General features: G+C 41.2%; 5 protein-coding genes across 5 annotated transcripts; 3 read left to right on the top strand and 2 right to left on the bottom strand.

The window, feature by feature from the left end:
• Positions 1-25,454: 25,454 nt before the first annotated feature.
• HRG_08350 (GMC oxidoreductase domain-containing protein) lies at positions 25,455-27,478 on the bottom strand (the record flags this gene model as incomplete). The annotated part of the gene is made up of 4 exons (XM_044866821.1): positions 25,455-26,403; positions 26,449-26,913; positions 26,970-27,121; positions 27,209-27,478. The coding sequence occupies 4 exons, from the start codon at positions 27,476-27,478 to the stop codon at positions 25,455-25,457; spliced, it is 1,836 nt and encodes a 611-aa protein (XP_044717708.1).
• Positions 27,479-33,879: 6,401 nt separating this feature from the next.
• Positions 33,880-35,667, top strand: HRG_08349 (uncharacterized protein; the record flags this gene model as incomplete). Its single annotated transcript, XM_044866820.1, has 2 exons — positions 33,880-34,066; positions 34,127-35,667. 2 exons carry the CDS (start codon positions 33,880-33,882, stop codon positions 35,665-35,667), a joined length of 1,728 nt encoding a protein of 575 aa, XP_044717707.1.
• Positions 35,668-37,038: 1,371 nt separating this feature from the next.
• HRG_08348 (IBR domain, a half RING-finger domain-containing protein) lies at positions 37,039-39,600 on the bottom strand (the record flags this gene model as incomplete). Its single annotated transcript, XM_044866819.1, has 3 exons — positions 37,039-39,237; positions 39,301-39,346; positions 39,575-39,600. The coding sequence occupies 3 exons, from the start codon at positions 39,598-39,600 to the stop codon at positions 37,039-37,041; spliced, it is 2,271 nt and encodes a 756-aa protein (XP_044717706.1).
• A 1,332-nt stretch (positions 39,601-40,932) lies between these two features.
• Positions 40,933-42,222, top strand: HRG_08347 (uncharacterized protein; the record flags this gene model as incomplete). The annotated part of the gene is made up of 1 exon (XM_044866818.1): positions 40,933-42,222. The coding sequence occupies one exon, from the start codon at positions 40,933-40,935 to the stop codon at positions 42,220-42,222; it is 1,290 nt and encodes a 429-aa protein (XP_044717705.1).
• A 2,134-nt stretch (positions 42,223-44,356) lies between these two features.
• Positions 44,357-45,013, top strand: HRG_08346 (cytidine and deoxycytidylate deaminase zinc-binding domain-containing protein; the record flags this gene model as incomplete). The annotated part of the gene is made up of 1 exon (XM_044866817.1): positions 44,357-45,013. The coding sequence occupies one exon, from the start codon at positions 44,357-44,359 to the stop codon at positions 45,011-45,013; it is 657 nt and encodes a 218-aa protein (XP_044717704.1).
• Positions 45,014-72,089: the final 27,076 nt, after the last annotated feature.

Raw genomic sequence — 72,089 nt, 5'->3', positions numbered from 1 at the left:
ATTCTTTAGGTCTTAAAAAAGGTCTCTAGATCCCTATAGTCCCTTAGTCCCCTAGGGTCCCTTAGGGTCTAGTTCTAAAGGTAATAGGCGGTTTTAATAACTTCCCTTTAAAGGTTATAGGAAAGCTTTATAGTAAGTCTTATTATATAGGCCCTTTTTATTATAGCACCCCTTAATCTCTCTACCCCTCCGTTCTAAGCCTAGGTATTTAGTGCTAATAAGAGCAGTAAAATACCCTTTTTTCGAAGCTAATTTAAGATATCCTTTATAAATAGCTCTCTATTAAACTATATCTTCTTTACCTTAAAGCTAAAGTAAGATCTTATTTAGTTAACGAAGTCTTAAAAGGTAAACTAGTTATACTTACTTAGGTAGGTCTATAAGAAATAAAGGAAAACTATCCTTAAAAAAGCGATTATAAAAAATATTACCTTAATAAAGCTTTCTTAATCCTTAGAGACGTTAGTTTAGTCGACTTAAATTTCCTTATATAGCTAGTCTAGCTATAAAGGGGTTTGTTTAGAAATTCGTTTCTTAGTCTTTCCTTAGCTATAGTATTTATATTCGATAGTCTTTAAGCCCCTTATTCGTACGCTTTATTATTAGCCTAGCTTATATAAAGCTAGGGGGCCTAGGTAACTAAGTTATATATACTAAAGAAGGCCGTCTCCTTAGGCTACTAAAAGAGGGTCCTTTATAATAGACCTATTCCTCTTAGTAAGGAAAGCTAACTTTTTAAGAGATTCCTTCCTAAGGATAGGTCGGAATTTAAGAATAAATTAACCGAATTTCTCCTCGATAAGTCTAATAGTTTAATTCTTTAAGACTAGCCCTATAGGCTTAGACGTTATATCCTAGAAGATTCTTTCTTCTTAAAGAAGGTAAAAGGAAATTAAGCTCGTTAAAAAGTAAGGGTAAAAAGCTACTCTTTTTTATCGAAGATTTTATATAGACCTATTAGGTAATTTTATCGTAAAATTCACCCTTCTATATCCCTCTATCTATATAGTTAACTCCTTAGTAATAAGGTATTCCCTTTATACCTTCTTAAAGGACCGGAATTATAAAAGTATATTATAGATATTAAGGGAAGTACTAAAGTTAAAGATAGCTAATTTTTATAAGGGATAGTTAGAGGGTCCTAATAGTTAGTCTTAGCCTTATTAATCTATAAGGAATATAAAAGCTAGGTTTACTATACTAACGATTTTTCCTTAAATTTATAGCTTAAATAAGGGCGGCGGCGTTATTAGTTACTATTTCTTAGTAACCTAAATCTTATTTATCTTCTTTTATAATAAGGGGTCCTCCTTAAGAGACTATTATACTATTCCTTATAGCCTCTTTAAAGGGTTAATTCCTTTAAGTCGGTTTTCCTTAAAGACCTATTAGTAGTCTTCTAGCTAATAGGGCTTTTTATATACTTAGTAGGTAGGTCGATTCCTCCTTATACGTTATCTCTTTAAGGAGTCTTTATCCTTTTTTAGAAGGTCTATTTAAAAACCCCCCCTTTTTACCCTTTATTACTAATTTTAATAAAGAGGTTCGTTTTCGACTAGTTCCTTAATTTTTCGACTAATAGACTAAAAGGTCTATTAGGGGACTAGTTAGGCCGGTCTAACTAATAGGACTAGGGCCGGGCCTAGAGTAAAAGGCGGAGCTAGGGCTATAGCTATAGTTAGCGATAGCGTTAAGGCTCTTAAAGGAGGAGGAGCTAAAAGGGTAATAGCTATAGTATTAATAGCGGGAGCCTTAGTAATAAGGGCTATAGCAGCTATAGGGGTAGTAGGTCGAGCTGTCTAGGTCGAGTACTAGCTATAAAGGAATAAGACTACTTATTATTATACTCTAGCAGCCTCTTTATTTAGTTCCTAGCTAGCTTCTTAAAAGATAGTTAAGTAACTATTACTAATAAGCTTTCTTAGTAAAGATATATCCTATAGCTACTAGCTAGAAAGAGCTTTTTTTAGGAAGTATTAGTTAGCTTCCTTAAAGATCTCTTCTTACTTAGCTAGCTATAAAGAAGCTAGTAGGTTCCTAGTAAAAAAGGCTCCTAAGTATACTATATAGGTCTTCCTAATACGGTTAGTTATATATCCCTTTAAGGGAGCTATTAAGGTCTTAAGCTTTAAAAGCTACTACCTAAGAGTCTCTTTTTCTTAAAAAGAGATTAGCTTTATAGTACTAACGGATTCTATTATTACTATACGAGTAGTAGTTAGTAGCTTTATCTTATAAAGGTATTCCTTATAGTAACTCTTATAGTTACCTAAGGTAGTAAAAAAAGCTCTTTATTATATAAAGGTTAGCTTAAAGAAAAGGAAAGCTCCTTTTATAAATTCCGTTACCCTAGGATAAAGAGGGGGCTTAAGAGGGTCCTACTTATTAAAGAATACTAAATTATAAATAGTTTTATCTATATAAGCCTATAGCTCCTTTACCTACTTATCTTAATTTTAGGGCTCTATAAGAATCGTCTTATAGACTATAGGGATAGTAAAGGAGTTATTTTTTAATATCGTTATAGAAGAAGGGGGTAGAAAAGTTAGTTAAAATCAGCTTTTCTAGTAAGAGGGGTAAATAGGAGCTAGAAAGGATATAAGAAAGGTGCCTTTTATAGCAGCTAAAAGGTATAGGAATACTATTCCTCCTAGGCTTATAACTCTTATAAAGAGAGATATAAGAAGTATATAAAAAAGATATAAAGGTAAAATTAAATGTAAGGGGTTAGATAGGTAGTATAGAGATTTTTAATTCTTATAAGGGCAGTAATTATAGTAAGGAAGTAATTATTATATTACTTTAATTCTCTTTCTTTCTTTTATTTAACGCCTTTCTTTATACCTATTTAATATCTTAATTAATAAAGAAGATCCTACTTAAAGAAGCTATTAATATCCTTTTATCTACTAAGCTTTTTACTAGGTTTTCTCCTCTTTTCTAGCTATTACTAGTATATCTATCTTATCTCTTACTACCTTTATAAGAAGCTATTACTACTTTTACTTTCCCTTATACCCCTACCCTCCTTTCTATACTTCTTTTTAGCTCCTTCTTCCTTCTTTTATACTAGGTATTTTTAGCTTCCTTAGTCCCTTTTACTAAGGGATATCTCTAAGAACTATAAAATTAAGCTATGCTTTATAATAGTAGTTATATACCTAAGAAGTCTACTAGCTATAATACTAAAGTTAGTTTAAATCTAGCTAAGGGTATAATTAAATTTTAGTTAAACTAGTAAACTACGCTAAATTACTTATTAATTAGCTAATTAGCGCTTTTAAAAGCGCTTATAAATATACTAGTAGTCTAGCCCTACTATAAGTAAGCCGGCTTAGACCTTACCTACTTAAACCTAGTAATTATAAGAGTCTTTAACTATTATAGGTAATAGGCTTAGGCCGCGGCCTAAGCCGTATAGTTACGTATAGAGGGCCGGATCCTATAAGTATAAGGGCGGGCCAGCCGCGTATAGAAGAGCTCTGCATAACTTATTAATATTATCCTATAGACGGCACCTACGCGCACGCCTCTGCCTACTCCGTGATAGTATAAGCTATTAATTAATAGATCTAATAGATGTCTCTCCGGAGAGGGCGCCTCCCCCTCGAGGAAGCACTCCGCCCCTCCCCGGATAGATAGGAAGTATCGTAGCTATCCTAGAAGCGATTAGAAGCGCGACGGCTAGCGAGAAGGACGAGGTTCTCGCTATACTAAGGGAGCCGTCTACGAGACCGGCTTTAACCCCTACGGCCTCCGTAACGCCGGTTACGGCGGCGATACTACCGACGAGGAAGCCGCTCCCTTAGCTAACTTAGGACGGTAAGCCGGAGTCCTTTTACTTCTTCCTTAGCCGGCTATAGACGAAGTTTATAACCGACGAGAAATAGGGCCTAAATAGCTATCGCGATATAGCGTGGTATTCGCTCCTCTATACGCTGCCGGAGCCCTAGATACGGCGGATCTCCGGATTCTAGGATAAGGGCGGCCCTAGTAGTAGACGCGACCTATAAGACTTCTTCTAATACCTTATATATACGTTCGGCAACGTATAGAGCGGAGAAGGCGTAAGATAGGCTACGGACCCTTAAGTAGAGAGACGGATAAACCTTTAGCGAATTCCTTCCCGATTTCGAAGAGACGCTCTTACGGGTAGCGGGGACTACGGTATAGGAAGATAGCGCGAAGCTTATATAGCTATAGAGTTCGATTACGCCGGCCCTATAGGAGCTACTTATCCCTATAATTATGCCTACTAACTACGGCGAGTACGTAAGCCGGTTAATAAAGGTAGCTTAGGGCTATAAGTAGACGCTGCGTTTCTAGAAGCTCCGTAAGCGCACGCCGTATAGCGGCGATAGGATTACCGCCCCTCCGTAAGATAAATAACCGGCTATCGATACGGATAGGGATACCCTAATATCGGCTACCCGCATAGACCGGGCTAGACGCGGTAAGAAGACGCCGTCGACTACCCCCTATACCGCCCTATACTCTAAGTAGTAGGCGAAGTAGGTAACGAGCGAGGAAATTAGGAAGAGGAAGGCTAACGGCCGCTACTTACGTTACGGAGTATCTACGTACTTTATATTAAAATGCCCCTTCCTTTTAGCTAAGCGGCCCGTAGCGGTTCGAGTAGCGAAGATAGAACCGCTCCTTGCTTTAGACGATAAGGAGGACTCCGCCCCCCTAAGCCTAGAGGAAAAAGAGTAGCTCCGGAGCAAAGATAGGCTCCGGAGCCCTAATTACTAGTACTAGTAAAGGAGAAGGAAGAATTGTCCGCCTATATAGAAGAGGAGCCTACTTTAATATAGGTTATAATTAATAACTCCTTACCTATTGCCGCCTTTATAGACGAGGGCTACTAGTACTACGCCGTAGTTAACGAGGCGCTTACGCGAGAGATATAAGTGCCGGTAGAAAAGATCGCCCTAAGGTAAGTAAAGGGCGCCTTAGGCGCGATAAAGGGTACGGTAATTAGGGGCATTACGTAGCTAGCTATAGAGGTCGACGGTTGCTATAAGCTTATCGTAGCCTATATAATCCCCTAACTAGAGTTTCCCTTAATCCTCGGGAAACCCTAGTTATTATATATAGAGTTATACTCGGTTCTATACTAAAGGAAGCTATAGTTTAGGCCTATGCAATAGTAGGTCCGCTATAATAATAGTTCTATAAGCATAGGACTAGGCGTGCGAGCTTTATACTTAGTATAAGAAGTCCTTGCCTCTATCTTTATAGGAACCGTGCGATAGGTAGAGTAGGGGCAAGGCCGGGTAGCGGCTAACGTAGCGGTCTATATAGTTAGCCTAGCGGATATCGATAAGGCCCTCTAAACGAAGAAGCTAAAGTCGCCCTCTAAGCTATAGTAATAGATACTAGAGCGCTTTTATGACCTCCTACCGCTATTCGAGTCCTAGGAAGTAGATAAGCTTAACCTATATAAGCTAGGGGTAGACTATAGGATCGTACTCCGTACTAATAAGAAGGGGTAGGAACTGCCCGCACCGTTCGGACCGCTATATAGTATATTATACGCGGAGCTGCTAATGCTAAAGAAGACGCTAAGGGACCTCCTAAATAAGGGTTTTATTTAAGTAAGTAGCTCCGAAGTAAGAGCGCCGGTCCTATTTATATGTAAACTAAGGGGCGGGATACGGTTCTATTACGACTATAGGGCCCTAAACGCAATTACGAGGCTAGACCGCTACCCCTTGCCCTTAATCTCGGATACGCTCCGTAACCTTTCGAAGGCGAAGTAGTTTACGAAGCTAGATATAAAATAGGCGTTCTATAAGGTATAGATCTCGGAGGGTAATAAGTAAAAGACAGCGTTCTATATACGCTATAGCTTATTCGAGTAGCTTATAACGCCCTTCGGCCTCTTAGGAGCGCCCGCTACCTTCTAGCGTTATATTAATAACGTGCTTCGGGACTTCCTCGATAAGTTCGCCTCTATATACGTAGATAATATCCTTATCTATATAAGCGGCTCCTACGAGGACTATATATAGAAAGTACGGAGGGTCCTAGAGCGCCTCTAACTTTATAGGCTCTACCTTAACCTAGATAAGTGCAAATTTAGGGTTAAGAGGGTTAAGTACCTAGGCTTTATTATCTATATAAGCGTAGGTATATAGGCGGACCCCGCAAAGATCTAAGCGATTTAGGACTAAGCTACCCTAACTACGTAGTTAGGCATACGGAGCTTCCTTAGGTTCGCGAACTATTATAGGATGTTTATTAAGGGCTTCTCCTATATTATAATGCCCTTAAACGAGATTACCGGGAAGCGGACCGCCTTTTACTAAGGGCCTATATAAGAAGGAGCGTTCCGCACGCTTAAGGACCTATTCTCTTAAGCCCTGGTACTACTTTAGTAGGACTTCGACTAGTCTACGTTAGTTAAAGCGGACTATAGCGGCTAGGCACTTAGAGGAACGCTCTCTTAAGAAGTAAACGGGCGGAAGTAACCGGTAGCGTTCTACTCCTATAAGCTAACCCTAGCGGAGCGGAATTACGCTATTTACGATAAGGAGATACTAGCGATTATTAGCTACCTCGAGCAATAATAAGTAGAGCTCTAGAGCTATAAGAGCTTCGAGGTTCTTATAGACTATAGGAACCTCGAGTACTTTATAACTCGCTAGCACCTCTCGGAGCGGTAAGCCCGCTAGGCGGAGTATCTCTTACGCTTTAACTTCTCGATTAAGTACCGCCCTAGGCGGGACTCTATAGTCCTAAACGCGCTTTCCCGGAGGGATTAAGACCAGCCGACGGGAGCAGACATCGAGGCCCGGGATCTATAGCTTATCCCGTAGGAAGCACTACGGACTTATATAGGAGCTTCCCTAGTAAAGGAAGACGCGGTGCTAGCGAATAAGCTTCCCCCTGCGCCCTTACCTCGGTCTAGCGAGGAGGGATAGACCGGCCTAGGGGCGCGCGCGGCGAGAGTATTCTAAGATAAGGCCCTATAACGCTTATAGGATAGGATAGCGGCTCTAGACCGTACCTACGAGGGCGTGCGCCGCGCCGTTAAGTCCGGCGCTCGATGCTTAGATCTAAAGCTAAAGCTAAAGGTATAGGTGGCTGACTACTATATCGACCTACGGGGGCATCTATACTAGCGGGGGAGACTATAGGTACCGGGCGCACCGTATACTACGGAAGCTAAGGAGAAGGAGGGACCGCTGGAGCTAGATAAACGGAACGAGCTCCGAGGGAGGCTAGTCTAACTTATCTATAACTCTAGCGTCGTGGGTTACCTAAGCAGATAGGGCATAGTAGTAGGCCTTGCGAGGGACTTTTACTAGCCCCTCCTATAGCACTACGTTCGTTGCTTCCTCCGTAACTACGATATCTATAGCCGTACGAAGATCTAGAGGGCGTAGCTTAAGGGGCTACTTAAGTAGCTTCCGGTGCCCGACCGGTTCTATACGTATATATAAATAGACTTTATAACGGACCTCCTACTTATAGAGGGCGGCAACCGCTATATATAGGTAATTAAGGACTAACTTAGTAAGTCTATAGTATTAAAGCCGATGCTGTCTATAGATATAGAGTCCTATATAGAGCGCTTCCTATAGTACTAGGCCCGCTCGTATAGCTAGCTAGCCTCTATTATAAGCGATAGGGGATTAAATTAAACTAGCCGCTTTTAGTAGTACCTATACTAGCTACTTTAGATTACGTAGCTACTTAGCACGGTATATTACCTATAGACTAACGGAGGGCCTAAGAAGGTTAACTAAGAGGCGTAGGCTTACCTACGGGCTATCGTAGCCCGTAACTAAGCAGACTAAGACCGGTAGCTCCCCGCGGCCTAACTTACGTTAAATAGTAGACTATATACCTCTATTAAGATAGCCCCTTTCTTTATAATATATAGCTTTAAACTACCTTTACTAGTTCCCTTTACTATAGACGTAGTAGTAGAGTAGTATAGTAATACGTTACTAGAGGGCCGCGCCTCCGCGTTTATATAAAAGCTATAGGAGACTATAGATTATTGCTAATCCGCGATAGCCGCCGCGGCGTAAGATTAAGAGCGGCACGCTAATAAGACTAGGGCCCTAGTAGATAGGTTCGCGGTAGGAGATAAGGTATAGCTAGACCTCCGTAACTATAAGTTAGCACGACTAAAGAAGAAGCTTAACTAGCTATACGCGAAGTTTATAGTATAGAGGGTTATTAGCCTATAGGTTATAGAGCTCGATAGTCTCCTAACGGGGGTCTATAATAAGATTAACGTAGACCTCCTTCGTAGAGCCTCCTTTAACCCGCTGCCCGGATAAGAAGTAGCGGACGCCTAACCGCCCGTAATCGAGGTAAAGGGAGAGGATAAGTTTAAGGTTAAAGAGATACGGGCTACGCGCTAGAAAAAGGTCGGTAAAGGGAAACGCTAGGAGGTCCTCGTTAAGTAGCGCGGGTATCTTAACCCTATATAAGAACCCGTATATAAGTTTATAGGAACTATAGCCCTCGATAAGTTTAAAGCCTTATTCGGAATAGTAGACGAGAACGATAGACTAGCGGACTACCGATAGTAGCCCGGGCTAGGACCACGAAGTAGGCATAGCGGAGGGGGTAGTTACGGCAATATAGGCAATATAAGCGCAATAGTATAAGTAGAGATAAAAATAGCGTTTATTATAGGGCGGAGCCCTTAGACTACCTAGGCCTATTCCTTATCGTTATTATTATTATTATCTTCGTTATCGTTATCCTTATTAGCCTCCTCCTTCTTATTAATAGCGGCGGCGGTCTCTAGGGCGCTAAGGCGGCCCTCTAAGCCTATAAGCTAGTCGGCGGCGGCGGCGGCTCTAGGGGCAGAGGGGCGGCGGCTAGCAGCGGCGGCAGGGGTAGCGGCGGTAGCGGAGGCGGGCACGGCTAAGGGGACCGCCGATAGGGCGACGAAGGTAGTATCCCTAGCACCGGGTACGTTAGAGGCGGAAATAGGGGAGCGGAGGAGTAAGACTTACTTAGGCATAAAGCCCTATCGCTCGAGGGCGCGGAGGTTACGGTAGGCGGCGGCGGCGGCGGTAAGGCGCTTCTTAGTAGCCCCCCGCGCCTGCCTATACGAGCCGGCCTTCTAAGCCGACGCCGTAGCAAGCAGGACGGGAGGCGCCGCCTTATAAGCGCGGCCGGCTCGCGCGCACTAGTAGTAGCTGCCGCCGCGGCGGCGCCCGGCCTAGTCGGAGTAGTCGAGCTCCTACGACGTATAACGTATATAGGGGGCCGAGCGGGCGGCGCCGGCCTATACTTAGCGCTTATACTATAGGAGGTTAGCGGATAATATCTATTACGCTTACCTAACTATAGACTTACGGGGGTAGCGGAGACAGAGGCGGGGGCCGAGGGGCCGGGCGTTATAGGTAGCGGCGGGGACGGCGTCGTTACCCTAAGGGGCGACGTAAGAGCGAATAGCGTAGTAGAGGCGGCGGCGGCGGCGGTAGGAGCGGTGGCAGCGGCGCGGGCAGGAGCGGCGGCAGCGGCGGAGTTATCGTCGGCCGCGGCTAGCACGGCGTCGACGAACGACTCCGCACGCTCCGAGAAGGAGAAGGTAGGAGAGGGAGAGGCGGATATATCTATCGCGGAAGTTAGCACCACGGAATACGGCCTCCCGCTCTATAAGGCGCGGAACTTACTAGTTAGAGTTATTATTATTATTAGGGCTATTATTACTGCTACCGCTACTACTACGAGCATACGTTAATAGAGCGGCCCGTATAGCTAGGAACGGACTAACGCCCTAGGTAGAGCGGAACTTACCTATTAATGCTATTACTACGGTTAAAGAAGGGAGAGAAGGAAGGGAAGGGGGAAGGGGGGGATGCCGCCTTATATACCCCTTAGTAGAGGATACTGCCTAAGGTAGAGGGGACGGGCAACCTAAGGCTTACGTAGGTCCGGACTAGCCGCCGGCTACCTAGGGGCGTATATAATAGGTTACGCCCCTATTAAAATAGCTAGCCGGCCGACGAGTATAGAGCCGGGTCCCGGCTGCCCGGGCTAACGGGCGCGGGGATAATAGGGCTAGTAGGGCCGGCCCTATTAACGGGAAAGGGTAGGGAAGAGCCCGCGGCACGGGCCTAATTATATAGGAGCCGTTAATAGGGCAGCACTACGCCGCGCTCGAGGGAGGGCATTATATAAGAGTCTTTAACTATTATAGGTAATAGGCTTAGGCCGCGGCCTAAGCCGTGTAGTTACGTACGGAGGGCCGGATCCCGTAAGTATAGGGGCGGGCTAGCCGCGCATAGAAGAGCTCTATATAGCTTATTAACATTATCTTACGGACGGTACCTACGCGCACGCCTCTACCTACTCCGTAATAGTAATAAATTTATAAGGACCTCCCCCTTAACCTTAGTCTAGGCCCCCTAACTAAGAAAATAAAAACCTATAGCTAATACTACTAACTTAATAAGTATAGCGTAAAGCTAGTATAATAACCTAACTACTAGCTTAGCTAAAGGCTAGTATTAATAAAAATTAGCCTGCTAAGCCTTATAATAGAAAAATAAAGTAAAGCCTAAGAAGATATTATTATAAGATAAGGTTTAGGATAATTATATAATTAACTATTAACTAAAAACGCTTATACTACCGATTAATACTATATACCTTAAATATATAAAAGAGTTACTTTCTAAGGTTACTTTATAGTAGGGCTAATATAATTCTAACTAACTAAAAATAATACTTACGATAGCTAGTATAAGATTCTTATATATTATAACCGCGACCTAGTATAAGGGAGGACTAGCTATAAAAGAGGGGAGGGTATTCCTTTAAGTACTTTAGTTTTTCCCTCTTATTTAATACTAAAGTTCTAGATACCTTTAAATAAGTTACTAGTATAATCTTAATTAATTAATATTATTATAAAAAGAGGGTAGAAAAGTTAGTTAATAATTAGCTTTTCTTATAAAAGGGGTAAAGGAGGGTAAGAAGGGTGCTTTTTATAGTAGCTAGAGAAAGTATAACCTCTATTCCTTTTAAGCTAATAACTCTAACTAAGAGAGATATAAGAAGTATATAAAAATATATAAAGGTAAAAGTAAAAGTAAGGGGTTAAATAGGTAAGGTAAAGTTATTTAATTATTATAAGGATTATAATTATAGTAAGGGAGTAATTATTATATTACTTTAATTATCTTTCTTTTATTATTTAACGCTATTATTTATTTTTATTTAGTATCTTAATTAATAAAGAAGATCCTACTTAAAAAAGCTATTAATATTCTCTTAACTACTAAGCCTTTTATTTATTTTCCCTCTTATTCTAACTATTACTAATATATTTATTTTATCTCTTACTACCCTTATAAAAAGCTATTACTAATTTTACTTCCCTTTTTACCCTTACCTTCCTTTTTATACCTCTTTCTAGCTCCTTTTTCCTTCTTTTATACTAGTACTTTTTTACTTCTTAAGTCCTTATTACTAAGGGATATCTCTAAGAATATAAATTAAACTATATTTCGCAATAGTAATAAGTACTTATAAGCTTTTATAATACTTTTTAAATAGCTATAAAATAGCTTTTAAGTTCTTAGCTTAGTTTTAATATACTTATTTAATACGCGCGGTAAGGAAATCTAAAAAAAAAACTTCTCGCGAAACTAATATACGCCTATAGCGGGTATATATCGCGACTAAAACACTAACTAATACTAGGAATTAATTTAGCAATATTAATTACCCTTAGTAACGATACTATACTAAGGCTAAGGGGTAGGTAGACATAGTAGCGGCCCTTAATATACCGGGCTCGATTAAAGCGTATAGCGTAAAGAGACGCTACCTAAATTTATATACCCTAATAAGGCGAGTTAATAAACCTAAAGTAGTAATACGATACCGGCCTAGGCGCCGAGCGACCCTATAGAAAAAGCAGTATATAACGAACTCGCGGGCTTTATCTTAAGCGTATAGTTCGGTAGGGTATCGGTAGTAGTTAAACGGCTCTCTAGGGTAAAGAGCCGTGCTAGTAGCGCGTCGTTAGCGGTGCTCTACGCGGACGAGAGCTTTAAGACGATAATCTAGGATATAATTAAGGAGGTAATTAAGGAAGAACTCCGCTTAGGCATTGCTTTAGGCCTAGGGGGCCCTAAGCGAACCTAGGCCGTGGTCGTAGCCGAGACTAAGGGACCGACTTAATATAAAGCTATAGTAAAATAGGTCCTACTATACTATAAACGCGAGATTATTATAGTCCCTACTAAGGCACCGCTTAAAATCCTAAGCCGCGAACTAAAGAATATAGTAAAGGCGGTAAATATAGCCTTAAAAGCTATAAGCGCTATAGCGGCGAGGTGCCTTTAAAGCGGAAATATCGCGGTTATATTTAATACTATAGTAAGAGCTTATTAAAGGGACTAAGGCTAGGTTAAGGCCGTATTTAGACTAGAGGCTATAATCTCCTACCGTGCGTATATAGTAATAGCTAAGAACGTCCCCTTAAGGGTAGCGATAGTAGATAGGGAGCGATTACTCTATAAGATTATAAAAGCGAATAAAGTTAAGGTCCTCTAGGCCTAGGCGCTATGCCCCTAATCTAAGATATCGATAGTAATAACTATACTTATTAAGGTTAGTAGCCTAGAGGAGGCTAATAGGCTTTATAACCTAGGCCTAGTCCTTAAAGTATAGATCTTTTAATATAAACCCTATAATAAGTTAGTTTAACTATAAAGGTACTATAACTACTATAAATATAGCTATATTACTAAGCGATATATATCGATATAACTCTATAGCCGATATAGGAGTATAGTATATAATAAAGGTAAGGATAAATATAAGGCTAAGAAAGGTAAAATCCCTTATAACTATATTTTATACTAAGGGGACTACCTATTATAGACCTAGACCTACCTTATAGCGAATAAAGCCTAGGAAAAAGCAAGGTAAAACTACCCGCGTTAACCTTAATAGTTCGCGAGTACTTAGATATACGCTAAGTAATAGGTGCTCCTTACTATCGAAACCTAGGGCGTTCTTAAATCGACCGTAGTTTAGAAGTAAGGACTAAGTAGACCGCGCTAAGATAAGAGGTCGAGCTTAAGACACCCGCTAGCTAGTAAGGCTAAGGAGGCTAAACTAAGTACGAACGATATTTATAAGTATAGTAGATAGAGAAACGCTAGAAGATAGAGCGCCTCCCTCCTTATATAAACGACCCCTTTTACCCTAACCCTACTTATATATAACTAAAAGTACTATTTTAGAATATATAGAAGAGATACGAGCTAGCTTAGTTAGCGCTTTACTACTAGGCTAGCTTCGACCTAATAGTACTATAGGAAGTAAAAGCTATACTAGGAAGCGGCCCCCCCCTCTTAGAGCGGCGCCTTATAGCCTAGTCTATAAGGAAGGGAGGTACGCGCTATACGTATATAAAAGGCTTAGGCTAGGGACTTAGTCGCCTTAGTTTAGACTAGACTAAAGTAAAGTGATTTTTAGGGATAGTATTAAACTATAGGCGATTTACTTACTACTAAACCGACCTATATCCTACCGCTAGTTAAGAAAGGTAAGGACTAATTAATAGAAACCTTTAAAGGGAAGGCCTAGCTACTAGCCGCTAAGTTCTTCCTACTAAAGGCTAGTACGACCTAAGGGCTACCTTAGCCTACGGCTATAGCGACCTTTATAGTTAACTAATAGATCTAGCTAGCTAATATTATAAGGGCGCTAAGTAAGATAGTAAGCTAGAAAGCGGCGGGTCTAGATAGCGTCCCCTTAAGGTTTATTAAGAAGTATAGCCTAGCCTTAGTCTAGCGACTAGCTATAATCTTTAACGCCTATACCTAACTCTTATATTTCCTAGGTTAGTTTTATAGCGTAAATATAGTAGTTATCTAAAAGCTAAGTAAGAGGCCGGACGCCTACTATATAGTAAGGGGTTAAAGACTAATTTCCCTCCTACTTATAGTAGGAAAAGTACTTAAGTAGATACTAGCTTAAAGGATTACGGGAGTAGCAGAGGCGAACGGTATCTTACTAAACGAATAAATAGGGAATAAAAGGGAACGCTCTATAAAGGCGGCGATCCTACTAGTAATAGAACTAATACGCGTAACGTAGGCTTAAAGGGGCATTATATTATTCTTATAGCTAGATATTAAGGGCGTATTTAATATAGTTAACTATAATAAGCTTATAAGGGAACTAGAGCTTAAGGGATACCCTAGGTAGCTTATAAGCTTAATATAGAGCTTTATAAGTAATAGGAAATCGACCTTTTACTTCGATAGGAGGACCTTAAAGCTAACTTAAGTATTAACGGGAGTCCTTTAAAGCTCCCCCTTATCCCTAATCCTATTTCTATACTATATAACCCCCTTATATAAAAGGCTTAGTATAATATATAGTATTTATACTATTAGCTTCGCCGACGATATAAATATAGTTAGTATCGGACCTAATAAGGCTACTATAGTAGTACGCTTAAAGGAAGCCTAGAGGGTATATATAGAATAAGCGACTAAGTTCGCGGTTACTTTCGAACTATTAAAGAGCGAATTACTATACTTTATATAAAGGAGATAAGCGATAATAACGCTAGTCCGCCTTAAGGCTAACTTAGTAACTCTAGACTAAGAGGCCCGCCTACTAAGGGTTTAGGTATACTAGAAACTATACTAAAAGGCATACTTAAAATAACTCTAAGTAAAGTTAAAGCGCTAGACTATAGCCTTAACTAGGCTCGCGGCGTCTACGTAGGGCTATACCTTACTACGCGCTAAGGAAGTTTATAGTAAGGTAATCCGGTCCTTAATCTCCTACGCTATAGTTATATTTTATAAGATAACGCCTATAGGAGGGAAACTATATAAAATCGCGCGGGACCTTACCTAGGACTAGTTAGCTTACCTTTAGGTAGTAACGAGCGCCTACCGCGCGACCTTAGTCTACTAAGTCGAAGTAAAGGTATAGGTGCCTTTAATCGACCTCTACTTAAATAAAAGAATAATAGATACCCTTTAAAGGCTAGAGGACTTAGGGCTCCTAAGCTAAATCTAACGCGCGTTTAACGCGGTCGTAGGTATACTTAAAAGGAGGCAACGCTAAAGAGAGAGTAGACCCTTAGCGGTACTACCTTTAGGTAGACCCCCCTTTATTAAGGAGATAAGGGGGGTCTAGAGCTAAATAGGATTAAACGACCTCTTAGATAAAGCTAAGTCGCTTAAAAGGCTAAATAAGGAATAGGCCGCCTAATAGAATGCTAAGGAAAACGCGATTTAATAATACTAGACTACCCTTTACCCCGCTAACTTCCTACCTTAGTTTAATAAAGCAATAACGCTAGACTATTATAAGGTCCTCTTTAAGTATATTAGTATAGTAATTACCTAAATATATATAAGAAAGATCGGGCTTAATAACTTCCTCTTTAACTAAATAGGTCCTTAGCGTAGTTTCGCTAATATATACTTATAGATAAAAATAAAATACTATTTACTATATAATAATCGACTATCTACTAACGGTAAAGGCAAGGGAGTCCCTCTTAATATAGGCCTAAGATATAGGTAATATAAGAGTAGGCTTTTAAGGAAAAGGGATAGCGGCGCCGCTAGTATAATAGTTCCTTTACTTAGGTAAGCTCTATTAGTTCGACCTAGCTTAGAGGCTATATATAAATATACTAGATAATAGAACCGGGGTCGCGCTAAGGATAGAGCGGCCCTATCTAGGACTACCTTAGCTAACTACTTCCCCTATTAAGGCGACCTAAGAAAGGAGAGGACTTATAATTATAGGATTATAGCTTCGACTAAACTAAACCTAAACTAAGTATAAACCTCGCCGTTTAAACTATAGACTAAATAGAACTAATATAACCTAACTAAACCGACCTTAATAGCTATAAAACGAGACCTACTACTAAAAGACTATAACCGAATAAGACCTAACCTAGAACTAAACTAAGATAAAGCTAATAACTAGCCCCCCCTTAAACTATAACCCTAGCCTAGCTCGTTAGTAGTAACGTCTACCTTATTATCGCGGCGGGAATAATAAGACCCCCTTAAGGTAGTACGCGGAGTATAGGAGGGAGTAACCTAAGGCTTATAAGGAGTATAGGGACTACTACCGCTATAAGAACCCTAATAACGACTAGATAGACCTAACCTTAAACCTAAACTAAAGCTAGCCTAGATAGCTAGCTTATAAGATAAAGTAATAACTAGGGTCTATACTAAGGTAGGACCTATACCGGCGGCGGTATAAAGGCGTTCGCTATAGCCTATACTATAACTATAGATCTAGTCGAGGTTAAGACTAGCGATAATTTTAGCTAGGACTAAACTATAATAGCTATAAAGACGCTACTAAATAAAGTTAAGAGCGTTAGTAGGATTAGTAAGCAACGTAAGACGGGGACGCTTTAGGGCGGGCTCGGCGCTAAGAGAACTACCGGGCTATAGCTCGGCGTTAAAGGGAGACGCGGTTAGCTCCTAAGCTAGCTCCGCGACGGCCGCGGGCATAGATACCTTAGCCTTAGCCTTAAATAGGGCCTTAAACGCGGCTACCGCCTTACCCTTACCTTTGCCCTTCCTTTTATCGAAGGGGACTAAGGCTAGAATAGGCTTAGTAAGACTAATAAGATTAAAACCGCTATCCTCGGCGTTAGGGCTATCGCTAGTAATAAGATAGAAATAGTTAGCGAGATCGTTAACTACTATAAAAGTCTTTTAAGTAACTAAGAGCGACTTAGTCTTAACCTAGGCTAAGGTCTTAATAGCGTCGCTAAACTTACCTAAGTACTTTTCTAGGGACTTATATATATAGTAGGTATCGGCTATAAAATAGGTAAAAGCTAACGTAAGCGTCTTTATATTCTTAGCGACTATAGCTAGACTAAGAGCGGACTCGCCTAACGCGCTCTTACCCTTAGCGGTAAGGGCCTTTTAACTAGCGCGAATATAAGTTTCTAAAATAATAAGATAAAAGCGCTCCTATATTAAACCCTTAATAAGGGAAGGGCTATTAACCTTAGACTATACTTAGTAGAGGGTATTAGCGGCCTCCTTACCTTTAGAGGTAATCTAAAATATAGATTAATATTAAACTTAGATAGTACTATAGCGGGAAGGGGTTACTTACTTAGTAATAAGACTAATTAGAGTTAGTATAAGCGATATACGCTTTAGCCTTTATAGCTATTAAAGTTAATAAAAATACTAAAGGTAGGACTAACCTAAGATAAAGCTAGGATTAATATATATAAGACTAGTTTTAATAGCTAGTAAAGGACTTATAGGTAAGCTTATTAGTAAGACGCCCGATATATATAAAATATAAGATAAAGCGCTTTAATCCCGCTATTATAGCGACTTTTTTATAAGGAGGGGGTTTTAAAGGAGGCGAGCCGCTACTACCTAAGTCGGCTTCTTAGTTAAATATTATAATATAATAATAAGCGAACTAGATATAGTACTAAAGAGACCTAAAGTTATAGAAATAAGGTAGGCGAGGTAGTAGTTAGGCCTATAAAAGAGATAGATAATAAAGGGATAAGAGGAGGTATATATAGAACCGGGGGGGGAGGGTAGGTATATATAGGCGCGAGCCGGGCGCGCGTAATTAATAACTATAAGATAGAAGGTAAATATAGGCCGCCGCGCCCTTAATTAGGAAGTCGCGTAGCTAGATAGGAACCGATTTACGATTAGCGGAGCCGGCCGACCGAATTTCGATTAGCCGGCCCTACCTAGGAGCGACCTATACTAGCGCCCGGCCCGGCAACCGGATATTACCTGCCCTACTAACTAACGGACCGATAAGCCGACGCGACCGCGGCTACGCGGCTGCGACGCGGGAGCTAGGGTAAATAGAGGCGCCTATAAGTTAGGCCCCCGAAGAGAGACTACTGCCTATAACCCTAGGCCCGGGCTAGCGAGCCCGGGCCGCGGCCGCTTAGGATAGTAGCGGCTATAGCCCGAGAGGACCCGCGCTAAGATATAACTTCGCGGGAGGAGCCCGCGGTAGCTAGCGTAAATTTCCTATATACTACTACTATAACCTCGTTTAAGGTAGACCTATACTAAAAGAGGGGAGGGTTTTCCTTTAAGTACTTTAGTTTTTCCCTCCTATTTAATATTAAAGTTCTAGATACCTCTAGCTAGGTCCTTAGCGTAATCTTAATAATAATATACTTATTTAAGTAAGCGACTAAGTTTATAATTACTTTTAAACTATAAAAGAGCGAATTAATATACTTTATATAAAAGAGATAAGTAATAATAATACTAGTCTACCTTAGGGCTAATAAGGTAATACTAGTTTAGGAGGCCGGCCTACTAAGGGTAAAAGTATACTAGAAATTATAATAAAAGGTATACTTAAAGTAGCTTTAAGTAAAGATAAAGTACTAAACTATAGCCTTAACTAAGTTCGCGGCGTTTATATAGCGCGATACCTTACTACGCGCTAAGGAAGTCTATAGTAAGGTAATCTAGTCCTTAATCTCCTATATTATATTTATATTCTATAAGATAACGCCTATAAAGGGAAAACTATATAAGATAGTACGGGACTTAGTATAGGACTAGTTAGCTTACCTTTAGGTAGTAATAAGCGCCTACTACGCGACCTTAGTCTACTAAGTAAAAGTAAAGGTATAGGAACCCTTAATTAACCTTTACTTAAAATAAAGAATAATAGATACCCTTTAAAAGTTAAAAGACTTAGAGCTTCTAAGCTAAATTTAATATATATTTAATACGGTCGCGGGTATACTTAAAAGAAGGCGATATTAGATAAAGGGTAGGCCCTTAGTAGCGCTACTACTTAGTAGGCCTCCCTTTATAAAAGAGATAAGAGGAGTCTAAAGCTAAATAGGATTAAACGACCTCTTAAATAAAGCTAGGTTACTTAAAAGGCTAAATAAGGAATACGCTACTTAATAAAATACTAAGGAAAATATAATTTAATAATACTAAACTACCCTCTACCTTACTAACTTCTTACTATAGTTTAATAAAGTAAAAACGCTAGACTATTATAAGGGCCTCCTTAAGTATATTAGTATAAAAATTACCTAGATATATATAGGAAAGATCGGGCTTAATAACGTCTTCTTTAACTAATTAGTCCTTAGAGTAGTCTTATTAATATATACCTATATATAAAAAAAGGATACTATTTATTATATAATAATTAACTATTTATTAATAGTAGGGGTAAAGGAGTCCCTTTTAATATAAGCTTAGGATATAAAAGATATTAAAGTAGGCCTTTAAAGGAAAAGGATAGTAGCGCCGCTAGTATAATAGTTCCTTTACTTTAGTAGGCTCTATTAGTTTAATCTAGCTTAAAGGCTATATATAGATATAGTAGATAATAGCCTAAAGGTTATATTAAAGATAGAGCGGCCTTAACTAAGACTACCTTAGCTAACTACTTACCTTATTAAGGCGACCTAGGAAAAGGAAAGGACTTATAAAAATCGTACTATAGTATTAACTAAACTAAACTTAAAGAAAATATAAACCTTACTACTTAAATTATAAACTAAAAATAAAAGACTTAACTAAGCTAGCCTTAATAGCTATATAATAAGACCTATTATTAAAAGACTATAACTAAATAAAACTTAACTTAAAACTAAACTAAGATTATATTAATAACTAGCCCTTAAATTATAACTCTAGCTTAACTTATTAATAGTATTATCCGCTTTAATATTTTAGCGGGAATAATAAGACCTACTTAAGGTAGTAAAGGGAGGGTTTTAAAGTAGACCTTTTAAACTAAGATAAGGATTCCTTAAAGAAATAAAAGACTAGAAAATAAAATAGCTACTTAGCTTATAAATCCTTAGGCTATAAGTTATTATAATACTAATATATTATTAAGGAAAACTAACTTAAAGGATTTAACCCTTTAAAGAGGCGATAAGAAATAATATAATAGTCTCTTAAGGAGGACCCCTTATTATAAAAGAAGATAGATAAGATTTAGGTTACTAAGAAATAGTAACTAATACTACTACCCTTATTTAAGCTATATATTTAAGGAAAAATCGTTAGTATAGTAAATCTAGCCTTTATCTTCCCTATAAATTAAGAAGACCGCCCGTTAAGACCCTTTAACTATCCCTTTTAGAAATTAGCTATCCTTAACTTTAGTACTTCCCTTAATATCTATAATATACTCTTATAATTCCGGTCCTTTAAAAAGGTATAAAGGGAATACTTTATTACTAAGGAATTAACTATATAGATAAAGGGAAATAAAAGGGTAAATTTTATAATAAAATTACTTAATACGTTTATATAAATTCTTTAATAAAAAAGGGTAGCTTTTTACCCTTAATTTTTAATAAGCTTAATTTCCTTCCGCTTTCTTTAAGAAGAAGGAATCTTCTAAGATATAACTTTTAAGGCTATAAGGCTAGTCTAAAAGAATTAAATAATTAGGCTTATTAAAGAGAAATTCGGTTAATTTATTCTTAAATTCCGACCTATTTTTAAGAAGGAATCTCTTAAGAAGTTAGCTTTCCTTACTAAGAGGGTAGGATCTAAGGACCCTCTTTTAGTAGCCTAAAGAGATAGTCTTCTTTAGTATATATAACTTAGTTACCTAGGCCCCCTAGCTTTATATAAGCTAGGCTAATAAGAGGGCGTATAAATAAGGGGCTTAAAGACTATCGAATATAAATACTATAGCTAAGGAAAGACTAAGAAATAAATTTCTAGACGGACCCTTTTATAGCTAGACTAGCTATATAAGGAAATTTAGGTTAACTAAACTAATATCTCTAGGGACTAAGAAAGCTTTATTAAGGTAATATTTTTTATATATGCTTTTTTAAGGATAGTTTTCCTTTATTTCTTATAGACCTACTTAAGTAAGTATAACTAGTTTACCTTTTAGGACTTTATTAATTAAATAAAATCCTACTTTAGCTATAAGGTAAAGAAAATACGGTCTAATAAAGAGCTATTTATAAAGGATATCTTAAATTAGCTTTAAAAAAGAGGTATTTTACTACTCTTATTAGCACTAAATACCTAGGCCTAGAATAAAAGGGTAGAAAGATTAAGGGGTGCTATAATAAAAAGGGCCTATATAATAAGACTTATTATAAGGCTTCTATATAATCTTTAAAGGGAAGTTATTAAGTCCGCCTATTACTTTTAGAATCGGACCCTTAGGGACCCTAAGGACCCTAGTAAACTAAACTAAGGAATAAACTAGAAATCCCCTTTTAAGCTCTTTATAAAAAAGAGGGCCTCGCTAGCTTACTTTTATACCTATAGTTATAAGGTATATACTATAAATACTAATATATAGCTAAAAAGGAAAAAGAAAAGAAAGCTTAATCCTAGAGCCTTTATTAATTAACTTATTAGCTATAATTTAATAAATATCTTTTAGATCTAGATTCCGTTTTTATAAAAGGTTATTTTAACTAAGGATATAATTTTTAACGAATCTAGCTTCTTTAGTAGAAAGAGGGATTAATCGCCCCTCTTACTCTTATAACGTTAGCTAATTTAAAAGATCTAAATCCCCCTTTCTTAATAGTCTTAAAAAGAGGTCCTAAATAAGGAAATAGAAGAAGAAACTAACGTTAAAGTAGTTAAGGATAATGCTAACTTTAAAGAAAAGGAAGCTATTAGATTAGATAATCTAAATAAAGAAGGAAACTATAGGAAAGTAATAGAGCTAGAATACGCCTACCTCCTTATACCTCCTCTTATATAAGAAGAAGATCTAAAAGTAGTTCTTTAGTTAGTCTTCCTATCTCGACCCCTAAGAGGGTAGGAAAGGTATTACTCTTAAAGGATTACCTAGCTGCTTTTTTATCCCTACTTCGATAAGTAAAGGAAGGTATAGGGCCCGATATAAAAGAAGACTAATTTCTCTTTTATTTCGATCGTTTTTCCGACTTTAATCTAATACCTATAAAAGACGGTTCCTATAAAGTATTTATAGTAAGCTAGTATTTTAAGCTTCTATTAGTAAGGGAGGTATATAAAAGAGATCTCCTAGACCTACTAGTAAACTAAAAGTAGCTAGAAAAACACCCCTTTTATAGACTAGTTTTTCTAGGCCTAGAAAAGCTACCTAGCTTTATATAAAGAGATAAGGCCTTTTAAAAAGGTCCTTAAGGAAAAGGTAAGAGGAAAATAAGTCCTTAGCTATAAGTAGGTCTTTATCTATAAGACTAATAAATATAGCTTCCTTTAAAAGTATAAAGCCTAGCTAGGTATCTATAGGAATTAATAGGAAAAGGGGGGTCTCCTTACTAAGGTAACTACCTTAGTAAGGATATCTTTTTAAACCCTTATAGCTATAGTAGTAGAATTCGACCTCTAACTTAATTAAATAGATACCGTTAACGCCTTTATTTACTACCTTTTTAAGGAAGAAGAAGTTATCTATTATTACGGGCTACGCCCGTAGAAGGCTGAGGCTATACTATAGCGACCGCACCGAAGTCGGGCCGAAGTAGACCTACGCACGGACAGAGCTCGACCCGAACTTAGGCCGAACAGCACCCGAACACGGGTCGAGCTAGGGACCAGGGAAGACAGACAACCGTCGCGACTAGGATAGAGTTTTTCTCCTTTCTCCTTAGCTTTAGATAAATAATTATTCGGCCCCGTACTACTATAATAAGTATACGCCGGCCCCTAACATCTATATACGCCTTTTACTAAGCTCTTAATAGCTAGGAAAGGTTCTATAGCTTAGGAAAGCTTTATATAAACTACGGAGATTACCTATTCTTTAGTAATAGTATTTAATAGGTTCTTTTAAAGCCCTAGGCTTTAAGAAAGTCCCCTAGGAACTATATATAATATAGGAGGGTAAAATTATAGTCTTCTTCTACGTCGATAATATTATTTAGGCCTACTTAAAAGAGAAAGAAGTAACTACTAGGGAGGCTATAAAAGGCCTATAATAAAGGTATAAGATAACTAGGCTAGGGGAGCTAAAGTAGTTTCTAGGGATACGAATCCTTTAAAATAGGTCCTAACGGACTATCTAGCTTACTTAGGACGCCTATATTAATAAGGTCGCTTATAAATTCCTCCTTAATCCCCTTAAAAAGAAGCTTCCTTCTATATTAATATTAAATTAAGAGCTTTTACTTAATCTATCCTTTTAAGCTAGGGAGTAAGAGAAATACCGATATTAATAAAAGGTAGGCTCCTTACTTTTTTTTAGCTATTTCTACTAGACCGGATATCTCTTTTATAGTCTCCTAGCTAGCTAAGTATAAATAGAATCCTAGCCTTAGGTACTAAAAAGTAATAGATAGAGCTATCTTTTATTTCTATTTAATAAGATTATATAGTCTATGCCTAGGAGGGTAAGGAAGGAAAATAGCTACTAAAATCTTCTTTTATTTAAGCGATTTATCCTTTATAAATAATTCCTTAGATAGGAAGAGCTTATAAGGGTATATTATATCCCTTTTTAGAGGAACTATTACTTAAAGAGCTTTAAAGTAAGCTATCGTTATAACTTTAAGTATAGAGGTAGAGCTACTAGCTCTTTTAAAAGTATTAAAAGAAGCGACTTTCCTTAGCTAGCTATTTATATCTCTATAACTATAAATTCAGACCCTATTATCTATAGAATATAATAATATATAGACTATATAAATTCTTATAAAGGAAAATAGTAAGCTATTAGCCTAGCTATAGTATATTAATATCTAGTAGTATTAGTTATACTAAGAGGTCTAAAAGGGACTTATTTCTATCCGTTAAGTTTTAATAGTAACGATAAAAGCTAACGGTCTTATAAAGCCCTTACTAAAGTAGAAGCTAGCTATCTTTTTATAGTAAATTAAGCTAGAAGATGTTTAAGAGAAGCTATCCTTAGAAGCCCGCTTTAAGAGTCTATAAGAGGAGCTAATAGTATATATAAGGAAGGAAACGTCTATAGCTAAAGAGAGGAACTAAGACTTATCTTAAAGAAGGGCCCCTAGCTTAATTAAGACTTATTCTTCTTAAAAGGCCCCCTTTTTAAGGACTTATCTTTAGAAAAGACCCCCTTTCTTATAGGACTTAATTCCTCCTTAGGGCCCTTTTCCTAAAGTAGGTCTAAAAGAGCCTAAGGCTAAAACCCGGATTTCTCGAGTAAGGGATAAGTATAGACTAAGACCTCCTCTATACGCTTACCGGCCTAATTATTTAGCTTTACCCTTTCTATAAGGGCAGGCTATAGCTAAGGGGGTGTGTCGTAAAGCGTGGCCTAATTTCGTAGTTCTCGGAGATATCCCTTAGTAAGAGGGACCTAGGAAGCTAAAAACCCGGTTTAAAAGAAGGAGCTAAAAGGAGGTATAAAGAGGAGGGTAGGGGTATAAGGGGAAGCAGAAGTAGCGATAGCTTCCTATAAAGGTAGCGAGAGATAAGACGGATATACTAGCAACGGCTAGAAAGGAGGGGAAAAACTAGTAAAAAGCTCGGTAGTTAAGAGGATATTAGTAGCTTCTTTAAGTAGCAGGATCTTCTTTATTAATTAAGATACTAGATAGGTATAAAGAGGGGCGTTAGATAAAGGAAGGAAGGATAATTAAGGTAATATAATAATTACTCCCCTGCCGTAATTACTACCCCCGTAAGAATTAAATATCTTTGCCCTGCCTATCTAACCCCTTACTTTTAATTTTACCTTTGTGTATTTTATATGCACTTCTCGTATCTCTCTTCGCGAGAGTTATAATTCTCTTAACCCTTAAGCTTATATATATATATATCTTACCTTTATCTTAAAGCTATAACCGCTATTAATATATTCCGCTTAATCTAAGGTTATATACTACTTCTTATAGCTACTTAATATTATACTTATAGCTTAGTATATATCTTATAATACTAAGCTAAACTAGGTTTTAGTATAATTCGTAGGCGTCGATAGCCTTAATTCTAAGGCCGCTGCTCTCTCTTCTTATTCTTTAGGACCCACGATAGGCTATATTCTTCGCACGAATCTTCGCTCGAATCTTCGCATAGGCAAGTTATTATAGATGTAAGCGTTAAAGGGCTATCATAACCTGTTAAACCAGTTATATTATCCTCTAACAAATTTAGAGGCACCTCCGTTAGAGATGACTGGTTGGTATTGTGGTATATATTTTCTACATAATTTGACTGCTTGTAATGCCTTCGCTGAGAGTGCTTTAGCTTAGCCTGAAGGGCGGTATTGGGCGCAGCCCCTGATTGGGCCAGCCTAGCCTAGTCGGTCTGAGCGACACGAGCCCTAGAGGCTCGTATTCATCATCTTCCTCTTCTGCCTCTATTCATCATAAGACTAATATACGGAGTAATACCTCGGGTCTGCTCCCGCCCCTCACTGTTGAGCCCACCAAGGGCGGAGGCACGTCCTGCCCGAGTCGGTGGGCCCAACAGCGCTTTCTACCATTAATCTGTATTTTGTTTTGCGCACGAGGTCTGTTTGCGCTGCCATAGCTAGTCGCCGTTGCCCCGAGCATCCTCGAGAATCACCTCAGCTGCCTTGTACGAGGCCATGAACTGGCCGATGATGGGGAAAGGACTCGGAGGGCGAGGGAGGGCGCTGCCGTCGACAACATGCAGCCCGCGCGTGCCACGGACGCGGAAGCGACTGTCCAGGACAGCCAAAGGGTCGCCGTCGGCACCAATGGCGGCGGTGGATGATGCGTGGTGTGAGTAGACCTGCCGACGGATGAAGTCCTTGGTAGCCTGCGCGGTGCAGTTGGCTCCAACACGGCCAAGACAGGGCTGGAACTCGGTGAATGGGCCGACAGGCTCAGCCATGCTGGACAAGACGTCGCGTCCAAACTCGATCCCCTCGTACAGCGCTTGGAGATCTTGCTCGGCGCCTTCGGCCCAGAAGTTGAAGAAGATGTCGGGCACGTCGCGCGGGTCCGCCGAGCGAAGGCCGACAGAGCCGCCGCCATGGTTGCGCCCCTGCGCGTGAAGCATGGCGAAGGAAAATGTAGTCGGCGGATCCCCCTGAGGCCGTGAGAAGCCCGGGAAGAAGCCGCGGAGTACACTGGGCGGGTTCCAGAAGACAACGTCGCGCTCATTGTCTTGGGCGACGGAGCTTCTTTTATAGACGAGGTGCGACGCACCGGGAATGGCATATGGCCCTCTGCCTTGACGCCACAGCCCGACGCAAGGGTCGTCGCCAATGCCATGCGTACACTGCGGTGCATTTGGATCGGCCGGAGCACTCAAGTTAACGGAGGCGTGCGCCGCCAGCGAGATCTCGTAGTTGTCCTGCAGGTGGGCGCCGACACCGGGGAGGTGGACGACAACGGGGATGCCGAACTTGGCAAGCTCGTCGGCCGGCCCGATCCCACTCAGCTTGAGGATTTGGGGCGTGTTGAAGACGCCTCCGGATACGATGATGCCCTTCTTCGCCAACACCCGATGTCTTGGGAGGCCGGCGCGGTTCTTGGAGCGTGGGTCGGCGCGGTACAAGGACTTGCCCTGCATATACTCGACACCGATGGCGCGAGGCGTATCCCCGGAGTCGTCAAAGAGGACCCTGGTGACCAAAGTCTCAAGCTGGATAGTAAGCAGGTTGACGGGAGTGCCGTCCTCGTTGCGGGCAGCTAACACTGAATCTAGCAGGAGGTTGGCGTTGGTTCGGCGGCCGCCCGGCGTGTGATGGAAGGGAAAGTTGAACAGACCCTGTTGCCTGTCTCTGGCCGGGTCGTTGGAGTTGATATCGACGGACATCCTCTCATAAACATCTTCGTCGTGTCCCATCTTGGCCGCAATCTCTCTGGTTATAGCCAGCCGCCCACTTCGGTTGGCGAGCGCCGCCTCGGGAGGCGTTGTCGAGGTAGTAAGCCAGCCATCGAAGCCGTGGCCGAGGGTGCCCTTCGGTGAGTACATGTTTCGTTCAAACTCCTCAAAGTAACCACGCATGCTCCGCGGGCTAGCACCACTCTGTCAGCGCACAGTCTTGAGTTTGGGCGGCAGCCAAGCACATACTTCCACGTCTCGTCGCCCGTCATCTCAGATATGTGATCCCAGTAACTGTCTTGAGGAAGTACCGCGGCACCAGCATTGTGAGCTGAGCAGCCGCCGAGAGTGCCAGATCTGGGATAATATACGCCCAGCCTCTCGGACCCTGCGGGCGGGTTCTGGCCGCTATAATAATCTCCATCGGGCGTGAGCCATGTGAAGTAGCGGTTGCTATATGCAATCTCGTCGTCGTCGTGGTATCTCACGAAAAAGTCCCAGCGAAGCGCATCGTCCTCGGCCGCTGCATTTGCGAGCGCAATAGCGACGGTCGTGTTTGTGTTGGACCGCTGATCGTCTCCAGCATCGACCAGAAGGACTGAGTAGCCGCTCTGAGCGAGCTTTGCCGCAACGGGTGCGCCACCGGGGCCGGAGCCAACGACGATGTAGTCGTAGGGGGCATTTGCGTCGAGGGCGGCAGAGATGGTCGTGGCAAAGAAGAGGAATATCACCCAATGGATGCGAGAGTTCGAAAACATGATGGCTTTCAGGTTGTGAGTTTCGACGGGGACGTCTAGATCGACGGAGAAGGGTTGTAAGGAGGGGAAACTGAGAACTGATATAATTAAGCCAAGCTGTCCTGATAGATCACGGTTACCAGTCACCCCTACCGAGATGCCTCCGCTTTTGGAGTCTGGTACGACAACTGTAAGGTTTGGGTAATCTACGAAAGAATCGGCAATTCAGTTTCTTACTCTGATGGGGGGAATTGGCAGCGCCGATGCAGGGGCGAGAATCCTATCCGGCAACTCGTCAGAACCGCCATACGTAGGCATCTGCAGTGCAGAGGCAACGGCAGAGGCAGCACCGTAGGTGAGAAAAGATTCACACTCGCTCACGGCGCCAAGATCGAATGGATTCCATCTCATCATTGATTTGTTTCTTTCATCTACCGCGGAGGCATACGTCCTTGCAAACTTCGTCGACACATTGAGGCGAGCATTTTTGGCAACCCAACCGACGCGTCTCGGAAACACCAGAGAGTGAGATGCCCGTATTTCCGGTGCCAAAGGACGCAGAGCCTCGTGCCTCTCAGCTGAACTAGTCGCCTGTTGAGCCTCAGGACAACCACCCTGATTGGATCTAGTGACGGGCTCTCGTTCTTGGCCGCCCTGGGGTCACATCAACTTACCGCCACATCCAGATACGCGCTCTCCCTTGCAGAGCACTTGGATCTCTCGATGTTCATCAGTCACCGACCGGCAACTCCTGTTAGCGCATCGACAGGAATTGGAACCTCTACCTTTACCACACCCACAAACTCTGGATAAGTCCACATCGAACCCTATCTATCGATCGGCTGAAAACTTGGCGTCAACATATCGTCGCATCTCGCAGCCAGGTCCAAGGTTTATTCTCGCAGCGCGCCCAGCTAGCCGTAGCATTATTGGGATCACAGGGTTCGGCTTGTCTGCACCCGAGATGAAGTGAATGACGCTCGGTATGGTCGACGGCATGCCGGGTGCGTTGACACGGTCCCGTCCCGGCAAGCCTACTCCTTCAACGTTTATTTAAAGTCATGGCGAGCAAGACCGGTAACATAGAACCAACCAGGCCGGATAAAATTGAGGGCATTATCGCGTAGCCCATAGTCGAGATTAAGGGCGTCAACAAGGAGAAACCCGGCCACAAGCAGGCCACAGTTGACCCGACGCCCTCGGCAGGCAACTAATTTCTGCGGCGGCAGCAGCTCAGGGACATGCATGCTTGACTTTGGGTCGTTTTCAGCTATTGGATAAATGCTTAGAGGTAGAGGCTGTAGGTTGCGGTTTTTTATCAGCTGAACTCAGGTTATCTGCCCACTGCACTCCAGCAGCCGCGAAAAGTCTTTCCAATTGGGTGTGGCAATTGATATACGTGCAGATGTTGCTTAATTGGATGGCTCACCGAAGAACGTGCATCGTGTACGTAAGGGCGACGGTCGATATTGTTTCCAGGGAGACTGGGTTGTCACGAATATATGCAAGGAGCTCAATTCAGCCCATATAATTCCGTCTTTTCCGTCTTGTATCGTAATGTATATATAGCATCAGTGTCGACTTATTTCCAGCCAACGTCTACAAGAGTTCGATATAGACGATTATCGTGGCCGCCATCGCGCACAGGAGGTCGTCTGCCTGGTTGCTGCCCAATGGGCCGATGAGCACCACATGTAGTGTTGCTTCGAGGAAGCCAATGCGAGAGAAAATATAATAAACCCAGGGGTTTGTTCACAAGCACGTGAGAGTTTCTATGACGAAAAAGGCCGGAGTGTGTCACATATACTAGACTTGGCACTCGTAGCTCTCCGAAGCACAGCACCCAGTAACGCGCACCATGTTGACGTGGAAGCACTCAACGTTCCATGCCAGAACGAACGCGACAGCGACCCAGGTGCAGGCAATATACGTAGACTGAATTAATGGTCCTCTTACTGACTTGAACTATGAGGCAGATTGACAATCGAGTCAAGGTCAACCGCCATGTTTGTATTTTCGACCCGATTAATATCGGATAACTCCACGAACCTCAAGGGCAGTCTGCCTCGCGGATCGACCGTCGTATCATGGCTGCGAAGCGCTCACCTGTGCACCGTCCATGGTACGAGGCACCCGGAAGACTACGGGATTCCAGAGGAAAAAGGTCAGCTCCGTCTCATGCCACAGCACCTGCCAACGACCCCAGATGGAGTCGGCACACTTCTTACGTGCAGCGGGAGAACGACGTTGGTGCCCCGCGGCGCCTCTTCCGATGGGGAAGCGGGCTTGATTCCGGGATGACACGGGAGACTTCAAGTTTCGCCACAGACGCGGGAAGGGGGTCCAACATGGCGGCGAGGAAAGGACAATAAGTCTATCAGAATTCCGTCGCAAGCTCTGCAAACGTCTTGACATGAAGCTACATGGACCCTTCCACTGTTCGGAGAGGCAAGCTATTGCGCGACAAGAGCCGGCAGAACAAAGCCGCGTCTTTGGCTGACGGCGCAGTTGCTCCGCTACGTTGTAGGCAAGCTTCTCAGGGGTATGAACTCGAGCGAGCCCGGCCACGGCGAAGTCCGCCTCTGGCTGGACCCGACTCGTTTTGGAGAAACCCGAACCCTGCAAGCCACGACGCACTCACGGGGATGGTCAGAACAGCTCCTCGAGCTCACGCCAGTCGGCAAAGATTCCGCGCACAAGGTTTCGGCACAGCTCCTCCTCAGCCAGTCAAGAAACGTGAGCGACCCTCCGTGACACATCCTTGCAAGAACCGCGCCAAGGGACTCATCAGCCACCGCACCGTCGCACCGCTTGTCTCCGGAAGCTCCAATCGAGGCCAGCAGATCGATCGAAAATGGCCTCGACAAAGCTCACCGGCTATCTCATCGGACCATGGGCAACAGAATTTGCTCAACCCCGAGCCGGCGGGGGGCTACCGAGTACCACCGAGGCGCCGGGCTCCGGGGGCAGACGGAGAGCTCGTACGTGCTACATGTGAGCCCTGAAAGTAAGTCAAGGTTTTCCTGGAATTCCAAGGTTCACCTGCAACGATGGACGGGTCGAGGCAGCCTCCCTCCGGCGCCCTGTCCTCTCACCCCGCGCCCGGGCGCCTCCCATTTACGTCCCCTGCGGCACAGGCGCGTTCCCGAGCGAGGGCCGAGTTCTCGTGGGAGACGAGTCATCATCGGCATCAACCCCAGGATTCGCAGCCCGCGGTCCGCGCGTCAGCTTCGAGCACGCGACCTTGCTCGCCTTGGCGCGGCGTGGCGTGGCCTGCCGCTTGGCTGCATTTGCTGACTGCAATGTCGATGAGAAGCATCAAGGCCAGTCTGCGTCTCGGTCAGCGATCTTCGGACGCCTGGTTCACGGGCACTGGTTGGTCACTTGCTTTCCCTCCCGCGGCATGGATCCAGCAATTCGAGTCAAAGGACCCTGGCGCCCAGCATTGGAGCATGCTACCGTCAGGGCGTTCGATGGCTCAAAGGTTACACGACGTCTTGATGCGGACCTGGCAACCAATGACGCATGGTGAATGCGTGAGCGTCCGTAGTCCAGGGCTCTCTTGGGGCCTTGTCAGTGTCAGCGAGCTATTGATCGGTGACCCAGGTCGATCACAACGCAGCCAATCAGCCGGCCCTGAAGATCGGATCACTGCAGCCGCTCGCTCTGACGTACATATGTCGGCCGAGAAACCTGGGCCGCCCTGAGCTAGGCAGGCTAGGGAGGCTCTAAATCATGTTTCCGGCTGGGGGTCTAGAGCAGGTGGGTGGCCAGGGAGAAGAAAGGGCCGTCTCGGTCCGGACTTCTCGGGCGCATCGGAATGTCTGACGGAATCATTTGTCTTAAAAGGAGTCCACGTCCTCCCACTTACCATCTCTCTCGTTCTCTCGATCTGCAACGAATCGCCAGCCCGAGACAGATTACAACGACCCATCGTGTCATCTCGATACGCCCCTGTTGGCAGGCAAAGCCCGGCTCTTACCCGCTTCATCGGCCAAGATGCGCGTCCTCGCCACAACTCTAGTGTCGGCTCTCGTCGGGTAAGGGCCCCGGAAGAACCCCCACTTGTCCATCGTTCGCCCTTGGCCGGATGGAGTTCTTGGCGCGCTTTGGTTGCTAACGCGCATATGTCGGCAGAAGCGTCTGGCTAGCGCAGGCAGCGGAGGACGCCTGCGGGCCGTCGGTGACGGCGGCGCCGACGAAGCGGCCGAATGCGTGCCCGACGGTGACGTCGACGAGCGCGTGCTCGACGTGCATCCGAGCCTTGTGCGTGACAGTCTCGACGCTCAGCTGCCGGCGAGGATGCCCGACGCCGGTGCCGACTGTTTACAACAAGTTCGAGTGCGGTGGGAGATGCCCGGGAGGGTGCGGCACCTTTTACGAGCTTGCGGGCTGTGGGAAAACGGCGTAGCCGACGGCGAAGGCGACGTCGCTGGTCGGGCAGGGTAGCTGCTTGTCAAGGGAGAATGGCGAGGTGATTCGAGGGTAGTCTGGGCAGGTGTTGCGCAGGCGCTGTTCGAGAAGCCTAGAGAGCGTGGATGCGTGTACCAAGTCGTGGCTGGAACATTGACGACTGAAGGCGAGGTTGCTCTGTATACAGCCGGGTCAATGGCATTGGGCATTCACGTCTTGCCGACTTGTTTTTCTTCTTTGTCTTGCTCTTGTCAGCTTTCACCAGGTCTCGGCCCGTGAATGATGGCCGGTTGGGCTGTTTGCATGCTCGGCCGTTCAAGCCGGACAATGTGGACAGGAGCAGGTTGGGCGGTTGCGCAAGAGCGGTTTTTGCCTTGTTCTTTGTCGCGGAGCCGGTCACGGGGGGGGCCAAGACGCCACGCGAGTAGAGATCATGGTGAGAGGCGAGTTGTCAGGGAGAGGGGTTGGTTCGTCTTGCCTGCTGGCGATGGATGGTGGCGATGATGGATTGTGGGTGGTCGGAGTGGAAACAGGGAAACAGCCCCCGCTCACGTGCCCCGAGTCTGCTCTGTCTCTGCGCTGCCGGCTGACGTCACCCGCGCCGGTCAGGCGAGGCGTCCGTCACCCGTTGAATTACTCACTCTTCATCCCATGTTAAAGGACGCATTGATGAAGGTGGGCTGCAGATCAGAGAATCCTCATTGGATGGCAGCAGCCTGCTCTCCATATTTCCGCGTCTGCCGTCGACTTCGGCATAATAAACAGGGGCGCTAATAATTACCACAAGCTCTAGCCTGGAGATTGATCATTTCTTTTCGACATGACCTACAGAGTAGTGCCTGGCTGGACACCACGGCTTGAGATGGCATGGCAGCGTCCAGCAGGGCTGGCAGCCTCATTAATTACCTAGGTAGGTAGGTAGGTCCCTGCATGCCGGCCCCCCGCCCCTGGGGGGTACCCGCCACCCCTGCAGACGTGCCACGTCGCCCCCTGCGGCCGCCGCTGAAACGACACTGTTTGTTGATTCCCAATCAGCCCAAGCAACCCACGCGCCCACATGCTCAGCCGGTTGACGATACTCTCTCTCTCCTGGTTGGGCTCTTGCAGTCCCTACCAAGTCTGTCTGTCTGTCGCCCACACGCGCATACCCACGCCGTCCCCAGCCCCCCTGCGGTCCCCCCCCCAGGCAGTGAGCGAGTCAGGCGCGGATGCCAGGACCAAGCGACGACGACGACGACGACGACGCTCCGACCCCTTGCCGTCCGAGCAGACGGCACGGCACGTGAGCCGAGGAATCTGTGCGTCAAGAATGGCTGTGGCGCCGCCCAGATGTCGTCGTGTCTCGTCGTCGGGCTCCCGCCCTTTCTTTATGCCCTCCCGGCCCACGGTCTGTCAAAAGGGGGACGAGGAGGGGCCAGACGATGGAAACAATCAATGCGTCGAACCAAGGGAAAAGGCAAAACAAGGTGAACCCTGGTGCATGAAAAAAAAAGAGGCTACAGCAGCTCCTTACGCTGCTACCGTGGTGGCATGCTAACCTCCCGTAACAAAAGCCGCGGGGCACAGCCTCAAACCCTGCTGACGTCTCGTGTTTTTTTCACCAACCACCACCGCTCTCTACAAAGCATTTATCCTCGTCCCAACACACAAAGCCCATCTTCATTCCTCGAGGCCGGCCGCCACGCAAGCAGCGCCAGAGTCCGCAGCGAGGCTACTTCTACTCATGGCCTCGCCGTCCCGTCTCCGCCCCCCCCTCCTCTCATCTCCCTTCACTTGACTCGTCTTCCCCACCCGCTCCGCCCGCTCGAATCCGACTCTCCATCATTCCGGCTGCCGCTCCCGTCGACGCCCTTCCGCCTTCTTTAGTGGCTCGCTTGCGGCGCCTTTCCCAACACCCTGCTTCGCCCCAGAAAATCCCGGGTCGCGCGTCCTCCCGGGCCGCCTCTTAACCCCCGTCTCCTCGCGCTACCGAGCGCCGCCGTCCTCGTCTCCCTTGCTCGCTTCCGACCATGTCGACCGCCCCGGGCCCCCTCGCATCCCGGCCCCACTCAAGCTCGTCGCCTCCGGCCGTAGAGGCGCAGTCGCTCGCCTCGCTCAACTTCTTGGCTGCGAACCCGCCTCAGTACCCCGAAAAGCCCACCGAGAAGAGGCCGGGGCCGCTGGTCCTCTATATTTCCCGCGTCCCGGGCACACGGGGTTAGCCAAAGACCAGCCCGTCGCGTTTTCTGCCGCCGACTCCAAGCTGACTTGCTGCAGACGTCATCCTCTCGCCCTTCAAGCCCCAGGTCAGAAACGTCACGGCAGAAGACGTCGCCACCTCTCTCTACTATGTCCACCTCGATGCCCCTTCCGATCTTTCGGCCCCCCTGGCAGACCGCGCCGAGCCGCGGAGCTCAAGCGAGGACGCCTCCTCCCTTCAGACCATTCCCCGAAAGCCTCTCCCCGACTCGGCGCGGCCCCTGACCCCCGAAAGCCTCCCGAGCGCGAGCCGCCTCAAGAATGATCAAGGCGCCGCCGCACCACTCGGCTCGCGACAAGAAGCCTCGCCCTCCCCATCTGCCCTCAGGCCAAACAACGACTCTGGGCTGGGGCTTACCGCCGACTTGGCCGACCCGCCCCGTCGTCCCTCACCCGGGCTTCAGACGGGCATGCCAGCACGCAAGCCGGTAGCGTCCCAAGTCAGCGTGGACTCGCCTCGTTCCGCCACTGCTCAGCCTGTGCCGGTGCTGGCCTTGGACATTCCCACGCCCACCGATGACGCCCTGTGCACCATCGATCAGACTGTTGCCCATGCCCTCTCACCCCAGGCGCACAGCCGGAAGTCGTCTTTGCCTGGTGCGCCATTCACCCTGACCCTGATCCGCCGCGACCCGGGCTCGGGCAACCAGTGGAACGTGGGCCGGGTCTCGTCGCGCCAACTCGACCCCCCGTCGGCCGCCAACGAAACCGCCGACTCCCCCACGGCTGCGACTGTGTCGGCGAGCCCGCCCATCGACGTCGAGATCGAAACGTCAGGGTACGCCAAGTTTCGCCGCCTGCCCATGAAGCAGAGCGCTGAAGTCGGCATCGAGGCGGCGCTGGCTGCGGCAGCTGAAGAAGTGGCCCGGCCACGCAACGATATCGGCGTCTTCTCGAGGCGAGTCGCCATGGGGTACTCGAAGAGTTACTCGAAAAGCTTGACGGCCAACATCAAGGGAAAGCTCGGGCGTCTGGAGCGAGCGGGGCGCGCGAGGATCAACCAAGGGCGCAATGGCAGCATCGTGTCCATCGACTCGGCCATGTTCTCGGCTCCGTCCGGGTCGGAAGAGGACGACTTCTCGAAGCCGCGGGGATATACGTTCCAAAGCCCCTGGGACGGCAAGTGCGAATTCCGGACAGGCCTCGGCGGGCGCAGCGTGCAGTGCCGACACACGCTGCACGGCGGGGGGCCGGCGGCCTACAACCCCCTGGTGGCGGAGCAGGGGCATGGCATGGCCAAGAGGGGACCTGTGACGGTGAGCGAGCTGCGCTTCAGCCTGCCCACGTCGGAGCTGCTCGGGGAGCAGGCCAAGAGCGCCAAGGACCAGTGGCGCGGCAACTTCAGCAAGCTGCTGCGCCCGAGCCACGAGCACGACGACGACGACGACGTGTCGCCCTTTGAGGTCAACGTCGGCACCGAGCGGGCCGGCGGCGGCGTCAGCGGCCGGAAGGCCAAGCTAGGCAAGCTCATTGTCTACGCCGACGGGCTCAAGATGCTCGACCTGGTGGTGGCGGCCAACATGGGCGTCTGGTGGGGAGCTTGGGAGCGGACATTTTGAGCGCCAGGCGTTTCTTTGTCCAACGTCTTCATGTTGGCGTTTTTTTTTGACACTTGTTTTTGATTTTGCCTGTGTCCCACGGGATGTCAAGTGTTGATATCCAAGTCGTGAGTCGGGCAGGGGTACGACTACCAAGCCAGTTATGCAGCATAGCGTAGAAGGATTGAAGTTTCTAGATGACGCCACGCAGTCTGCTCGATTGTAATGGACAGCCTCAACAGGCTCCGTGGCGCCAGAATGGCGCTTTCTCCCGTCTCGGTGATGGTGCCCGCAGTCAGTGACGAGGCCTCTACTCTATCCGTATGGCGACTTATCGACTCGATCCTACAACAAGAACAACTCTTCACACTCTGATGCTTCTCGAGCTGCATGCAGTATCATCCACCCCGACCACTTTGCCATTCAACCCCGCCGAGTAGACGTTGCCCCTCGGCGCACCATATGCTTGCTTAGACATTTCTTCTGTACGCAAGGAGCACAGTCCTCAACCTAAGCACGGCATAGACTGGCCGCTCTCCAGAGGCTCAGCCACCATCATTTGTGATGGTGATGATAGAAGAAGGGCGGCCGGAGACGTCTTGCGCATTGCGTGGCCAACACCTTGCGCCAGGTCCCTGAAGACGAAGAACAGCTTCTTCGTCCAGTCGACCTGACCGTCAGCTCCGACAGTTGACGGGGCCACGAAGCTCAGATGAAACAGGGTTGAAGCCGACAGCCGCCAACTGTGGAAAAAAAAGGGGGTGGCATGTTGAAAATAACGCTGACAGCCAAGTTGAAAGGAGAGTTTATGCTCGGACGAGGTAACCGAGCACGCCGCGGACAGCGCGACAGAGGTTTGGCGCTTGGAATCCCTTATTTATGTCCCGCAAGAAAGAGTTTGACGCTGTTGCAACAACATGATACATCCAATATTTCAAAGACAGAAACCCGCCAACATATAGCCTATTCATCAATCATGGAGCGGTAACTTGCAACTTTTCCAAGCGGCAGTCAGAATTTTCGATTATTACCAACCTAGTTTGCAGTCGTATCAGCACGTTGCTAATAACCAGCACATTCGTCAACAGCGAGACAAGCCCTTGTCAACCTCTCAAGTTCTGCACGTCCTTTGTCATAAGAGAAGAGTCAAGTCGCTCGCACCATAGTCGTCTATCGTGTTAGCGCGCCGCTAGCAATTAATTATACTGCTCGTCAACGGACGGCGGGATAGGGCATCTACGCAGAGTGATGGCCACCCAGAAAGCTCTTGCGGTTCAAGTGCTGATGGACTAACCATGGCCGGTCCGGTCCTACAAATACAGAATCCTTCGGCGTCGAGATACAATTTGGAGTTTCCGTTGCGGGCCCGCACCACCTTCAACGCCCAGTCGTCTACATTCCATCCCAGTCGACATGACCCCCGTGCATCTTGTTCATGTGGCCATAGACGGGCGAGCCCGAGTCGAACGTCATGAGGCATACCCAGCATATGTGGACATTGCATGCCATGCACGTCATGTGGTTGCACCCCGCCGTCTTCTCGATTGGCGTCTTGCACTTCGGGCAGTCCTTGATCCCAACTTCTTTCTTCAGTTTCTCGAAGGCGGCATAACCTCCGGACCGGATATCTTTGTACTCGGCGCAAGTTATGTCCACGTGAGGCTCGTGGCACGCGGAGCAGGTGCGCTGCAGGCAGTTGGCGCAGGTGTGCGTCTCCGGCAGTCCAGTGACTCGATAGATATAATCGCAATTAGGAGTGGAACAGAACCGGAGCTTGTCCGGGAGGCGCCGGACGTAGGACGCCAAAGATCTCTCCAGCAGGTCTTCCAAGGCGGCTGAGGACAGGTGTTCACGCAGGTCTTGGAGGCTGATCGCGCAGTTGCAGTTGCCCCGGCCGCCGTGGCATAGAACGGCGAAGTCGGCCCCGGAGGCTGATACTCCTGTGCAGCTGTTCTCGAAACAATCTAGGCAGTACACGTGATGGCACGCCGTCCGAACAGGGGCTTCCGCTTCCATCCAGCACACGGAGCAATCCTCTGCAACGGCGGCGCCAGAGGGGGTTTCGGATTTCGGCTGCTCGACAAGCTCTTGGCCGTTGACGACTGCCAGCGCGACATCATAGTCCGCGCAAGAGCCCGAGATGACCATCTTCTTGGGAGATGCAACGACGTCCAAAACTGCTTTCTCGGCACCGAGTCGGCTATTGATCACTTTCAATCCGCCACGGCAAGCCCAGCGAAATTTGGGCGTGTCCAGCTCGATGACATGAGCCGAAGAAGCCTCGACGTGCAACAGGTCGGCCAGTTGCCTCTGAGCCTCCTTGCATTTGTTCTCGGTTCCAAAGAGGCGTAGCTCCTGTTTTGCCTTGTCGCGGACCACGACGACTCCCAGCTTCTGCTCCTGCTGCTGCTGCTTTATCGAACGCCAGAGGTGTCCGTCTCGCTGGAGAGACGAGTCCCAGAGGCCTTGTTGGCCGTCCTTGGCAACGACACCGCTAAGGATGCTCTCCATGACGACCTTGGCACTGGCCACTTCCTTGTCCGATTCCCCCTCAACCTTCAGCATCCTGGAACTAGGGTACGAGCGGAAACAAACGTGTTTCTTCTTCCACACGTCGAGATGGGCATTTACCCGGCACATGACGGCGTTGTATATATCACTCCTAGCCTTGAACTTGGCGGAGAAGACTATCTGGACGGTGAGTTTCCCGTGTTTATGGAACGGGAGTTCGGTCCCGTTGAGCTGAGAGACTGCATCTCTGGCATCCGTTTCATCGAAGAAGCGTGCCGTAGCCTTGGCGCGCTTGGCCGTCGACTCCGGCGTCACCTCCCAGTACTCAACCGGACCGATTCTGGTCAGAAGCGATCGAACCATGGCTACAGCTTGCTCATCGTCAATGGAGTAGCCTGGGGTTTCCAGTTTTATGCGATGCGGTTTATCCGCTTGCAGTGAGATTGCCCGGCAGATTTCTGACTCGCCAGCAGACGCCGGGACATCCGTCAACCTCACGGTCCAATCCGCAGGGCGATGTGAGCGAAAAGGCAAAGACGAAGCCTGCGACGGCGCACCCGCCAGGACTTTCTGGCCCAAAACCGTGTATGCGCCTGTTGCAAATTTCCGTCTCACTCGTTCAGCGATGGCATCGTTCCTGAAGTTCAACCAGATAGTCCGGACGGCCTTGTGCCACGAAACATGGACTTTCTTGCAATCCACGCGCCCCAGGGCGTGGCCAGTTGGCATTCGGGCTGCGACCGGAGTTGCCTGGATCCGAGACTTGTCCCATATGAGTCCCGTTTGCATGACAGTGCAGAGTTTCTTGGAGAAGGCTGGATCTTCTGCCCGCACGTTGGCAGCAAACAGCCCATCCTGATGCATGATCCATATGTCCTTCTGCTGAATCTCAAAACCATGCCCGGCGCAGAGGGACTGGACGGCTTGGGGAGTGGTGCCCTGGGGCAAGCCGCGGAGATGCACAGCAGAGAAGTCGCTGGGGAGTGAGACGTTGGATACGCGACCTCCGTCCTGGAATCTGACAAATGCGCCGGCGATAGTGCGACTGAAATCCTCGGTGTTGCCTTCATCCTGCTCCAACTTTCGTATATACATTGAATGTTAGATCTGGCTCGTTTCGGAGCACAGACTTCGTTGACTCACATCCTGAGGAACGGAACGAAGTAGAGGAGTCGAGTTCTTTGCGTGGCTGAACGGACAAGACAGTCCCTTTAGGCAACTTCCAGAGAGGAAAAACCTACAGGGCACCATTGAACGGTTGTCCGTCTTGGATTTTGGAGCTTCATGGGCCGGGCGGGGCCGAAGGGGCAGCAGGGTCGGCTTCGAAGCACACATGGTCATTCTTGGCGTCTGCGCAGACTTGACGTTTACGGTAAGTAAATGGAAGAAAGCTAACATTGCGTAAGATGGAGTGTACAGAACAAGCAGGAGAGCACCCGGCATGGTGGCGAGCGACCAATGAAGAACGAGGTTGAACAGAATTCTCCATGTGCATGCATAACTCGTCATGGTAACCGACTGATTGGCCAAGACCTTGATTCTGCCAGCACACGCGTGCAGTCGGGCCAGCAAAGGCGGCGTTTCCCCGCCCGTATGCTCCAATCATCCATGGATATTACATCGTAATATATTGGCTCCGCGACTTCTACTGTAAAAGTGATCGAGGTCTCGCCCATGGCACCGAACCATCTTCAAGCTTCCCAAGGCCCCTCGGCTCCGCGACCGCTTGTGCCACGCCTGACGCTCTGGAGAGGGAGAGTGGGCACTTGGTGACTTTGGTCACGATCAAGTTCGATCCCAAATTGGAATGAAATCGTCGCTCCTTTTGTTTGCGAAGCCAACCGGGATAAGGGCGCTGGAACAGGCCGAACTATACTCCAACGCGTCTCTTGTAATCACCCTTTGGCCCAGCAAAATGAAGACGCCAAAAATGTCCGACCATTTAAAGGGCAGCCTCGCCGTCGAAGTAAGAACTTGACCGGTAGTTACATTATACTCCGTCATGGATTGCCTCGTATCCGCAACAATCAGCAATACGCAAGTGAAGGGGCATTCGCCAATCACCCCAATGCAGCCACTCCCGTCTGAGACTCTGAGTCAACCGTCCTCGGCACTCACTAACAGGGGATCGAGGTCGGGCTCCGGGGATGGGTTTGTTTAGGCTCAGGGTGGCTAGGAGTTTCGATGTCGACCAAGCCTCTCTGACGGGTGGCCAGCGAATGACCACTCAACCACTGGCGTCCCCGTCACTATTTACATGTATTCATTGCTGCACCCGCGAATGGCCTTGCAGCTATTGCCAAGTGAGCTACTTCGCATCGAGGCACATATGGGACTATCCTGGAGCATAATGTGCATTCTGCTATTGACGTGCCGCGACCCATCGTTTTCTGTGTGACCAATGGCATTGGATCTGTTGCGTGGAATGTCTCAGCTTTTCATCCGCAGCATTGTGTTGACTACGGGGCCATAGCTACGTGGCAAAGGGTGAGTCGTGGAACCCATCAGTACATCAATAATGAATTGCAGAAGCTGCTCCGTTGAGCGCCAATCTGGATAATCGACTAGACAGCCATCTCCAGAAGCTCGCTACACCCCCCGACATACTTATGCCAACTCTAGCCGGCCACGCTGATGGGGGCCAGCACAATTACAGTCCTCTGCACTGCATCACTCGATGATTGCCTGCCTTGGTGGCTGTTGTTCTTGGCAACGTTTGCAGTTGACAATCCATTTTTGCATTACCCCAATATATTCCCACAAGCAAGACTTGATATGTCAGGAAAGGTCAATCTCCATGTTCGCGGCTTCCCGCGCTTCCTCAGTTTTGGCGGCTTCACGGACCTGACAGAGGGCAATCAGGCCGACTTTGCGTCTGCCCGCGCTTCTTCGGTCTTTCGATACGCTGGCATCGACGGTGCCGGCGACGGCGGCCAATATCTGACTGATGATCCAGCCACCACTCGAACCATCGGTCTCGCACGGGCGGTGGAGAAGGAACTCGGCAGCGGCAACCCTGTTGTGCCAGTGATGGTGTCTTATACTTGCAACCTCACCCTCGGTGACGTGGGTGGAATGCTTCAAAATCCCGACAGGCTGGCGCATAGCTTCGCGAACCTCATCCTATCGCTCAACCTGGCCACCAAGGCGGCAGATGAGGACCATCCCATGCCGGCTGCATACATCGTCAACCCGGACTTCCTCGGCAGCTGCCAGCAGCAAGCCTTGGCGCCGGACTACACGATGCCTGTCCGCCACCCGCTGACCCAAGCACTGCGTCACTGGCGTATCAGTGCTTCGCTGCCGGATAGCATCACAGATACTCTCCGAGGCTATGTGCACGCGCTGAACTGGCTGGTGCGTACAGTCGAGCCGACAGTCAGCTTCGGCTGGTCGGTTAGTATCTGGGGCGGCGGCAGCTCGAGCTGGGTTCAATCGACCGATGATGAACCCAGAGAGTTGGCTTCAAAAACAAGCAGCTACATCAAGTCCTTGGGGGTGTGTGACGGCGATGACCGCCCAGACTTTTTCGCCGTTGACCGGTACGAAGCCGATGACTTGACCATGCGCAGCTATATGAATGGCTACTGCTACGGCCCTCGGGAGTGGCGTCGCTTCTTTGACTTCTGCGGTGCCCTTGGCGAGCAACTGGAAGCGCCCATCATGCTGTGGCAGATTCCAGCGAGCCACATACCGCTGTCAAATGACAATGTCAACGACGAGTTTGAATCGCAGCATTGGGGCACGGGCGGCAGCTATATTCTGGGTGACGCTGGGGTCAAGTCGGACTATCACAACATTAACCCGAAAATCTTGGCCCTGAAGCTCGACAGAGCTCTCATGCCAGCGACCAATAGTGTGGAAGAGGTCTTTAAGCGCGCCGAGCCGTTTGATCTTTCGAACCCGGCATACAAAGATCTTCCTCTCCGCGGCATCTTTGCTATGCTGCTCGGCGGAGGCGCCACAACCGGCATCGTGTCGAGCATTGGTAATCCTGAGCCATGGGTGCGGGACAAGTTGAAGGAATACATGCAGGACCCGGTTCAACTCCCCAGTTCAGAATGATTCAGTAGCCTGCAAAAGAAAACTGGCGTTGCTCTGTAGTCGTTATCAACGTCACGAATAGTGTTTGGACTGATAAAGATTGCAGACAGGTAAAAGTTTCAGTCCTAGTGTCCATTGTGACATTTAGCTCTTAGGGATAGTGGCAGTCTCCTTGGTAGCAGGGCTTGTTAACGAAGTTGATCGTGAGCTGGCCCATGGCCATGTTATGGCCGGACTAAGTCGGCACGTTCCCACACTACCAGAGCAGGGCCGCGGGCACAGCCCAGGGCGCCTACAACCAGATTGAGAAACTGCTCGACCACGCATGCAGGCGCAAACGCTTTTCGGGGGGATTCCGTCACCTGATGATCCATCCGCATCTCCTTTTGCGGGACGTTAAACTCGGAGGTCTATATGAATGTCACCAAGCCGATCATCCATTCCCGGCCGGAGTTGACGGCCTGGCACAATGAACTCTTCTCGTATAGCACGGAAGAATTAACAGCTTCTGCATGCAATACACCAAAGGTAGGGAAGTCTCTAGTAGAGACAGTTCTAGAATGGGAAAGAGTATACAGTCTGTATATGAAGCAGCTTGAAATTTGAATGACAACGGAGAGTGAAGGTAAATATTTCCCTAGCAACATTGCCTGATGAAGGAATCCATATAGATCTCCCCAACTTGATATATCAAGAACAGAGGTAAATATACAGCTATAAAAAACGACATAAAACTAGGCTGAAAATCACGACCAACTAAGTGTTTTATCAAATTGGTAGAACACCGCTCCACCAGGCAAAATAGGGGTGCCCCAATAAGAGCATAATCATCAGGTATTTTAAGTGTGTTTCTGTCGTGACATCGGTCTAAACCCGGCGCGTTGGGGCACGGGCGAGGGGCGCCGAACCAGCAGAGGACAAAGATGTGTTCCAGACTATGCTCGAAGCGTCTCAGTGCTTCGGGCGAATTGTTACATATTCCGGGGCCAAAGTTCTCGAATATGCCACCCAGGATGAGGTCCCCCGAAGGGCGTTGAACTGGGCGGATGGTTGGTTCATCCCAGCCGCACTTACATGCGTGCGGAGCTGCATCGACTGTGTCGCCTTGGATGGCTTTCTCATCCCCTCACCATGGCAGCACCGCAAGTCAAGTTGTGTCATCACTCCAAGCCAGCTTCGGGTCAGTATTGTCCAAGGACAGGAAGCTAAGGAAGCTACCCGGGCATTGGGACCGCAAGCATCTTGCTTCAAGTGAAATGTCAGGGCTAGGGCCATCATGTCAAGAGCAGCGGCCCTTTGACCGTTCCGACGCCGCCGAGGATGTATCTCGATCCTTAACACTTCTGCCCTACGAACCACTGGGGTGCCCGAGGGAAGCACTACCCCAAAAAAAGTGTCAAACTGCGGGGAATTTCCCCAGACGTTAGTGTCAAGCAAGAAATAACTTATGATGGTCGTGCGGCCACGCTCGGTAACTCACATAGACAGAGTCAGTTGGGGCCAGAGAAAGCTGCTCGACGAGCTCCGCTTCGCACAGACTTATACGCAGCAGCTGGACTGGGACGCCATTTAGTATCCGAGGATCCCGGAAACTAGCAATTAGGGTTTCGGCATTAGAGGCCGAAGTGGCTTTGCATCCTTGCCCGAAACGTGAATGGAACCTCTCAAGGCTCATAGTGTTTTGCAAGTACCTGCGGCCTTGGTACTCGGCGCCTAATGCATGCCGTGCAAGAGCAGGAGAACCTAGGTCTAACATCCACAAGCTAGGGAGTAGGGCTGTGGCCTCTTTCCGATTAGAGTTGCCGATCATCTTTCGTGGCTGCCACTGAGTGAAATACTACTTTTGGCCTATGGCGGGCACAATGGCCGGCAAGGGCCGCAAACAAGCATAATACCATATATAGCCCCCACGCGAACCGTGCAGGTGAGGCCGGAGCTGGTTTGCACCAAGTTTGCACCTATCTTTCAGCACAATTCACGGCGATAGTCAACGTCTACGAATACGCTCCTTGCTCTCTCCCAGCCGCTTAGACCGAGGATACAGCAGTTGACGGCCCATGCCATTCGCTATTGCCCGCAATCTCTGACCTCCTCGTCCACCATACGGTGACAAGACTAGACAAGCTAGCCCTGCGCAATGGTAGCCTCTGCAAAGATGCTCTCGTCTCTCCTGGGAGTCGTGGAAAACTCCATTGTTCCAGTTACCCGCCATGGCGTCGCATCCGGCTCACCTCTCTTCGGCGCCGCAATCCTATCACGCTCCAACCTCAGCGTGCTGACCGTGGCCACGAACAACGGGCGAGTCTCGCCGCTGCTGCATGGCGAGCTGAACTGCATCCAGCAGTTCTATACCAGTACATTCCCCGACCCTTCGTGTCGTCCCGACCCGCGCAACGACACCATATTCCTCGCGACGCACGAGCCGTGCAGTCTTTGCCTAAGCGCGATTGCGTGGGCTGGGTTTGGCGAGTTTTACTACCTCTTCAAGTACGAGGAGACTCGGGATCTATTCGGGTTTCCCGATGATATCAATATACTGGAAGAGGTGTTTCGAGTAAGAGGAAACGACACCGAGGAGCAAGTGCAGCAGCGCGAGCTATACAACGCGGAAAACAAATTCTTCAAGGGGATGTCCATTGCAGACATGGTACAGGAAACCGATGAAGGAGAGAGGGACAGGCTGGCTGAGGAAATGAAACGGGTGAAGGGTTTATACGACGATTTGCACGCCACGTTCTTGACGGAAAAGGACCGGCTTCAAAAAGACCAGGCGGATGCGCCGAAGCCTTCCAACTGTTCTTTGCCTGCTTAGTTAAGATCTATCAAAGTGGTTGATTGGCCTTGAGACTATTGAGCCACAGACGGCAGTGATTCCTATAGAGGCTTTTTTTATATATCATTACTCGCATGCAGCCTCTAGGGCCATAGCGAGGCTAATAGGGGCCTAGGCCCCTATTAGCAGTCCTAGCTAGCTATAGAGCCCGGGGGCTTATAACTAATTAGGGAAAGGGTAGCTATAAAGGCAAAGATAAAGGAAAGGTTAGTCTAGTTCCTCCCGCGCGGTGTTTTCCCCCCCTAAGGGCCCTAGGGCCCCTAGGTTACTCCTTTTTAAGCTACTTATCCGTTCCTATCTCTATTTTAGCTAAGAAGGTTAAAAGGGCTTCCCTTCCTTTCTTAAAGCTATAGAGAAAAGGTAGGCTAAGGGCCTCCTTCTATCTTATAGAGGTCCGGTAAAGGACCTCTCTTTCCCTCCTATAGTTCGGGCACCTTAGGATAAAGTACCTAGCTATATACCTTCCTTAGCTATAGCGGTAGTTGTCTCGGTCTACCTTATTAGTTCTTTTTAAGAAGGAAAATAAAAGCTAGCCTAAAAGAAGAGCTAGTAAAAGGCTAAAAGGGTCGGCCTAGGCCTTCCTATAAAGTCCTTATCTAAGCTAAAGGCTAGGTAGGGGGTCTTTTAAATAAATATATAGTGCTTACCTAAGCCCTTAGCCCTAGGGCCTTTAGCTACCTTAGCGGCCTAAAGGCCCCTTTAATAGTCCTTAATAGCTTACTAGACCTTTCTTTATAAGTAGCTAATAAAGACTAAAGGGGTCCCTTAGGTAGGGGCCCTTAAGCCCTTCTTAGCTAGCTAGTTAGCTAGCTTATTACTAAAAATCCCTAGGTAGCTAGGGCACTAGTATAGCTATATATTCTAAAAGGCTTTTAAGCTAAATAAGAGCCTTTTAATATATATAGCTAGGGCTAAGAAACCTATAACCTTCCTTATAGCGGCTTAGCTATCTATAAAGATATAGGCCTTTATAAGGGGGTTAAGAGGGCTAAGCTTTAAGGGCCGAGGCCTCTTAGCTAAGTCTTTTAAGACCCTTAGTATCGCGAATAGCTCTACGTTAGCTACTTCGATCGAGGGCCCTAGGTTCTTATAGTACGCTTTAATAAGCTTATTTTCTAGGCTTATTTTATAGAAGGAGTAAGTATTAGTCTCTATAAGGGACCCCTTAAAGCACCCCTTAAAGCTATTAGTATAAAATACTAAGAGCTATAGCTTAAAGCCTTCTAGGCTAGCTAAGCTAGCTAAGAGGCGTTAGTACTACTTCTTAGCTAAGGGCTTAAAGGCCTTTATTATTATAATAAAAGCCTTAAGCTCTAAGGCCTATAAGGGCTCTTAGCTAGCTTTCCTTCTTTCTAAGTTATAATTAGGTCCTATAATAGCTACTATACTTTTAAGGAAGCGGAAGAGCTATATATAGGGCCTAATATAGCTTAAAGCTCCTAAGTTAAAGCCTAAGTTAGCGAGGTTATCCTATATAGCTAGGTTATAAGCTTACTTTATAAGGTAACTAAGTAAGAAGTATAAGGTCTAAAGGGCGTAAGAGAGGTATACCCTTTTAAATCGTACCTTTAGTAGTAGTAGGGCCGCTTTAGCTTCTAGGGCCTTAATAAGGGATCCTTTAAAAGCCCTTAGGACCCTTAAAAGAGCTTAGTTTTTATTATAAAGTAGGTAAAGGTATAGGCTTAGGTTCGGTCTATTAAAAGAAGGTTAATAATCTATAAAAAGGAAAAAAAAGAAGTATAAGCTTAGTTTATATAAGTATAAAGGCCGCTTATATATAGACTTAGCTTAGACCTTAGTTTAGGCCTATATAAGGTAAAAGCCTTTATATTATACCCTTACCTAGCTTTTAAAGAAGTATAACTTTAAATAATACTTAATACTACGCTTAAAAGGACGAAACCCTTATATAAACTATTATAATAGGTCGGCCCTATAAGGGCTAAAGCGGTAGTTATTATAAGAGTCTTTAACTATTATAGGTAATAGGCTTAGGCTATAGCCTAAGCTATATAGTTATATATAGAGGGCCGGATCCTATATATATAAGGGCGGGCTAGCTACGTATAAAAGAGCTTTATATAGCTTATTAATATTATCCTATAGACGGTACCTATATATACGCCTCTACTTACTTTATAATAGTATAAGCTATTAACTAATAGATCTAATAGATATCTCCCTAAAAAGGGTACCGCTTCCCTAAGGGAGTACCCCGCTACCCCTTAGGCGGATAAGAAGTATTATAGCTATCCTAGAAGCGATTAAAAGCGCGATAGCTAGCGAGAAGAATAAGGTTCTCGCTATACTAAGGGAGCCGTCTACGAGACTAGCGTTAACCCCTATAACCTTAGTAATACCGGTTACGGCGGCGGCACTACTAATATAGAAGCCGCTACCTTAGCCGACTTAAAATAGTAAGCTTAAGTCCTTCTACTTCTTCCTTAGCTAGCTATAGACGAAGTTTATAATAAACGAGAAATAGGGCTTAAACGGCTATTATAATATAGCGTAGTATTCGCTCCTCTATATACTACCGGAGCCCTAGATATAGCGGATCTCTAGATTCTAGGATAAGGGCGGCCTTAAAGGTAAACGCGACCTATAGGACTTCTTTTAATACCTTATATATACGTTCGGTAACGTATAGGAGCGGGAGAAGGCGTAGGATAGGCTATAGACCCTTAAGTAAAGGGATAGGTAGACCTTTAGCGAATTCCTCCTTAACTTTAAAGAGATACTCTTATAAGCGGCGGGAACTATAGTATAAGAAGATAGCGCGAAGCTTATATAGTTATAGAACTTAATTACGCTAGCCCTATAAAAGCTACTTATCCTTATAATTATACTTACTAACTATAGCGAGTATATAAGCTAGTTAATAAAGGTAGTATAAGGCTATAAGTAAACGCCGCGTTTCTAGAAGCTTTATAAGCGTACGCTATATAGCGGTAATAAGATTACTGCCCCTCTATAAAAAGAATAGCTAACTATTAATATTAATAGAGATACCTTAATATCGGCTACTTATATAGACTAAGCTAAACGTAGTAGGAAGTCGTTATTAAATATCCCTTATACTATCCTACTCTTTAAGTAGCGGGCGAAGTAAGTAACGAGCGAGGAAATTAAGAAAAAGAAAGCTAATAGCCGCTACTTACGTTATAGCGCGTCTATATACTTTATATTAAAACGCCCCTTCCTTTTAGCTAAGCGGCCTATAGTAGTTTAAGTAGCGAAGATAGAACCGCTCCTTACCTTAGACGATAAAGAGGACTCCGCTCCCTTAGGCCTAGAGGAAAAAGAGTAGCTCTAGAGTAAAGATAGGCTCTAGAGCCTTAATTACTAATACTAGTAAAGGAAAAGGAGGAATTATCCGCCTATATTAAAAAGGAGCCTACTTTAATATAGGTTATAGTTAATAACTCCTTACCTATCGCCGCCCTTATAAATAAGGGCTATTAGTACTATACTATAGTTAATAAGGCGCTTATACGAGAGATATAAGTACTAGTAGAAAAGATTGCCTTAAGGCGAGTAAAGGGCGCCTTAGGCGCGATAGAGGGTATAGTAATTAAAGGTATTATATAGCTAGCTATAGAGGTTAATAGTTACTATAAGCTTATCGTAGCCTATATAATCCTTTAACTAAAGTTTCCCTTAATCCTTAGGAAACCCTAGTTATTATATATAGAGTTATACTTAGTTTTATACTAAAAGAAGCTATAGTTTAGGCCTATATAATAGTAGGTATACTACGACGACGGTTCTATAAGTATAAGACTAAGCGTGCGAGCTTTATACTTAGTATAAGAAGTCCTTACCTCTATCTTTATAGGAACTATATAATAGTTAGAGCGGGAGGAAGGCTAGGTAGCGGCTAACGTAGCGGTTTATATAGTTAGCTTAGCGGATATTAATAAGGCCCTTTAAGTAAAGAAGCTAAAGTCGCCCTTTAAGCTATAGTAGTAGATACTAGAGCGCTTTTACGACCTCCTACTACTATTTAAGTCCTAGGAAGTAAACAAGCTTAACTTATATAAGCTAAGGGTAGACTATAAGATTATACTTTATACTAATAAGAAGGGGTAGGAACTACCTATACTATTTAAACCGCTATATAGTATATTATACGCGGAGCTATTAGTACTAAAGAAGACGCTAAGGGACCTTTTAAATAAGGGTTTTATTTAAGTAAGTAGCTTTAAAGTAAAAGCGCTGGTCTTATTTATATATAAACTAAGGGGCGGGATATAGTTTTATTATAACTATAGGGCTTTAAATATAATTATAAGGCTAGACCGCTACCCCTTACCCTTAATCTTAGATATGCTTTATAACCTTTTAAAGGTAAAGTAGTTTATAAAGCTAGATATAAAATAAGTATTTTATAAGGTATAGATCTTAGAGGGTAACGAGTAAAAGACAGCGTTCTATATATACTATAGCTTATTTAAGTAGCTTATAACGTCCTTTAGCCTTTTAAGAGCGCCCGCTACCTTTTAGTATTATATTAATAATATACTTTAAGACTTCCTTAATAAGTTCGCTTCTATATATATAAATAATATCCTTATCTATATAAGTAGCTCTTATAAAGACTATATATAAAAAGTATAAAGGGTCTTAGAGCGCCTTTAACTTTATAAGCTCTACCTCGACTTAAATAAGTACGAATTTAGAGTTAAGAAGGTTAAGTACCTAGGCTTTATTATTTATATAGGCGTAGGTATATAAGTAGATCCTATAAAGATCTAGGCGATTTAGGACTAAGCTACCTTAACTATATAAATAAGCATATAAAGCTTCCTTAGGTTCGTGAACTATTATAAGATATTTATTAAAGGCTTCTCTTATATTATAATACCCTTAAATAAGATTACTAAAAAGTAGACCGCTTTTTACTAAGGGCTTATATAGGAAGGAGCGTTCTATACGCTTAAGGACTTATTTTCTTAAGCCCTAGTACTACTTTAATAGGACTTCGACCGGTCTACGTTAGTTAAAGTAGACTATAGCGGCTAGGCACTTAAAGGAACGTTCTTTTAAGAGGTAGATAGGCAAAAGTAACTAATAGCGTTGTACTCTTATAAGCTAACCTTAGCGGAGCGGAATTACGCTATTTATAATAAGGAGATATTAGCGATTATTAGCTACCTTAAGTAATAGTAAGTAAAGCTCTAAAGCTATAAGAGCTTTAAGGTTCTTATAAACTATAAGAACCTTAAGTACTTTATAACTCGCTAGTACCTCTTAGAGCGGTAAGCCCGCTAGGCGGAGTATCTCTTATACTTTAACTTCTCGATTAAGTACCGCCTTAAGTAAGACTCCGCGGTCTTAAACGCGCTTTTTTGAGGGGATTAAGACTAGCTAATAGGAGCGGATATTAAGGCCTAGGATCTATAGCTTATCCTATAAGAAGTACTATAGACTTATATAGGAGCTTCCTTAGTAAAGGAAGACGCGGTGCTAGCGAATAAGCTTCCCCTTATACCCTTACCTTAGTCCGGCAAGGAGAGATAGACTAGCCTAGGGGCGCGCGTAGCGAGAGTATTTTAAGATAAGGCCCTTTAACGCTTATAGGATAGGATAGCGGCTCTAGACTATACCTATAAAGGCATACGCCGTGCTATTAAGTTTAGCGCTCGATACTTAGATCTAAAGCTAAAGCTAAAGGTATAGGTAGCTAACTACTATATTAACTTATAAGGGTATCTACGTTAGCGGGGGAGACTATAGGTACTAAGCGTACTATATACTATAAAAGCTAAGGAGAAGGAGGGACCGCTAGAGCTAAATAAATAAAACGAGCTTTAAGGGAGGCTAGTTTAACTTATTTATAACTCTAGTATCGTAGGTTACCTAGGTAGATAGGGTATAGTAGTAGGCCTTATAAGGGACTTTTACTAGCCCTTCTTATAGTACTACGTTCGTTACTTCCTTTATAACTATAATATCTATAGCTATATAAAGATTTAAAAAGCATAGCTTAAGGGGCTATTAAAGTAGCTTTTAGTACTAAACTAGTTCTATATATATATATAGATAGACTTTATAATAGACCTCCTACTTATAGAGGGTAGTAACTACTATATATAGGTAATTAAGGACCGACTTAATAAATTAGTAGTACTAAAGCTAATACCGTTTATAGATATAAAAGCTTACGTAGAGCGCTTTCTTTAATACTAGGCCCGCTTATATAGCTAGCTAGCCTCTATTATAAGCGATAGAGGGTTAAACTAAACTAGCTACTTTTAGTAGTACTTATATTAGCTACTTTAAACTATATAGCCACTTAGTATAGCTTATTACTTATAAACCGATAAGGGACCTAAGAGGGTTAACTAGGAAGTATAAGTATACCTATAAGTAGTTATAGCCTATAACTAAGCGGACTAAGACCGCTAGCTCCCTACTACCTAGCTCGCGCTAAATAGTAGACCGTAAACCTTTATTAAGATAGCCCCCTTCTTTATAACGTATAGCTTTAAGCCGCCCTCCTTAATCTTATTTACCGCGGACGTAGTAGCGAAGTAGTATAGTAGTACGTTACTAGAGAGCCGCGCTTCCGCGTTTATATAAAAGCTATAAGAAACTATAAAATACTACTAATCTATAATAGCCGCTATAGTATAAGATTAAGAGTAGTACGCTAATAAGACTAAGGCGCTAGTAGATAGGTTTATAGTAAAAGATAAAGTATAGCTCGACCTTTATAACTATAGGTTAACGCGACTAAAAAAAAAAAATAGCTATATATAAAGTTTATAGTATAGAGGGTTATTAGCTTATAGGTAGTTAAGCTCGATAGTCTCTTAATAGGGGTCTATAATAAGGTTAATATTAACCTCCTTCGCTAAGCTTCCTTTAACCCGCTACTTAGATAAGAAGTAGTAGACGCTTAACTGCCTATATTTAAGGTAAAGGAGGACGACGAATTTAAGGTTAAAGAGATATAGGCCGTATACTAAAAGAAGGTAGGCTAAGGGAAACGCCGGAAAGTTCTTATTAAGTAGTATAGGTACCTCGACCCTATATAAGAACTTATATATAAGTTTATAGGAGCTATAGCCCTTAATAAGTTTAAGGCCCTATATAGACTAGTAAGCGAGAATAATAAACTAATAGACTATTAATAGCGGCTTAGGCTAAGACTATAAAGTAAGTAAAGTAAAGGGGGTAGTTATAGTAATATAGGTAATATAAGTATAATAATATAAGTAGAGATAAAAATAGTATTTATTATAAGGTAGAGCCCTTAAACTACTTAGGCCTATTCTTTATCGTTATTATTACCCTTATTATTATCTTTATTATCGTTATCCTTATTAGCCTCCTCCTTCTTATTAGCGGCGGTAGCGGTCTCTAAGGCACTAAGGCGGCCCTCTAAGCTTATAAGCTAGTTAGCGGCGGCGGCGGCTCTAAGAGTAAAGGGGCGGCGGCTAGCGGCGGCGGTAAGGGCAGCGGCGGTAGTAGAGGCGGGCACGGCTAAGGGGACCGCCGATAAAGCGATAGAGGCGGTATTATTAACGCTAGGTATATTAAAGGCGGAAGTAAAGAAGTAAAGGAGTAAGGACCTACTTAAGTATAAGGCCCTATCGCTTAAGGGCATAAAGGTTATAGTAGGCGGCGGCGGTAGCGGTAAGGCGCTTCTTAGTAGCCCCCCGCGCCTACCTATATAAGCCGGCCTTTTAAGCTAACGCTATAGTAAGTAGGATAGGAGGCGCTGCCTTATAGGCGCGGCTAGCGCGCGCGTACTAGTAGTAGCTACCGCCGCGGCGGCGCCCGGCCTAGTTAGAGTAGTTAAGCTCCTATAACGTATAACGTATATAAGGGGCTAAGCGGGCGGCGCCGGCTTATACTTAGCGCTTATACTATAGGAGGTTAGCGGATAATATTTATTACGCTTACCTAACTATAGACTTATAGAGGTAGCGGAGATAGAGGCGGGGGCTAAGGGGCCGGGCGTTATAGGTAGCGGCGGGGACGGCGTTGTTACCCTAAGGAGCGACGTAAGAGCGAATAGCGTAGTAAAGGCGGCGGCGGCGGCGGTAGGAGCGGTAGTAGCGGCGCGGGTAAGAGCGGCGGTAGCGGCGGAGTCGTCTTCGGCTATAGCTAGTATAGCGTCGACGAACGACTCTATATACTCTAAGAAAGAAAAGGTAAGAGAGGGAGAGGTAGATATATCTATTATAGAAGTTAACTTAACGGAATATAGCCTCTTACTTAGTAGGGTATAGAACTTATTAGTTAAATTTATTATTATTATTAAGGCTATTATTACTATTACTACTACTACTATAAGTATATATTAATAGAGCGGCCTATATAGCTAGGAACGGACTAACGCCTTAAGTAGAGCGGAACTTACTTATTAATATTACTACTATAGTTAAAGAAAGGAGAAAAGGAAAAGAAAGGGGAAGGGGGGGATACCGCCTTATATACCCCTTAGTAGAGGATACTACCTAAGGTAAAGGGGATAAGTAACCTAAGGCTTACGTAGGTCTAGACTAGCCGCCGGCTACTTAGGGGCGTATATAATAGGTTATGCTTTTATTTAAATAGCTAGCCGGCTAATAAGTATAGAGCTAGGTTCCGGCTACCTAGGCTAATAGGCGCGGGGATAATAAGGCTAGTAGGGCTAGCTTAATTAACGGGAAAGGGTAGGGAAGAGCTAGCGGTATAAGCTTAATTATATAAGAGCTATTAATAAGGCAGCCTTATACCACGCTTAAGGGAGGGCATTATATAAGAGTCTTTAACTATTATAGGTAATAAGCTTAGGTTATAGCCTAAGCTATATAGTTATATATAAAGGGCCGGATCCTATATATATAGGGGCGGGCTAGCCGCGTATAAAAGAGCTCTATATAGCTTATTAATATTATCCTATAGATAGTACTTATATATACGCCTCTACTTACTCTATAATAGTTATACTATTATTTATTACTATAGGGCAGCTATTTAATTAGACTACTATATTATAATAAAGGTAAAGGATAAAAAAAGATAAATTAACTAAGCTACTTAGCTAGTTAACTAACTATACTTATTAATAGTTAGATATATAGGTATAGCCTAAGCGTATAGTATAGCTTAGCCTATAATAACTATATATACTTAGTTATAGAAAAAACGTTAGTTAATAATATATAATACCCTCCTAAGTAAGCTTTTTAGATAGACTATATTATTAATAAGGGCCGCGCTTTAAGAGTTAGACTTTAGTACTTATAGTTAAGGAGTAAAGGGATATAAAATAGTATATAGCTAGCTTTAGTAAGCTTATAATATCCCGCCTACCTTATATTAGTATATAGTAATAGCTCTTAATACTATAATATAAAGTATAGTACTTTAGTATATAAAGCTTTGCTCTTTCTTATATAGGGCTATATAAGCACTCCCTTTTACTATAGTTATATTTTATTAGCGGCCTTCTTATATCTTAGCCGCCCTTATACTTACTTTTATTAATTATAAAATAATTATATTTTAATTACTATAGGTATACGTCCTATCTATATAGTAGCTACTATTATATATAAAGGAACGCCGACGAAGCCTATAAAGGTATTACTAAGATTACTTATCGCTAAAGTTATTATTATTAAACTTAACCTCCTTTCTATCTTAGCGCGTTTACTTTTTTATTACTTAGAGTATATTTACCTATATATCCTAGCATAGGTACTTTAAAAACTAATAGGATTTATTACTATAGCCTATATAGTAACCTTCCTATCGCTACTTCTTTTTATCCTTAGTCCTTAAGGTAAAGATAAAGATATTTATAATATTACTTATATTATCCTTTTCTTATACTATAAAAGAAGATAAAAAATAAACTTATTATTATTAAGCTTATAAAAGAGGTAAACGAGATTAGTATATATATTTAATAAAATAGACTTTTCGCTTAAATAGATACGCTAATTTATATTTAAGCTTATAATAAGGTAATTATACTTTACTATATTAAGCTAGCTATATATATTTACTTAATATAGTACCTCTTTAAACTATATATAGTAAGCTAGAATTACTTTATTTTATTTTTAATAGAGCGTTATAAGCTCTTAGCTTATTAACTTAGCTATATTTATTATAAAGTATAGCTTAATTTTATAGTTCTTAGAGATATCCCTTAGTATAAGGGACCTAGGAAGCTAAAAAATAGGATTTAAAGAAGGAGCTAGAAAGAGGTATAAAAAGGAAGGTAGGGGTATAAAGGGAAGTATAAATAGTAATAGCTTCTTATAAAGGTAGTAAGAGATAAGATAGATATACTAGTAACGGCTAAAAAAGAGGGGAAAAAACTAGTAAAAGGCTTAGTAGTTAAAAGAATATTAGTAGCTTCTTTAAGTAGGATCTTCTTTATTAATTAAGATACTAAATAGGTATAAAGAGAAGCGTTAAATAAAAGAAAGAAGGAAAATTAAGGTAATATAATAATTACTCTCTTACTATAATTACTACCCCTATAAGAATTAAATATCTCTACCTTACTTATCTAACCCCTTACTTTTAATTTTACCTTTATATATTTTATATATACTTCTTATATCTCTCTTTATAAAAGTTATAAGCCTAGGAGGAATAGTATTCCTATACCTTCTAGCTACTATAAAAGGCACCTTTCTTATATCCCTTATACCTCCCTTTTACCCCTCTTACTAAAAAAGCCGATTTTAACTAACCTTTCTACCCTTTCTTTTATAATAATATTAAAAAATAACTCCTTTACTATCCTTATAGTCTATAGGACGATTTTTATAGAGCCCTAAGATTAAGATAAGTAGGTAAAGAAGCTATAGGCTCGTATAAATAAAACTATTTATAATTTAGTCTTCTTTAATAAGTAGGACCTTTTCGAGCCCTCTCTTTAACTTAGAGTAATAGAATTTATAAAGGGAGCTTCCCTTTTCTTTAAGCTAACCTCTATATAGTAAAGAGCTTTTTTTACTACCTTAGGTAACTACGAGAGTTACTATAAGGAATACCTTTATAAAATAAAGCTACTAGCTACTACTTATATAATAATAATAGAATCTATTAGTACTATAAAGCTAATCTCTTTTTAAGAAAAAGAGACTCTTAAGTAGTAGCTTTTAAAGCTCGAAACCTTAATAGCTCCCTTAAGAGGCTATATAACTAACTGTATTAATAAGACCTATATAGTATACCTAGGAGCTTTTTTTACTAGGAACCTACTAGCTTCTTTATAGCTAGCTAAGTAAGAAGAAATCTTTAAGGAAGCTAATTAATACTTCCTAATAAAAGCTCTATCTAGCTAGTAGCTATAGGATATATCTATACTAATAAAGCCTATTAATAATAGTTACTTAACTATCTTTAAAGAAGCTAGCTAAGAACTAGATAAAGAGGCTACTAAAGTATAATAGTAAGTAGTCTTATTCCTTTATAGCTAGCACTTAACCTAGACGGCTTAACCTACTACCCTTATAGCTATTATAGCCCCTCTAGCTATAGCTCCCGCTACTACTACTACCCTAGCCCTAGCTCCGCTTCTTAATCTAGGCCTAGCCCTAGTCCTATTAGTTAAACTAGCTTAACTAGTCCCTTAATAGACCTTTTAGTCTATTAGTCGAAAAATTAAAGAACTAGTCGAAATCGAACCTCTTTATTAAAATTAGTAATAAGGGGTAAAAAGGAGGGTTTTTTAAGTAGACCTTCTAGAAAGAGATAAAGACTCCTTAAAGAGATAATAAATAAGGAGGAATTAACCTACTTACTAAGTATATAAAAAGCCCTATTAGCTAGAAGACTATTAGTAGGTCTTTAAGGAAAACTAACTTAAAGGAGTTAACCCTTTAAAGAGGCTATAAGAAATAGTATAATAGTCTTTTAAGGAGGACCCTTATTATAGAAGAAGATAGACGAGATTTAAGTTACTAAGAAATAGTAACTAATAACGCCGCTGCCCTTATTTAAGCTATAAATTTAAGGAAAATTCGTTAGTATAGTAAATCTAGCCTTTATCTTCCTTATAAATTTATAAAGCTAATACTAACTATTAGAACCCTTTAATTATCCTCTATAAAAATTAACTATCCTTAACTTTAATACTTCCCTTAATATCTATAATATACTCTTATAATTCTAGTTCTCTAAGAAGGTATAAAGGGAATACCTTATTACTAGGGAATTAACTATATAGATCGAGGGATATAGAAGGGTGAATTTTACGATGAAATTACTTAATAAGTCTATATAAATTTCTCGATAAAAAAGGGTAGCTTTTTACCCTTAATTTTTAATAAGCTTAATTTCCTTCCGCTTTCTTTAAGAGGAAGGAATCTTTTAGGATATAACGTTTAAGCTTATAAGGCTAGTTTAGAAGAATTAGATAATTAGGCTTATTAAGAAAATTTTTAGTTAATTTATTCTCGAATTCTAACTTATCCTTAAGAAGGAATCTTTAAAGAAGTTTACTTTCCTTACTAAGAGGAGTAGGTCTATTATAAAGGACCTTCTTTTAGTAGCCTAAGGAAACAGTCTTCTTTAGTATATATAACTTAGTTACCTAGGCCCCTTAGCTTTATATAAGCTAGGCTAATAATAGGGCGTATAAATAAGGGGCCTAAAGACTATTAAATATATATATTATAGCTAAGGAAAGACTAAGAGATAAATTTCTAGACGAACCCTTTTATAGCCGGACTAGCTATATAAGGAAATTTAGGTTAACTAAACTAATGTTTCTAGGGATTAAGAAAGCTTTATTAAAGTAATGTTTTTTATAGACGCTTTTTAAAGGGTAGTTTTCCCTTATTTCTTACGGACCTACCTAAATATAGTTTAATAGAGAGCTATTTATAAAGGATATCTTAAATTAGCTTTAAAAAAGGGGTATTTTACCCCTCTTATTAGTACTAAATACCTAGGCCTAGAACGGAGGGGTAGAAAGATTAAGGGGTACTATAATAAAAAGGTCCTATACGATAAGACTTATTATAAGGCTTCCTTACGACCTTTAAAGGGAAGTTATTAAGACCGCCTATTACTTTTAGAACTATACCCTTAGGGACCCTAAGGACCCTAGGGAACTAAACTAAAGAATAAACTAGAAATTACCCCTTAAGCTCTTTATAAAGAAGAGGGCCTTACTAGCCTACCTTTATACCTATAGCTATAAGGTATACGCTATAACTACCGATATATAGCTAAAAAGGAAAAGGAAAAGAAAGCTTAATCTTAGATCCTTTATTAGTTACCTTATCGGCTATAATTCTATAAATATCTTTTAGATTTAGATTCCTTTTTTATAGAAGGTTATTTTAACTAGGGATATAATTTTCGATAAATCTAGCTTCTTTAATAGAATGAGGGATTAATAGCCCCTCTTACTATTATAACGTTAGCTAATTTAAAAAATCCAAATCCCCCTTTCTTAATAGTTATAAGAAGAGGCCTTAGATAAGGAAAGGGAAGAAGAAACTAACGTTAAAGTAGTTAAGGATAATACTAACTTTAAAGAAAAGGAAGCTATTAAATTAGATAATCTAGATAAAGAAGGAGACTATAGGAAAGTAATAGAGCTAGAATACGCTTACCTCCCTATGCCTCCTCCTATATAAGAAGAAGATCTAAAAGCAGCTTTTTTAGTTAGTCTTTTTATCTTAACCCTTAAGGGGGTAGGAAAGGTATCTCTCTTAAAGGATTACCTAGCTGCCTTTTTATCCTTACTTTAAGAAGTAAAGGAAGGTATAGGGCTTAATATAGTTATTAAAGAAGACTAACCTTATTTTTATTTCGATTATTTTTCTAACTTCTATTTAATACTTATATAAGATAGTTCCTATAAAGTATTTATAGTAGGCCGGCTCTTTAAGCTATAGCTATTAGTAAGGAAGGTATATAAAAGAAACCTCTTAGACCTACTAGTAAACTAAAAGCAGCTAGAAAAACACCTCTTTAAAGACTAGTTTTTCTAGGCTTAGAAAGACTACCTAGCTTTATATAAAGAAATAAGGTCTTTTAAAGAGGTCCTTAAGGAAAAGGCAAGAGGAAATAAGTCATTAGCTATAAGTAAGTCTTTATCTATAAAACTAATAAATATAGCTTCCTTTAAAAATATAAGGCTTAGCTAGTTATCTATAGGAACTAGTAGGAAAAAGGGGATCTACTTACTAAGGTAACTACCTTAGTAAGGATATCTTTTTAGACCCTTTTAGCTATAGTAGTAGAATTTAACCTCGAACTTAATTAAATAGATATAGTTAACGCCTTTATTAACTACTTACTTAAGGAAGAAGAAGTTATCTATATATACCTTTTACTAAGCTTTTAATAGCTAGGAAAGGTTCTATAGCTTAGGAAAGCTTTATATAGACTATAAAGATTACCCCTTCTTTAGTAATAGTATTTAATAGGTTCCCTTAAAGCCCTAGGCTTTAAGAAAGTCCTTTAAGAACTATATATAATATAAAAAGATAAAATCATAGTCTTCTTTTACGTTAATAATATTATCTAAGCCTACCTAAGAGAGGAAGAGGTAATTATAAGGGAGGCTATAAAAGGTTTATAATAAAGGTATAAGATAACTAAGCTAAGGGAGCTAAAGTAGTTCCTAGGGATTTAAATCCTTTAAAATAGGTCCTAATAAACTATCTAGCTTACCTAAGACCCTTATATTAATAAGGTCGCTTATAAATTCCTCCCTAATTCCCTTAATAAGAAGCTTCCTTTTATGCTAATATTAAATAAAGAGCTTTTACTTAATCTATCCTTTTAAGCTAGGGGGTAAGAGAAATACCGATATTAATAAAAGGTAAGCTCCTTACTTTATTTTTAGCTATTTTTACTAGACTAGATATCTCTTTTATAGTCTCTTAGCTAGCTCGATATAACTAAAATCCTAGCCCTAGGCACTAAGAAGTAGTAAACTAAGTAATCTTTTATCTCTATTTAATAAGATTATATAGTTTATACTTAAGAAGGTAGGGAAGGAAATTAGCTACCGAAATATTTCTTTATTTAAGTAATTCGTCCTTTATAGATAATTCCTTAGATAAAAAGAGCTTATAGGGGTATATTATATCCCTTTTTAAAGGAACTATTACTTAGAGAGCTTTAAAGTAAGCTATTATTATAACTTTAAGTATAAAGGTAGAGCTACTAGCTCTTTTAAAAGTATTAAAAGAAGCGATTTTTCTTAGCTAGCTACTAATATCTTTATAACTATAAATTCCGTCCCTATTAGCTATAGAATATAATAATATATAGACTATATAAATTCTTATAAAGGAAAATAGTAAGCTATTAACCTAGCTATAATATATTAATATCTATTAGTATTAGTTACGCTAAGAGGTCTAAAAGGGACTTATTTCTATCCGTTAAGTTTTAATAGTAACGATAAAAGCTAACGGTCTTATAAAGCCCTTACTAAAGTAGAAGCTAGCTATCTTTTTATAGTAAATTAAGCTAGAAGACGTTTAAGAGAAGCTATCCTTAGAAGCCCGCTTTAAGAGTCTATAAGAGGAGCTAATAGTATATATAAGGAAGGAAACGTCTATAGCTAAAGAGAGGAACTAAGACTTATCTTAAAGAAGGGCCCCTAGCTTAATTAGGACTTATTCTTCTTAAAGGCCTCCTTTTTAAAGACTTATCCTTAGAGAAGCCCCCCTTTTATATAAGACTTAATTTCCTTCTTAGGCCCCTTTTTCCTAAAAGTAGGTTTAAAAGAGCCTAAGGCTAAAACCTAGATTTCTTAAGTAAGGGATAAGTATAGACTAAGACCTCTTTTATACGCTTACTAGCTTAATTTAGCTTTACCCTTTCTATAAGGGAAGGCTTTAGCTAAGGAGGTATATTATAAAGCATAGCTTAATTTTATAGTTCTTAGAGATATCCCTTAGTATAAAGAACCTAGGAAGCTAAAAAATAAGTTTTAAAGAAGGAGCTAAAAAGAGGTATAAAAAGGAAGGTAAGGGTATAAGAGGAAGTATAAGTAGCGATAGCTTCCTATAAAGGTAGCGAGAGATAAGATAGATATACTAATAACGGCTAGAAAAGAGGGGGAAAAACTAGTAAAAAGCTTAGTAGTTAAAAGGATATTAGTAGCTTCTTTAAGTAAGATCTTCTTTATTAATTAAGATACTAAATAAGTATAAAGAAGGGCGTTAAATAAAAGAAAGAAGGAATATTAATATAATATAATAATTACTCCCTTCCTATAATTACTACCCTTATAAGAATTAAATATATCTACCTTACTTATCTAACCTCTTACTTTTAATTTTACCTTTATATATTTTATATATACTTCTTATATCTCTCTTTATAAGAATATTAAGTTCGCTATAATTAATATAAAGCTTTATAATAAAGTTAGCTAGTTTATTTATATTAATATATATAAATACTAAGAGATACCTTTATAAGTATAAGGATAAGCCTATATAAAGATAGTTATATTATATATAGATATTTCTTATTATAGCGCTATTATTATAGAGTTTTACCTTTATATAAAGTAGCTATAGCTTAAGCTCTATAAAGGAGCTATTAAACTTACTAAGGTATAATAGTACTGCTCTTAGTTATATAAAGCCCTATTATTATAAAAAGCTCTTAATTACCTAAGTAAACTAAGTATTATATTTATATTAATTTTATAATTATAAGAGTATAGATATTTTATATATATATATACTAGTATAAGCGGTTTAACTAAACTAAGTAATTAAACGTTAGCTATAAAGGTTACTAAAAATAGCGATTTTATATATAAGGATATAAAAAGGATAAAATAAAAGCTAGATTATACTATTATAAAGTAAGTAAAGGTATAAGCTTAAGTATAATTTATTAAAAAAAGGTTAATAATCTATAAAAGGGAAAAGAAAAAGAAGTATTAGCTTAGCTTATATAGGTATAAAGGCCGCTTATATATAGACTTAGCTTAGACCTTAGTTTAGGCCTATATAAGGTAAAAGCCCTTATAGTCTTAAAGCCTTTAAAGGGGCTTTATAAGGCTCCTAAGGGTCTTAGGCCCTTTATATTAAAGCTAGGCCCTATACTTTATTATAAAGGTTATATAAGCTTAATAAAGCTACTTAGAAGCTTTAAAAGATAGGCCTCTTTATATAAAAACTAAGTAAGATAGTCCTTTAAAGGTAGCTTATATAAAAGCTACCTTCTTCTTAATATATTATTTAAATAATAGCTTAAAGTTAAAGAAGACTCTTAGCTACTATACTAAGGCCTTTACTTTAAAGAATAAGCGTCCTACTATTTTACCCTTTTATAAGAATATACCCTTATATTCCTATTTTACTATTATAAAGAAATAATAGGTATAGGGAAGCTTTATAGAATAAGCTAGTAAAAAGAGGCTCTATAATATAGTTTAAGGGAATAACCCTTAAAAGATAAAGACCTCTACTAGACATCTATACCTTCCTCTAAGAAAAGCAGGTTAGGATAAGCCTATCCTTATAAATAAAAATATATATAAAATGCATAAGTTAATTATAAGTAGGACGGATACCTTATTACCTATTTTAGCCTAGCGGTTCTAAAGATATCCGCGATACGAGAATAGGTAGGGCATAGAATATTCTAGTTAAATCCACTACTTATACTAGAACCTATAGTCTTACGTTAACTATCACGCTATAATTAGACCACTTACTAAGTTAAGAAGAGATACTATAGATAGAGCTTTTTAAGCACTATAGAATATACTAGAAAGCTAACTAATTAGTCTATTAGTAGGCGAGCAATAGTCTATAAAAGACAAAGGATTTCCCTAGGAGTAGTAGATAGAATAAGGAAGTTCGTATATATCTTTTGCAACGCTATTCTTTAAATATATTATTAAGCCCCTTATATACTCGTTATAAATTCCGGATAAAATCCTACCCTATACTCCTTCGACCGATCTTTCCGCTTACGTTATTAATTACCCGATCCTATACTTATTGCTTATACCTTCTTATAGGTTATAAGCCCGGCTTCTCTATAAGTCGGGTAATAAATTCGAAAAATCTTCGAAATTCTAATACAACCTCGAATTCTCTAAAATAGGCTCTAAGGATAAGTTCGAATTTACTAAACTTAAAGGTAGTTCTAACTATACTTTCTAGGCTATTCGAATATAGGCTCTTTTAGTTAAAGAGAATCTTTCTACTACTATATAGTAAGAAAATTACTTAAAAATAAAAGAAGCACTTACTTTAATTTTTCTTTATATTAAAGATAGTCCTTTAAAGTAAATAAAGTATATAATAAATGCTAAAGAGGCGTTAGATAGGTTAGAAAACCTATATAACCCTATTTCCTTTACCTCGAATTACCTACTTATAAAGGAGCTTTTTAATACTTTAGTAAGGGATTTCGAATCCTTAGAAGGCTACCTAAATAAGGTAAAAGAGGTATTCGAAGAGCTAAAAGCATAGAATATTATAATTCCGGAAGTAGTTATTATAGCTTAGATTTTAAACAGCCTTTTAGGCTCGTTTTCTAGCTATATAACTAATATAATATAAGCTCTTCGAAATAACTTAGAAGCTTTTAATCTAGAGTCTCTCTCTAGTAGTCTTATAGACGAATTTAAGAGGACTAAGTCTCTAGAAAATCCTCCTAAGTAGGCTTTCTTTACTAAGAAGCCCTAGAAAAAGATAAAAATTATATTATAATATACTTACTATAAGAAGAAAGGGTATCTAGTTAAAGATTACTACTATCTTTACTTAGAAAAGGCCCTTAAAGGCTTTTCTAAAAATTTAAAAAATTAAAATAAAGGAATACCTTTTAAGAGGCCTAGAAAACCTTCTATAGAAGGATATCCTATCGAATTAGACTCTTACGTCGATAAGAAGACGAAAAAACCCTTTTTTCTATATATATCGGAAGCAGAAAAAATAGAAATCGATAATTAAACGGACGAAGAACCGGAAATCGATTTTTCTATTCCTCCTCTTACCCCTAGAGGCTATAAAAGCTCCGAAGAAGAAGTAGAGGTATATATCTCTTCGAATATCCTTAAAAAAGCCGTATTTAATAATAGGTAAATAGGACCTTTAAATTCCTCTCGAATTAAAGACCTTATATATAAGGTAAAAGAGAAGGAAATCCTTAATAAAACCTTAGAGAATAGAAATTTCTATAATTTTATATACGATACCGGTACTACTAGGTATATAGAATCGGAAAAGAAATTCCCTATTAATTTTCGGACTATCTCTACTAAGGTTAAATCCTATATAATTGTTAAAGGCTATAGAGATCTTCTTTTTAGATTTCCGAATAATAAAAGGCTATTTATCTTAAGAAACTGCCTTTTTATACTTAAATTAAGGGTAAATATTATAAGCTAATCGTATTTTAAAAATACTTATACCTTTATTAATAGTATGGCAATTTTCCTGCTAGATAACTAGGCTAATATTATATTTAAAGGAAAATAGTAAGATAACCTTTATATCTTCTCTTTAGAAATTCCTTTCTTAAAGAAAAAGACATTCCTATATAATATTAATAATATAAGGAATAATATAAAGGACCTTAACTTTTATTTATAGTATTTAAGGCTAGGATATATAAGTCTTAAAGCCTTACTAGAAACCTTTAAAAGATATAATAAAGATATAACTATCCCTAAGAAGGATATTATAAAAATTAAAGAATACGAGGCTTATATTAAAGTAAAGGCAACTAATAAGAAGAATAAATCCCTATTTAATAAGGCATATAATTACCTTAATAGAGTTACTATTAATATTTAGGGACTTATAAAGACCCTTACTTATAATAAATATACCTCTTTTATAACCTTTTTAGATATAGGGATAAGATATTTAGAAATATCTTTAATATAATTTAAGGCAGAAGCCCTAGATATATTCTTAGAATATAAAGCCTTAGTTAAAAATAACTAGGATAATATTACTATAAAGGAAGTCTTTTCGGATAACGTAAAAGAATTCCTATATAAAATAAAACCCTACTACTTAAGAAAGGGAATTAAATATTAAACTAGCCCTCCTAGGACTCCCGAATTAAACGGAGTAATAGAGAGGATTAATAGGACTATTTTAAATAAAGTCCGAGCTATTTTATTTACGGCAAAACTACCTAAATATCTATAGGGAGAAGCTATTTTAATAGCAGCCTATTTATATAATAGGACCCCTTACTTACGAATAGGCTTCTAAACTCCTATAGAGAAGAAAGAAAATAAATATCTAGCCTTAAAAGACTTAGAGAAAATTAAGACCTTCGGAAGTACTATTTATTATAAAAATAAAGACCCCTTAGATAAGCTAGAGATAAGAGCTTATAAGGGTATTATTATAGGCTATACTAAAAATGCTTATAAAATATATAACGTTTCGAAAAGAAAGGTAATAATTTCTAGAGATATTATTATCCTAGAAAATAAATTTATAGAAAATTAAAAGGAAGAAGACCTTAAGGACTTTAACTTTAATACCTTACCTTCTATAAATAAGGTCCCGGATAATTATTTATAATAGGAACCTATATATAAAGAAGGCAATAACTCTTCTTTAGAAAAAGAGGAAAATAACCCTCCTATAGAGAAGGAAGATAACCCTCTTATAGAGAAGGAAGATAACCCTCTTCTAAAGAAGGAAGATAACCCTTTTATAAAAAAGGGAAATAATCCTCTTTTAGAAAAGGGATTAAATAAGGATCTAAAAATCCGTATTAATATACCTAAGAAGCTAAACGGATTTTATAAAGACTATATTATATACCCCGAGATAAACACTATATTAAATACTAAAAGTAAAGAGATTATTCTATCTTTACTAGAAAATAAGGATCCTATAGAGCCTAAAACATTTAAATAAGCTATAAATAGCTTAGAAGCTATGGAATAGAAAAGAGCTATATTTTTAAAAATAAAAGAGCTCTTAAACTAAAATATTTAGATATTAAAGCCTCTTCCTAGTAATAAGGAGGCCCTAGGCGGCCGTTAGGTCTATAAAATAAAGCGGGATAATAATAATAATATTATTAAATATAAAGCCCGCTACGTAGTATAAGGATTTAATTAGGTCTATAGCCTAGATTATTTAAAAACCTTTTCTACGATAGTAAGACCCGAATCTATTAGAATGCTACTTATAATAGCTATTTCTAATAATTATACTCTACTATAATATAATATAAAAAATGCCTTTATATATAACGAAATAGATACGGATATTTATATAAAAATCCCTATAGGCTATAAAGAGCTAATACTTAAAGACTAGTTTAATAAAAACTAGTATAAGTATACTATTAGCTATTTATAGTTTCTAGAGCTATATAAAAAGAAAAGGCTAATAGCAAAATTAAAGAAAGTATTATACGGCCTTAAATAAAGCCTAAAGCTTTAGTATAACTATCTTAGCTCTATATTAGCTAAGATAGGATTTTCGGCCCTTCTTATAAATAAGGGGGTATTTATAAATACGCAATATAAAATTGCGATAGCAATCTATATAGATAACCTCCTAATAATAGGGCTTAATAGAGGTATAATAAATAGTCTGCTTAAAAAAGTAGTAGATTATATAAAGGTTTAGCCTCTAAGCGAACTAAAAGACTTCTTAGGAATATATATAATTATAAACTAGAGTAGAAAGGAGATATTTATATCCTAGGAAAAATATACTCGTAATAAAATACGAGAATATAATAAAGAAGACTTAGGGACTTCTAATACGCTTATTATAGTAGGAGTAAAGCTTAAAAAGGCTACTATAACGCCTTCGTAAAAGGAAATCCTTATTTACTAAAGGGAAATAGGGGCTCTATTATATCTAGCTATACTAAGTAGGCTAGACATTTTATATACTATTATTTCCTATGCTAGATTTACTTCTAAACTAAATAATACGTATTTTAAAGCGTTAAATACTATCTAGAAATATTTAAATAAATACCCTAACCTAGGGATAATTTATTACTATAATATCCCTTATACTTATAATTTTATAACAGGTTATTCCGACGCTAGCTAGGCGTCTAACCTTATAGATAGAAAATCCGTTTCTAGATACTATTTCTATATTTATAAAAATATTATAAGTTAGGCTAGCTAGAAGTAAAAATCTATAGCCCTATTAACCTACGAAGCTAAATTTATTGCCCTTAAGGAGGCTAATAAAGAAGCTTTATACCTAAATCAGCTATTTTATTCTATAAATAATAGCTTGTCTATTAGAATTCTTAATACTATACCTCTTATCTTAAGGGATAACGAGGCAGCTATTAAATTAGCTGAAAATCCGGAATTTTATAAAAAGATAAAGTATATAAATATTACCTACTTCTATACCCGAGAAAATATTAGGGAAAAGAAGATCCGGATTTTCTATATTAAATCCGAAGATAATATTGCCGATATATTTACTAAGGAACTAAGAAGAGAAAAGTTCTTTAAGTTCTAAGAGCTTCTTTCCCTTAGGGAATTAAAAGAGCCTTAAAAAGAAAAGCTTATATCCCCTTAATAGAGGTTTTTTAGCTATCTTTTACTTTCTTAGCTTTTCCTCTATATATAACTAATAGGCTTTTCCTTTAAAAAGGTTTCCTATTAATAAAAAACAACTTATAAAAATACGGGTTTTCCTTATTAAAAGGTTTCCTATAATAATAACTCTATAAGGCTTTTTCCTTATAAAGGTTTACCTTAAAAGAAGAGAAATAATTATAACTATAACTAGGATTTTTCTTACTAAGGTTTTTCCTAGAAAGGGTTTTAAAATTTTTCCTTTATATTCCTATTATACACCTTATTCTTAATAAGGATAATTCTACTATAAAAGAAATAACTAGTAAAGAGTACTATTTACCTAGTACTCTTTAAGGGAGGCTATAAGAATATACCCTTATACTGCTATTTTACTATTATAAAGAAATAATAAGTATAGGGAAGCTTTATAGAATAAGCTAGTAAAAAGAAGCTTTATAATATAGTCTAAGGGAATAACCCTTAAAAGATAAAGACCTCTACTAGATATCTATACCTTTCTCTAGGAAAAGCGGGTTAGGATAAGCCTATCCTTATAAATAAAAATATATATAAAATGCATAAGTTAACTACGAGCAGAACGAATACCCTATTATCTATTTTGGCCTAGCGGTTCTAAAGATATCCGCGATACGAGAATAGGTAGGGCATAGAACATTCTAGTTAAATCTACTACTTATACTAGAACCTATAGTCTTACGTTAACCATTACGCTATAATTAGACTACTTAGTAAGCTAGGAAGAAATACTATAGATAGAGCTTTTTAAGTACTATAGAATATACTAGAAAGCTAACTAATTAGTCTACTAATAGGCGAGCAATAGTCTATAAAAGACAAAGGATTTCCCTAGGAGTAGTAGATAGAATAAGGAAGTTCGTATATATCCTTTATAACGCTATTCTTTAAATATATTATTTAGCCCCTTATATACTCGTTATAAACTCCGGAAAAAATCCTACCCTATAATCCTTTAACCGATCTTTCCGCTTACGTTATTAATTACCCGATTCTACGCTTATTGCTTATACCTTCTTATACCTTTAAAATAAGCTACCTTTATCTATTAAAGTAAATAAGTTCTATCTTAAAGGGGTTAAAATAAACCCCTTACTCCTTAGCTTATTTAAATAAGTTAGTAGCTATACCTTTTAGCTACTAAGCGTTCTTATTAGCTAAGGTTAATATTATAAAGATACTAAAGTTATTTATATAGGATATTTAATACCCCTTTATCGCTAATATCCCCTTTATATATAAAAGGAATAAAATAAAGGTAATAAGGGACCCTTAAGGTACCTTTATTACTAGGTTTATAAGGGGCTAGACTTACCCTTTAAAGGCTAGCTATATCTTCCTTTTAGTAAGGAAGTAGTTTACTTAGCTTATAAGGGCCTTAAAAAGGTTTAAGTCCCTTAGGACTATTATAAGCTATACCTTTAAACCTATATAGGATATTATTATATCTTCTTAGCTAACTTTTCGAAACTAAGCTTAAAATATAGAAAAAGTATATAGTTAGAACTATTATAAATAGCGTATTATACCCCCTTAAGTATAGCCTTATATAGCTACTAGCGGGTATATAATATACTACTAAAGATTATAAATTAAGTAAGGTTCTCCTTTATATAAGTAGAAAACTCTTCTCTACCCTTACTAACTAAGGGTATATACCCCCCCCTACTAATAAGACTAAGCCCGGACCTAACTTAGGACCTTAGCTTAGATATAAAAAGGGCCCCCTTAACTTTAACCCCCCCCCCCCTTAACTTAAGGGTCGAAATAAGTACCTTAGAAGCTAGGGCCTACTTAAAAGAAGCTTTAAAAGGCTAACGCCTGCTAAGGACTTTAGAAGAAAGGCCTAGGACCTAAGACTAGGACCTAAAGGATATTAAGATAGAAGATAATACCTAGCCTATACTAAAGACTAGCCTTTTTAGGCCTAGCTTAGCCCTACCTTAGGTTAGCTACTTCTAGCCTAACTAGCTTTTAAAGTAAGTAAAAGGGTAAAAGAGATCTACGCTTAGTAGCCTTATTAGCCTTATACTTATTTAACCTACGTTCTAACGCTTATAGTAGACCTAGCCCTAGCCCTAGCCCTAGCACCCTTTCCTTAAGGACCGGGCTTAGGGCTTCCTTTAGTAGGCCCTCTAGGCCCTTAAGGAAGCCTAAAAAATCGAACCCTTTTATAAGACCCTTATAAAAGGGCTTAAGAAGGTAGCTATAAGGACCCTAGACCGCTAACAGCCCCTATAATAGCCCCTATACTAGCTTAAGGCCGCTTACTAGCCTAAGGCTACCTAAGGAAACCTTAAAGTAAGCTTATAAGCTAAGGTTACTATAAAGAAAGCGCTTAAGGCCCTAGCTAAGGCCCTAGCTAAGAAGAACGTAAAAGAAGACTTCTAACTTATCCTAAAGCTAAAAAAGGAATTACTAATACTAACTATTAACCTTATTATACTTTATAACGAGCTTAATAAGGCTATAAAGGAACTAGCTATATTAGCTCTATTAACCTTAAATAAAAGTAATATAGTTATAATAATAAAGGCCCTATATATAGTAAAGAAGCTTTTAAAGTAGCGGGAGAAGTAGTCCTTATACTTTAAGGAGCTACTTATTAAATCGGCTAACCTTCTTACTAGCTAAACTACGCTAGTAGCCCAGAGCATCCCTAACCTCTTAGAGACCCTTATCCTTAATATCTTTACTATAAAAGCTAAAACCTTTAGTATAATCGATATCCTAGGGCAGCTTAGGTAGCTAGGCACCCTAGGCCTAATATAGAAGGTAGGATCGGTTATCTTTATAGTCCCTTTAAAGGCTATAAGGGCCAAATACTAGAAAAAAGGCCTCTATATAGTAGGTCTATAGATTTAAGTTAAGGCCTATAAGGAATATACTATATATATATAGTACTATAAGTGCCTTTCCTTTAGCTATAACCCCTAGACCTACTAGCAGCTTATTAAGTATACCTTTTACCTAGAAAAGCACTTAACTAAGGACTATAACTACCCTAGCTATAAGGCTAGCTAAGGCTACTCTTACTTTAAGGTCTAATACTATAACTATAAAGGAGAGCACCTTATAACTAATAAAGTATAATATAAAGTCTATAAGGGAATAACTAATACTTAATAGCCTTAGCCCCCTTATACCTATAAGGCCCTTAAAGCCCCTTAGGCCCTTTAGGCCTAACTATAACCCTATTAGTATTATATAGTATAATACTAATAAGTAGGAAATAAGTAACTTATCGATCTTAGAGTAGGCCCTAAAAATAAAGGTAGACCTTATCTTATTATAAGAGCCTTACTTTTATAAGATCGATAATAGCTATATCCTTATATAGTATCTACCCTATAATATTATAACCCCTATCCTATTTACTAACTTTCCTAAGCTTACTAAGAGGCCTAGGGTTATAGCTTATAAAAGGAAGGAAGCTTAGATAGAAGCTAGCCTTAGCTTTAACCTCTTTTACGATCCTAATATATAGGCTATAAGGGTAGAAGGCGCTAAGCCGTTTACCCTTATTAACCTATATAATAAAAAAGAAGTTAAAGGGGCCTTAGCTAGCTAAGGCCGGTAAAGGCCCCTTATAATAAAAAGGCTACTACTAATAGCCTAGCTCCTATAGTAGCCCTTCTTACTAGTAAGGGACTTTAACTTATACTACCCTTATTAAAACCCTTTTATAAAACCTTTTAAGGCTTATAAGGTAGAAGCCCTTATTAGCTAGCTTAACCGCTATAAGGCTTCCTTATTAATAGACCTTAAGGTAGCTATAGAAGGCACTTATTAAAAGAAAGGCTTAAAAGGGGCCTTAGTTATAGACCTTACTTTATATAGCCCCTTTAAATAGCTAACCTAGGCTAACTTTTACTTCCTAAAAGCTATAGGCTTAGATTATAAGCCTATAGCCTTTAAAACTAGCTTAAAGGGCCTTAATAAGCTACTACTAGCTAAGCCTACTACCTATAATTATAAGAAAGTAAACTAAAAGGTATTCTTAGAATACCTAGCTAAGAAGGAATAGGACCTCCTTATAGCTATAGAGAGGGCTATAAAAAGAGACGACTTAGAAGGGATAGCTTCCCTTTTTATAAGAACCCTTATAGAGGCCTTAAACGTAGCGATACTAAAACAGAGGCCTTATAAGGGATCTAAGCCCTAGTAGACTAATAAGCTAACTTACTTTTAGAAAGCCCTAAGCCTAGCCTAATAGGCTTATAGGCTAGCTTAAGATAAGGAGAGCTAAAAGAGCTTTATAGAGGCCTAAAATAGCTTTAAGTATACTATTAAGGCTATTAAAAAGTAATACTAAGAAAGCTTCTTAATAAAAGTAATAAGAAAGGATATCTTTATAGCCTTTTCCTATACTAAGGCTAGAGCTAACCTTACCTTCCTTAGTATCTTATATATAAAAGAAAGGATAGAAGTAAAAGCTAATACCTTTATAGAAAAATATAAAGCCTTTTTAATAACCCTTTTTCCGACCTTAGACCCTAGCCCTAGCCCTCC

This window comes from Hirsutella rhossiliensis (genome assembly GCF_020360975.1).
Source record: "Hirsutella rhossiliensis strain HR02 chromosome Unknown scaffold00010, whole genome shotgun sequence".
In the NCBI taxonomy this organism is placed as follows: domain Eukaryota; kingdom Fungi; phylum Ascomycota; class Sordariomycetes; order Hypocreales; family Ophiocordycipitaceae; genus Hirsutella; species Hirsutella rhossiliensis.
The sequence above is the reverse complement of the archived record's forward strand: the minus strand, read 5'-3'. Positions and strand labels throughout refer to the sequence as shown.